The sequence below is a fragment of the Rhinoderma darwinii genome, chromosome 3 (assembly GCF_050947455.1).
Source record: "Rhinoderma darwinii isolate aRhiDar2 chromosome 3, aRhiDar2.hap1, whole genome shotgun sequence".
NCBI classification, from domain to species: Eukaryota; Metazoa; Chordata; class Amphibia; order Anura; family Rhinodermatidae; genus Rhinoderma; species Rhinoderma darwinii.
In genome coordinates, this window is record NC_134689.1 from 181,388,029 (window position 1) to 181,460,117 (window position 72,089).

The window sequence follows — 72,089 nt, forward strand, 5'->3', positions numbered from 1 at the left end:
TTTACATCCATGTTGGCGTACGAGTTCTTGTTTTTTGCAAGATGCCATAATGGGTGTATATGTAAGATAGCATTTAGTTTAGCACCGTTTCTACTAGCCCCACCCTCCTCCTGCTCCCCAGCTTACTGACCTAAATTCACTTATGTGTAAGCGGCCTTATAAAAGTTTCTCTAATAACCAATCAATAATCAAACATGATGTATTAGGGAAACGCGGAAATTTGGCCAGTATGACACTGGAAAATGAGCTTCTAAAATGGGGCAGTCATGGGCAGTTATTTTAAGTAGTAATAGTCATTTGCAATGCTCGTAATGTTTATATGTTTAAATTCATTTCATGATAACGTAATAAAAAATAATGAATTATTTGAAAAATAAAGTAATTTCTTAGTGATTACAGACTGTTGCATGCAAGTGTAAATATAAAACACTTCTGATAGCCGGCAAGGCAAGCGACAAAGTTACACTATGGGCGCAATAACGAACGAAATGAAGAGTCATGTCCACATTAAAGTGGATGTCCTTGAAAGATAAAATGTCTGTATGATTGAATTGGATTTACCATATTAAATGTTTTTTGAAGTATGCTATTATCCAATATAATGTCTAGCAACATTTAACCTTGGCCTTCAAGAAAAAAAAAACTTTCAGGTGACACTCACTTTTTTGTCTCACAATGGATTATGCATTCAGTGTTTAATGTTCATCTTACAGTCACATTTTGTTTCATAGGACAATACACTGCACACAGCTTAATACGAGAGGTAATTTAAAGGGATCTATTGGTATCATAAATCAGGATAGGTCTGCTGGAGCAGTTTATGAATAGTAGTAAAACTCTGAACCTGAACTGCATCATTAGAATCAGGTGCCACATATTGTTATTTATAATTGTGTCTACTGAATGTCTATTAACTGTTACTAGGGACCGAATGTTCTACTTTGATGATGAAAGATTATTCATTCCCCTCATCGTAGCATAATTTGATATGTATTGTGCTATAGATAGGGCAAATATAGTGTTCCAGTATTTAATAGAATACTATGAAAAATGAAAAGGTGTTGTCACATTTGCAGTCTTTTAAACAGAGTACTGCTTCAATGTATTTTCAGAATCTGAACTGAATGTCTGCTGAATACAGGGTAGCATTTGGTAAAAAGGAATATTGTATTATATCAGCCGGTAAAAACTGTATGATGTAAGAGACTTGTGTAAAAAAGACAATAGTACTGTATTTTAGAATGATACCCACATTGTCCAACCAGAAAGAAAATTACAATTGCAAGCTCTCGTGGAAGAGATTCTAATAAAGGCGCCTCAAAAGGTTGCAATTGCAATTTTTAGCCAATAAAATAATCTTTTTTTTTTTAAATATATTTTTGTCTTTTTTTTGCCACAGAAAATCTAGCATCAGATTACCTACTGTAGCATTTAAAGGTTCTCCCATCAAAAAATGTTATGGCATATTGCTAGGATACGACGAACCATTCTGACATCTGTGACCCCCACCGATCAGAGTTCCCTTTGGAGTTTTTTTGGGCACATCGGTGCTACTGGCCACCCAGGGAATTGCAATACCTAGCCCTAGAGGATTGGTTGAATAAGTCTTTTAAGGTATTATCTGAAAGTTTAGGGAAATGGGATATTTCAATTTTGCTATGCCGCGATGTATATTTATGTTGGCGGTTCTCCGTAGCCTTCGGTGTTCTTTTAGTGTAAATATCTATTTATTCTGTTTGTGTAGCTTATATGCAGTTATATCTGCTTTAACACCTAATCTATTTTAGTATGCAGTTTTGAGGGCTCTCATTGAGTTGTCTCTGACTATTCTACTGTGATTATAGGCTTGATGTCAGCCAAAATTGAAATACACAGGTATTTTTGGGGTAATGTGGTTTAATTAATTAGTCCATAGCTGTAGGTTAATTGACTCTAAAATGCATTTGGTATAATACAAAACAGATTACCGATATATTATCTATCTATCTATCTATCTATCTATCTATCTATCTATCTATCTATCTATCTATCTATCTATCTATCTATCTATCTATCTATCTATCTATCTATCTATCTATCTATCTATCTATCTATCTATCTATCTATCTATCTATCTATCTATCTATCTATCTATCTATCTATCTATCTATCTATCTATCTATCTATCTATCTATCTATCTATCTATCTATCTGTCTGTCTGTCTGTCTGTCTGTCCATCATATCCTCTAAATTGCACTTGGCATAATACAAAATAGATTGCCAATTTATTATCCATCCATCCATCCATCCATGGCATCCATTTTTAAACCATGGTATCCTTGGAGTTTGCACCATGAGTGCCAGTGGGTCATTGTGCCTCCAAGCTAAAATGTTGTATTTTGAAGCAATATGTCACAACTGCTTGCGCTAATGACTTGTTGCTCTTGTGTAAGTCACTAGCACAGGAGAAGAGTGACTCACTATGAACTGCCACTGAGTGGCACCTTTTGGTGACTTTCTGTTAATGTGGGATTAACCCTCATGGGAGTAAACTACAGTGGATGGCTCTATTAGAAAGCAATTTTGCAGTCTGATTCTGTTATGGAGCCCCTCTCTAGGTTGACTCTATTACAGAGGTACTGTTGCAGACTGCCTCTGTTATTGTGGCAGTCTTTCAAGTTAGATTTGCTAGTAATGCATTGTTTCAAGCTGACTCTAAAATGGGGGAACAATTCCAGCCTAACTCTGGTATGGAGGCACTGTTGCAAACTGGCGTTGGCATGGGGGGGGGCATTGTTTCAGGTTGACTCTGTTACGAAGGCTCTGTTGTCTGCAGTCTGTCTCTTTTATGAAGACACTTTAGCTGGTACTGTAAGGAAGTGCCGGGGCCAACTATTTTTTAATGATATCCCTTTGGTTGACTCTTTTATGGATGTACCATTGCATCTGAAAAAATTACCATAGTGTGCCCAGAACAACACATACTGTATAGACATTCCTCTTCACTATTCCCTAATTTTGGTACTGGAGGGTATACACCCTTCTAACTTCTGCAACACTTCATGATGTGGCCAGACATGTGATTTAAAGAGGCTCTGTCACCAGATTTTGCAACCCCTATCTGCTATTGCAGCATATATGCGCTGCAATGTAGATTACAGTAACGTTTTTATTTTTTAAAAACGAGCATTTTTGGCCAAGTTATGACCATTTTTGTATTTATGCAAATGAGGCTTGCAAAAGTCCAAGTGGGTGTGTTTAAAGTAAAAGTCCAACTGGGCGTGTATTATGTGCGTACATCGGGGCATTTTTACTACTTTTACTAGCTGGGCGTTCTGACGAGAAGTATCATCCACTTCTCTTCAGAACGCCCAGCTTCTGGCAGTGCAGATCTGTGACATCACTCACTTCCTGCCCCAAGTCCTGCATCGTGTCGGCCACATCGGCACCAGAGGCTACAGTTGATTCTGCAGCAGCATCAGCGTTTACAGGTAAGTAGCTACATCGACTTACCTGCAAACGCTGATGCTGCTGCAGAATCAACTGTAGCCTCTGGTGCCGGTGTCCTCGCTCGTCCGACACGATGCAGGACCTGTGAGTGACGTCACAGCGTGATCTCTCGAGAACACGCTGTGTGTCTGCACTGCCAGAAGCTGGGCATTCTGAAGAGAAGTGGATGATACTTCTCGTCAGAACGCCCAGCTAGTAAAAGTAGTAAAAATGCCCCGATGTACGCACATAATACACGCCCAGTTGGACTTTTACTTTAAACACACCCACTTGGACTTTTGCAAGCCTCATTTGCATAAATACAAAAATGGTCATAACTTGGCCAAAAATGCTCGTTTTTTAAAAATAAAAACGTTACTGTAATCTACATTGCAGCACCTATCTGCTGCAATAGCAGATAGGGGTTGCAAAATCTGGTGACAGAGCCTCTTTAAGGAGGCACCCAACTCTACCACTCTGGACTTTCAACATGGATCAGGTCAACATCATAAGCACAACGCAGAAGTAGCACAACACTAATATGTAAGGCAACAACTACAGTACCGAGTAATTAGCTGTCAGTAATTCCAATAAAAACTATGAATAGTGAGTTGAGCATCTTTCACTAAGAGGTACTTGCATAGAAATGTTGAGAAACACTTATCTACAGTACTTTGACACAAAGTGAAGTACTACTTGGCTTTTAATTGGGCATTAGTTTTCTCTGGAATGGTGGGTTGATTTTTGATGGTGGGTTGATTTTTTTAAACTTTTTTATGCAAATGTTCCAAACAATTATTATAAAAACCAATGTGCATACAATTTTATAGCTTTTCGTAGACGTTATTTTGTTGAGCTTCTTGCTAAGCACTGTCTAGTTTGATAGTTCGTTGTTGGTAATTTCTTTAGAACTCAGGATTTTCTGCTGCTGATTAGACATATCTAGTAAATGCAGTACTGAAATGCAACTTAATATATCATTAGAAATTTTAACAGAGCTGTACAATAAACTATTTCTTTAAAAGCATTTTAATACCAATATCGATGACTATATGGTCATATCATCTGTTTACAAACACATGTAGTATAAAATTGTTTTAAATTTATAAAATAGAATATTTGAATAGTCAGTATAAAATGTAAGCATAATAATACTGTACAGACATAAAAAAAAATCACCAAAAAAATAATGAATTGAAGGTGTCCCAAAGGTTTGTGCCGAATGTCTCTGGCTGCTCTACCATTTGCCTTGTTTGTTTAATGACATTTACGTTGTGTTTTACACATATATTACAATAAAAAGGAAAAAGTAATGCCACATACACCATAAAAATATGAAAATCAAGAAAATAAACAAAGTCAGAAGTACATTAGTATTGAAAATAACATTACGGACAGACATGGTTATGTACAAATATGGAGAATTTACAAACTGATAAAAAATAGACATTCTTATTTATTACCTGACTCTTAGCCATTTTCCTGTCATTATCTGTTAACAAAATGTAGGTTATTCATTTTAAAACCCATTTTGTTTACTACGGTATATTGTTTTTTCTTTTCTTTTTACAATATTCAATGGAACAGATAAAATATAAATGGAAAAGTATTTCTTTCTGTAATTCTCAATTTCCCTATGCTCCAACTGAATGCAATGAGATCCATTAATGGACTGCTGGGCTAGGGCTAGTTAAGAAATGCAGTATACTATGCATTTTAGTGGCCCAAACAAAAAGACAGAATGAACCCATTAATTGGAGACCAAAACATGTTTTTTGGACAGAAGAAAACATAGTTGATACACACATTTTAGGGAAAAATAAAACTAGTACATAATTTGAGCACAAAATAGTAACTGTATTGATGTACATATATTCGATAAATGTAAAAACAGGCTTCCTGTATACCATACACATAAATGTTCTTCAAAAAGTGTTCTGAGGAATGTATATTTATATTGTTAACATATACAGTTTAGATGCTATGGACACCTTTGCACTGACATTATTATCAAATTGTTTCTTTTCTTCCAAAATGCAAAATTAGGAACATTCTAAATGGTTTTAATTAAAAATTTACCATGTTGACATTGTAGAGTCTGATTGTAGCCTGAAACTTAGTGCAACTTTTGTTAACTCAAGGTCACATATGTAACATATGTAAAAATATTTTTTTCCATGTCAAAGGGGTCCATAACCCTTAAGTTAGATTCTCGTTAGTCAGCAATAAGTCTTAAAATAAATATATAAAAAAAAATACATAAAAAAAATTCTAAAAACATTTTCTTGAAATACTTCTAAAACAATTACAAAACTGTCTATGAGGAGCTAAATGCCCGTATGGAATTATTATTGCTTAAATACATAAACTTAGAGTTTGAGAAAGAATTTTAGCTACTAAACAGTTCTTGCCATAAGGTATCTAGGAGCTCTGGCACACACCTAAGGGCATGTGAAATGAATATATTGAAGGCTTTTTTACTTGTGGAAATTTATCTATGACTTTAAACTGCATAATAAATATGGACCACACTATAAATTATATTTGGAAAATACTTGTTTAAGACACATTAGCTTAAATATAGCCTCTGGTATCTAAAGATTTTCCTAGGAAAATGCATCGCAATTTGTTTGAGTCGATTTATTTCGTTATTTCTACTGTTTTACTGAGATTTTAGGATTTTGATGTTATTACGTGCTTCTGTATATCACTGAGCAGCTATACAGAGTTTGTGATATCAAGAGCCAGATTTTTTCTTATAGGAATGTTTGCATTTATTTAGAATATCTAGATCTGCCTTATCTATGAAACCATTATGCCTGCTTCCATTGTTGAGGTGGTATCGAAATTGAATGATGCAATGTTTTCCAATGACATAATGGCTGACTGAAAGCAAAACAAGAACAAATAATCATTTTTCAATGCCAGATAATATCATAATTACAATGTCATGATTATAACACCATACCTACCATTACATTTGCTCCATCCCCAATTGGTACTCAAAAAGATAAAAGGAACCTGGAGCATTTTTCGCTGAATTACATACAAAATCATTATGTCCTCATTGTTCCCCATATTATGCAAATTTTAGGTTGTGTTTACAGTTCAGTAAAATAATTCCTAAAACAAAAAAAATTGGATATGCAAAATTACGCTTCTTAGCTTGTTTCAGTTTTTTGTATGATAGGGCTGCAGTTAAAAATGCAGAAATGATCTCTCATTGTAAACTCATGAGCTCACAACCGTACTAATCCTAAACCTAAATTAATGTGTTTCCACATGGGGGGCCAAATCACAGCAAACAGTGCTTCTTGGGGAAAACTTGTTTAGTTATACAGCATACAATGAACCCTAAAGCAATATAAACTCATTTAAAAAAAAAAAAACTCTGTATAAAATAAGGCGATATGTGTTGCCCCATTAAAATGCATTTTTACCATATTCAGGATCCCTGTGATATGAATCCCAAATATTGTTGTGAGCTTAAAGCAATGTTTATCCTCTTGACTAAAGTGTTTAGAAAAGAATCAGCAAAAACGTATGGTATTTTTATTTGCATAAATAATAGTTAGTACTTTAGGCAAATATTTTGAACGTTTTATAATATTATCTAGGTCAATATACAATAAAGCTAATAATTGCCTAAAAAGTTTCATTTGTATGGGCCTATCAATAACTGGTCGGTGTCTGTAAATCCCAGTAACGTATTTTCTAATCTTCTTGGTGTTTAAAATGTAGTCTTAGTGAATGACGCAGCTTGTGGTGACCAGGCAGCTCTGTGTGACACAAAATTTACAATCCAGTACATATTCTACAGAAGTACTGAACAGCAATTGGGTCTTGGTGACATCACAACCAAACTGCATATAGCCTTATTAGAAACAGCTAGTATTCACGTACTGTCTTCATAGACTATAGTGAGTTACTTAACCAGGGGTGTTTTATCTAACAGTACAAATGTCCTATAGTATCTATTAATACTAATGTTACTTTTAAAGCTGCACTTGTGTTGTGTAATTGATTGGTACAGGGATGCAGGAGCGCCACCTGTTGGGGGAAAGTAACAGACAGCTTCCTTCGAAAACAAACGCAATTATTTTTTTGTCGTGATTGCATTGAAAAGAATGACACACAGGCTGAGCTCCACATTTATCACATCTCTGGCCACTTTTTCTTATAAGTTCTATACTATGTAGCTTATTTACTAAAGATTTCCGGTACTTCCTAGCATAGCTCAGTAGCTGCACCGTATTTCATCAATCAGCGTGCACTGAGGTAAGGTATATGGCGCACTGTACACAAAAATTCCATACTGGTGTGTCGTTTAGCGGTACACAATGGTTGGTAAATATGAATTAAAACTTATGTAGCCAAAAAGAGGAGACGTTTAATCTTCTTAAACTTGTGCTAGAGAAATGGCAACTGTTGTTATTTTTTTTCTTAACTAGATTTCGTACATCGGGCTCACTGCTTATTATACAGTATTACAATATGACAAACTACCATAACACAGTGGTCCCCAGGTGACAGTATGCATGGAGCATAAACTAAATTATTAATGCTCTAATGAGTTATTGAAAGCTGATTGTTCAAAACTGTTAAAATGATGCCGTACAACAGGGCAGCAGAAATATAAAATTTCAATTTCCTCCTGAAAATCCGAGCCAACTATGAAATTAGAAAAATGGAAATAAGTTCTTCACATTTTAAAGGCCACAACATTTTCATTATTCTGGAGTGTAAGAATGGTACTTTTTACAGTAAATATCTGTTTCTATGGCTCTTCAATGAACCTTAATTAAATTTGCTAACAGGATGATCCATTTACCAAAGTAGCAAAATAGCAACTTAATTACAAGTGGGAAATGTTATATTGTCATATTTATGCACAAATTCATTAAGGCTTTTCCACCCAGTCACCAGGTAATTTTTCGCCCCAAGGTAAACATGTTGAGCAGTATTTACTAATTGGAGCTATAATAGTGGAAAATCATTCAGGCCCATGTAATTTAATGGGTGTAAAGTATAATATACAAACATGTCACTTTGACATTCATGTTTTAGAGAACGGAGTTCTTCATCCTGCACTTTTTCCCTGCACTAAAAATAGCTTTTCCTTTTAGTCTCTTTGTAAGTTTTAACATAGGACAAGTCCTGATAACAGGTTGCTGGTTGCGTATTACTGTCTTTAGGGTCTGGTCAATGTGTTCATAGGTCATCGCCATCATCAGTGCTGAAACTGCTTCTTCTGCTGCTTCCTTTGGAAAGGTCAGGTGACGTTGCAGACAGAAAAGGGTCTGTTCCATATGGAGACATTTCTTCTAACATCTGTTCCTTTAAAGCAGCACTGAAAGATAGATCTGTAAAATGTGAGAGTGGATCAGAAAATCCTGTTGATCCATCACATAAGTCATTTGATTGTCCAATAGACAATGGTAGCTGATGAACGTAATCTTCTGACATATTTTCTCCATATGTTTGTTGCTTGATGACTTGTGAAGCTAATTCTACTGTACACATTGCCGGCATTGGCAAACCATGAGCTCGGGCTTGTATTTCAAGTTCCTACAAGGAAAAAATTGTAATATGCATTATTTTTTTTTCCTTTTAGCAAATAAAATTTTTAAATAGTAGTGCTGACAAAATCTAACATTATTTTTTTTTAAATTACAAGAGTAAGATAATTTATTAAAATGTACGTGTTATTTAAAGAGGATCTGTCATCTCTTCTGCCATATGTGTTAAATATTTGCCCTCAATTCACATATCCAATAAATCAAGGTCTTGGTAACCCAAGATATTCAGCTGGTAGGATTGACAAAACAGTAGTGATAAATACTTGCACTTTTATTAATATAATAATTCTGGAGAATATTTTCTTAAACTCTATAGTCTTCTGTTCCTCTGACAGTGATCCTGCAAATGTTTGAATAAAATGGTAACTGGGTGTTACCATTTTCCTTGTCAATGGGATATGTGCCTACACACTCTGACATGGTTCAATGAGTACTGACTATGTCTGAATTTGTAAGGCAGGGGTGTCAAACACATGACCCGCGGGCTGCATGTAGCCATGAGGCTGTCATCTGTGGCCCGCTGGGCACAGAAGCTCCCTCGGGAGAGAACTGGCTAAAGGAGGAGCGCGCCGGCGCTCCTTCATGACGCTGCTGGATCGTTGGTGGTAGGTGAGAAATGGCCACACAGACCCCTGTAGATAGCGCCCCACACACCCCACCCTGTTGACAGAGCTACACATCCCCCTCACTGTAGTTAGCTCCATTAGGGCTCCCTCTAGGAGTGGAATACCCTGCCCGAGCGTTGACAATGCTCTGGCTGAGGAATCTGGTCCAGGAGCATCCCTTGACGTCACTGTCCATATATGGACAGTGACTTCAGGGGATCCTGCAGCAGAGGTCTCCCAGGCCAGAGCGTTGGCAATGCTCTGGCTGCAGATTCCACTTTTAGAGGGAGCCCCAATGGAGCTATCTATGCACTATCTATAGGGGGATGGTACTATCTATAGGGGCTGTGTGTGGGGCATATCTATAGGGGTGTGTGTGTGGCACTATCTACAAAGGGGTATGTGGCTCTATGTACATGTGGTTGTGGGTGGCACTATCTACAGAGGGCATTGTGACATTATCTTCAGAGGGCATTGTGGCACTATCTACAGAGGGTACTGTGGCACTAACTACAGAGGGCACTGTGGCATTAGCTACAGAGGGCAATGTGACACCCTCTACTGAGGGCACAGTGGCACTATCTACAGAGGGCACTGTGGCCCTATCTACCTAGGTCACTGTGGCATTATATACAGAGGGCACTGTGACATTATCTACAGAGGGCACTGTGGCACCATCTACAGAGGGCACTGTGGCACTATCTACAGAGGGCACTGTGGCACTATCTACAGAACTCAATGTGGCACCCTCTACTGAGGGCACTGTGGCACTATCTACAGAGGGCACTGTGGTACTATCTACCTAGGGCACTGTGGCATTATCTACAGAGGGCACTGTGACATTATCTACAGAGGGCACTGTGGCACCATCCACAGAGGGCACTGTGTCACTATCTACAGAGGGCACTGTGGCACTATCTACAGAGGGCACTGTCGCATTATCTACAGAGGGCACTGTGACATTATCTACAGAGGGCACCGTTGCACCTTCTACAGAGGGCACTGTGGCATTATCTACAGAGGGCACTGTGACAATATCTACAGAGGACAGTGTGGCAATATCTACAGGGGCACTGTGGAAATATTTACAGAGGGCTCTGTGGCACTATCTAAAAAGGGGCTGCCGAATGTTGACATTCTTGTGTCTGCCTAACGCTGCCAACTGAGCAGCCAGACTGCATTTAGCGACACTAAAACTGGAAAACTGGATTGTTAAAATAAGCACGTGGACTAATCGAGCAAATTTCCGTTAAGTTTAAACATAATGGTATTATAATAGTAAAGTAGTCAGGGCCGGCACCATGTTTACTCACGGCGGCAGTAAAATTGTAGAAAACGTCACCTTGTGCCCCCATATAGAAGTTAGGCCCCCAGTTTGTACTCCCATAAATTTAGAACCCTCTGTAGATAGTGCCACACAGACCCCCTCCCTGGTGGTGCCACACTGCCCCCCTCCTTGTAGGTAGCGCCTTTGGGTTCCCTCTAGTAGTAGAATCCCCAGCCAGAGCATTGCCTATGCTCTGGCTTGGGATTCCGCTTCAGGAGAAACCCCTGATGTCACTGTCCATATATGGACAGTGTTGTCAGGGGAAACCCCAGAGCCATAGTCCCAGGCAGAGCACTACTAGCACTCTGCCTGGGACTCCTGCTCTACTCCTGACATCACTTTCCATATATCGATAGTGATGTCCGGAACAGAGTTGAAGTCCCAGGCAGAGCGCTAGTAAAGGCTCTGCTCTGGTACTCGAACTCTGGGAAAGACCCTGACATCACTGTCCATATACGGCTAGTGATGTCAGGGGCAACCCCAGAGCCAAAGTCCCCGGCAGAGCACTACTAGCACTCTGCCTGGGACACTGCTCTGCTCCTGACAACAATGTCCATATATGGACATTGATGTCAGGAGCTTTCCCAGAGACAAAGTCCCGAAGCAGAGCCGCTAGCACTCTGCCTGAGACTCCTTCTCTCCTCCAGACATCACTGTCCACATATGGACAGTGATGTCAGGGGCTTCCCCAGAGACTTAGTCCTTGAGCAATGCCGCTAGCGCTCTGCCTGGAACTCCTTCTCTCCTCCTGACATCACTGTCCATATACGGCTAGTGATGTCAGGGGCAACCCCAGAGCCAAAGTCCTGGGCAGAGCACTACTAGCACTCTGCCTAGGACACTGCTCTGCTCCTGACAACACTGTCCATATATGGACATTGATGTCAGGAGATTTCCCAGAGACGGAGTGCCAGAGCATAGCTGCTTGTAGCGCTCTGCCTGGGACTCCTACTCTTCCTCTGACATCACTGTCCATATATGGACACTGATGTCAGGGACTTCCCCAGAGACGGAGTCCCTGAGCAGGGCCGCCAGCGCTCTGCCTGGAACTCCTTCTCTCCTCCTGACATTACTGTTCATATATGGACAGTGATATCAGGGGCTTCCCCAGAGATGGAGTCCCGGAGCAGAGCTGCTAGCGCTCTGCCCGGGACTCCTTCTCTCCTCCCGACATCACTGTCGATTTAGTGACGACGGCAGCGACAGCGTAGCTGAGTGGGCCCCACCAAGTGTAGTGTGCACCGGGACTTGCCCGGATTCGCCGAGTGCTGACGCTGGCCCTGAATGTAGTATTGTTATAGTGATGTAGTAAAATTATAGTAATGTAGTATTGTTATAGTAATGTATCATTATAGTAATGTAGTATGGTTATAGTAATGTAGTATTGTTATTACGGTAATGTACTACTATTGTAGTAATGTAGTATTGTAGTAATATAGTATTGTTATAGTAGTTCAAATAACTAATTGATCAACAGTAACTTTGTATTGTATCAAATTTAAAAGTAATGTCTGTGCGGCCCATTTACCCGGCCAATTTTGAGACCCCAGGTGTAGGGAGACATCCATTTGACATTAGGAATGTTGACTCCCAGTTGTCAGTTTATTCATACATTTCCAGGAGGGATAACAGAGGATCAGCACAATACAGAGTTTTAAGAAAAGGTGCTCCAGAATTGCTATTTTATGGCAAATACAATTATTTTTTAAAGCAGAAATATCAGGAGAGCTCTTTAAACAAATTTCTGACGTCATAGAGATGGAATTGGTGGGTATTGGACCTGAGACCCCCACCAATGACTGAAATGAAGGAATACTAGCACTTTGCTGAGTACCATACCCCTGTGGTACCTGACGGCTCTTGACAGCATGAAGAGGGTTTAAGGCAGACCACAGAATGTATATCACCTATTTTCAGTTCTCTGTATGTCACTGAGGTCACTGAGGAAAGAACAGCAGCTGTAGGGGCATAGCATTTGGCAAAGTGCTTGTGTTGCTGCATTCTAGTAGTCAGTGTGATTCTCAGGGCCTAGACCTGCACCAAAAAAACCCTGTACCTTTTAATAATATGTCAATACAACTAAATGCCTGCCGGCAAAATAAGCCCTCTTTTCCAACTATAATGTAAAATAAATTAAAAAACTTTATTGTGCTATATAAGCAAGAGACAAACCACATAGAAATTAAAAGAACTATGTGTGCTGCTGGAATTAATCTGCGTAGTGCAATATGCGATAGTGTGTAGATGTTCAAAGTGTCAGCGGCTGCAGAACGCTGCACTCAAACTATTAGGTCAATACCAGAAACCAGCAGTTGAGCATGTTTTTAAAAATTTCAGAAAAGCCCCCCCGACATGTTTCACTACGGATGTAGCGTCTTCAGGGGTATCGGGGCTAGTGACTCTGTAGATAGTCACTAGCCCCGATACCCCTGAAGACACTACATCCGTAGTGAAACATGTCGGGGGGGCTTTTCTGAAATTTTTAAAAACATGCTCAACTGCTGGTTTCTGGTATTGACCTAATAGTTTGAGTGCAGCGTTCTGCAGCCGCTGACACTTTGAACATCTACACACTATCGCATATTGCACTACGCAGATTAATTCCAGCAGCACACATAGTTCTTTTAATTTCTATGTGGTTTGTCTCTTGCTTATCAGACCGAACAATACCCCAATTTATACTAGTGGTCCTAGTGACTAATATAACAAAACCATCTCTGTTCGAGGGTCCATGTTATTTTACTATGCTTAACTGTTATATGTTGTTTTTGTGTCTAAATTGACTTTAATAAAGACTGTTTGTATTTTTTCAAATACTTGGTCGTGACTTGCTTCTTTTTCTGGTTTTGTCTCTTGCTTATATAGCACAATAAAGTTTTGTTAATTTATTTTACATTATAGTTGGAAAAGAGGGCTTATTTTGCCGGCAGGCATTTAGTTGTATTGATTGTCCATGTGCCCACCAACTATTGGGGTCTCCTTTTCTGTTTTTATTAATAATATGTAACTCTAATATATAACTGAATATACATATACAGTATGTTTGTATGTGTGTGTGTTTTAAAGGGGCTCTGTCACCACATAATAAGTGATTGGTCAGCGTCATACACTTCTCTTTACAACGCCCACGTGGTCAAAAGTAAAAACACTCCCAGTTGGGCATTAATAAAGTCATTAGCATAAAGCTAAAATAGGTCATAACGTGGTGAAACTTGATAGTTTTTCTAAATAAAAAGCACTGCTGTCACCTACATTACAGCGCCGATCACATTATGTAGAAGATAGGGCACTTGTAATGTGGTGACAGAGCCTCTTTAAGTGCTACATTTATTTTAAATTGGTGTCCTTGATTCTTAGCGACTAAAAGGTTTCAAGTCAAACTGCTACTAATTGAGAAATGTCAGCGTACATTCATCTAAGTGATCTTTATGAAACGATAAACACATAGGCCCACATTTATGCTGTTTAATGGTTAGACAGCGTAAACTTAGACCAGGCAGTCACATAATGTGCCAAATTTACCACAGTGGTGCACATTGCATGATCATTTTGGCCCATCTTGCATGGCCTATAAGACACTTTTCTCTTCCTTATACCACCTTTGGTTTGGCGTATTTTGCAACCGTATTTTGTGCCAGGTTTTTTTGGGCGCCTTGATGGTGCATTTTAAACCACACACCGTTTCCTGTAAAACATGCCACTTTTTCAAGACACTTTTAAAAAGTGGCTTGTGAGGTGCGCACATCAAAAATGTACGAAATTGTGCAATTTTTCACCAAAATTTGGTGCATTTTTTACGCATTCTAGACCTAGACACAGTGGTAAATATGCCCCATTTTATCGCTACAAATAGCTCTAGCAGGTAATGGTTATTATAAATAAATATGTAGTAGCAAAATAGATGAGGAGCATTTCTAGAATATAAGAACTTTTTATACTTAACTAACCTGAATACGCAGTAGCAATCTTCTGTTGGCTTGTTCTAATTTTTTCTGTCTGTGTTCTAATTCTCTACCTCTTTGTTGTTCTTTTTGTAGCCACTTGATGTATTCAACTGAAGCTTTTAAAATAGTTCCTTTGTTCCAGCGCATATCACTGCAAAATGGCGAAATAACCTTTTCACAATTGTGCACATCAGCAGAATTCATAAGAACTTACAAAATCTTTTACATTAACCTGAAATAATGATTTACATGACTATTATTCACTGTTAGATATTATTGCTTCTGAATGGAAATTTTAATAGAATAGTTAAGAACTCCTTATATAGTAAAATTGATCCTGGAATGAAAATATGTGTCAAAAGAAACTAATAGAGAGACTTTTTGTGAGAGCGCTAAATGTATTATGATTCCACCATTACAGTTTTTATATTTTAAGTGAAAATTGCTTTTATTATTAACTTTGAGATTAAAATCTATGTGCAGTACTTATACATTAATGGAGAAGAAAATGTACATTGCCAAGGACTTCAGATTACATTTTCAAAGATCATTTTAAGTATAATATTCTTTATATTTGACTCTTTTCATGAAAGGGAGAATGTTTCATTGTTAAAATAAAATAAACTATATTCTCAATAGTGATTCTTACTTAAAAGTGTACATAATATCAAAGTATAACATCAATGGAAACTACTACTCAGCTGTTTATTTTAGCTATATGTTAAGGCCATCATACCTAATGTATTGAGTAATAAAGAGAAAATTCTAGAACACAATGGGGAAGCTTTAATAAAAAAAAATATTAAAATACACAATATGGCCAAAAGTATGTGGACACCCTTTCTTATTATTGAGAAAAGGTTTTCACCAAACAGGTGTAATACATCAAGCACACAGCCATACAATTTCCATAGACAAACATTGGTGGTAGTAGTATGAGTCGGAATGAAGAGCTCAGTGATGTTAATTGTGGCCCTGTCATAAGATGCCGCGTTTCCCGCAAGTCAGTTTGAGCAATTTCTGATTGGTTAAATTTGCTCCTGTGAACTATAAGTTACATTATTGTGAAGTGAAAGTGTCTAGAAGTAACAATAACTCAGCCATGAAGCCGTAAACCACGCAAACTCACATAGCGGGCCACAGAGTGCTAAAGCACATAGCGCGTAAATATTGCTTATCCTCTGTTGCAGGAGCGGACACAGAAGAAGAAGGCCCATGTGCAAGAACAGTATTTGGGTCTGTAATAGCTCACCACAAATAGCTCATCACAAAGCATCCACCTGTTTTTTCCAGTAATCCACCAGTAATGTTGAGCTATAGACAGTAGGAAGATGTTAGCTGTTTATAAAGAGGCAGTGGGTCCCCTTACCCACTGGGCCCCTGTGCAGCTGAACAGGTTACAGCAATGATATGTCTGTCCCTGCTCTGTAGCATCACTCACTTAAAAGTTCCAAACTGCATCTGGAAGTGACATCAGCATAGGAAATGTGCGTTGGAAGCTTCATGAAATAAGCTTCCATGGTCAAGCAAAAGATCCCCATGCGCAATACCAAGTGTTGGCTAGAGTGGTGTAAAGCATGGTGTTCTCTTGAGTGATGAATCACGTTTCACTATCTGGCAGTCTGATGGACAAAATTGGGTTTGGCAGATGCGAGGAGAACACTACCTACCAAAATAAATAGTGCCTTCTGTAAAATTTGGTAGAGGAGGGATACTGGTCTAGGGCAAGTTTTCAGGGTTTGGCCTAGGGCCCTTATTGAGAAGTCGAACAAGCTCATATAGGTGTGAGGGTCAGGTGTTCCCATTTTTTTGGACACATAGAGTATGTATAGGTACTCTTAAATGTGCATGGTAGTATCAACAGAGCTGAAGACAAGAGGATGTTTCTGGTCGGGGGAAGGCAAGCAGAACTTTTGCTTATCAATAAAGATATTTTTTAGGAATATGGCAATGGAGCAGCTTGCATACCTTCTCAACTATAAAAATTGTTAGGGACTGTTCAGATTCTCAGACTGCTTAAGGATAGGAAACAAAGAGGGTTGGCCCCACTAAAAAAAAACAGTTCAAATTGTCATAGATTGAAATCGTCAATTAATGGGAGGTATGTATGAATTTCTACTTCAAAAAATTTCTAATGTTATTTTGAGTCTAACAATTTCTGAATAAGACTCCAAACGTTTCAAGCTTAGAGAAGTTGTCTTCATGGGACAAGCAGGGTCATAGCAGAGGTAGCAGTCGCACCCAGGCCCTAAGCCTGAGGGGGCCCAACAGTCCCTCAACTGCATAAGAAGCCACTGGTATTATAATTGATATTTGTTCGGTGTGGGCTCTGTTATAGATTTTGCATTTGCACCCAGGAGCTTCAAGTTGCGCCACTGGAGTCATCCGCTATAAAATAATTTATGGTTTTAAGTTTTTTTAAAGAAAATTCCCCTCCAGATTTGTACACATATAGGAAACTGTATCACTCTTATAACTTGATTTACTGAATTTTGCCTTGACTTATGCATTTGTGTCAAAAATGCTCTACAAAATACATCCTCCCACTGTTAGTAACTCTACACCCCTTAAATCCTCTCTGTTTATATAATGTCTGCGGGGGAAAGCGTGAAATAGACATAAATAAGTGCACCTCTGTCCTACTCTTAAGTGCATGGCTTGCTTATATATGGTGACTACAAGAGGAAGCACTTGGTGATCAGCGTGGTCAGCAAGACACCATGTATTTTCCTTTGTAGTATAAATTCAGATACAATGAGCAAGTAGGTTGAAGGGAGGTTCTCCTATTACCTGTCATCTTGACATGAACAGAATTAATAGTTTTTTTTCTTGGTATGATTATAAGTCTAATACTGAACCATCCTAGATATATATTAAATGTTAGAAATAAAGTAAGAAGAGAATTTACTGTAGACTCACGGATCATTTGACTTTGGGATCAGTGTTCCGAGTTCTTTAATCCTGTAGTTAATATTATAACGTCTTCTCCGTTCAACTGAAAAACAATGAATATTTCATGAGGGTTTATTCCAGCCTAGATATCCAAGATCCCTAGATATTTATCTGTAATTCAATTAATGTATATTAAAGCAGCAGTTTATTTGGACATTTTTTACCAAATTATTATATGGTATTAGCACAAAAATATATGGAGATTAAATAAATGAAGAGTGCACAAATGCTATGCTAAAGTTTACAGTATGACTATTAAATTATAATACAGTGGTGATGCTAACATAAGTTTATTAGGAACAATAACCCCTATTCTGTAAGATGTGGAAGTACTTACTAAGGTTATGATTGTCCTTCTTCTGTCTCTCTTTTGCCATTGCTCTTGTATCCGGTTCTTTAAAAAAAAACAAAAAAAATATAAAAACTTTAACATATATTCAACACAATATTTTAAAAGTACCTAGAAGCAAATTAGCACTGGCAGAATGTTTTGTAGTCACATTGTCACGTGATATGATAAAATAGCCACATAATAATAATAATAATAACAATATTAATAATTGCTTAATGGTTTTTCCATCAGCAAAACCCCATCTCTGGCTACAAACTTACTTTAGGGTAAATGTAGTATAAAAGTAACGATCTACCTTTAGAGCTACTTTTCAAGCACTTGTTCACCTTGCAACACTACTGCTACACTTTTTTTTACAACTCTTTTATTATAGGAAATAAAACACAGTTGTATACATATACTTAAACAATCTTTATGAAAAAAAAAAATTTATCAGGCCAAATGTACTTCATACAGTATATTTACAGCTATGGCTAGTTCTGGCCATACACCAGAGATTTTAGACAGACGAAGAGTCTGATTTACACAATTTTGTGCAAAATATCTATGCCTTTTCGTGACCCGGATCAGCATAACAGACAGTGACCAAAGGCAGATTTGTCTGGTCATTGTTGTATGCAGCCGATGGCAACACCTTAAAAGTTGTCAGTTCTGTCCGTTCCAAATGACAGATATTCATGCCATCAATAAAAGGCATGCATAGGTTACATTGGCGATTTGTCGTACTTAGGGCATGTTCAGACATGGCGTAATTTTTCAGCTGAATATGTTGCTGCGAATGCAAATTTCCGCAACAATGCAAAGGCTGAAATCCGTGGTGAAATTCTGCTGCTTCACCGCAACAGAATGCACATGCTGTGGAGTGAAAATTCTGCACCACAGCCTAAATTCCGCACTGTTATTTTCCGCAATGTCTGACCTGTTTCCTAAAAATGTATAGAAACCAATTTAAAAAATTACTGCTGCAGATTTCCACTGCGGACTGTCCGCAGCGCCATTTAACAGCAATTCCGCCACATCTAAATGTGCCCTTACTTAGGTTCCTTTTACACAGCCAGATTTGAGCCGTAAAAACAATCGTTGATCGGTGGCGCTCGTTTGCTCCTTTTACAAGGACTATTAATCAGTTATGTATGGGGATGCGCGATCGTTACAACAATCGTTCGTCTCCATACATTTCCATCATGTCGGCACCGCAGATGTGCTGCAGACTAGCGACCATTTTATTAAAATAAACTAGTAGATCAGCCGATGAACAAGCGTTTGCTCGTTCATTGGCTGCTTGTTGCCCTGTTTACACAGGGCAATGTTTGGGAACGAGCGTTTATGTAAACGCTTGTTTGCCCGATCATTGACCGGTATAAAAGGACCTATACTCACAGACCAACCATGAACAACAAGTTGTGCAATAAAACAGCCGTCTAAAATTCCTAATGTATGGCCAGCTTTACATGTTTAAAAGGTATTGGTTTATTCTTTTAATACAGCAGTCTGTTCTACTATATACGTAGTCTGCTTACTATATAAAAGTTTGTAATGTCTGTGCAGCAAGATACTGATAATTAAAACATTATGTACAATGATGAACATGCTGAGTCAATTCTACGTATTATGCCTTTGTTAAGCACCTTGTTCTGCATGTTTGACATGAAAGGTACAACAGGGCTGCATATTTGACAATGCAGATGATGAACAGAGTTGAATGAAGAAAATAGCAGAAAATTAAATCCACATTGTGTGTGTTTTCCATTCATTAATAATAAAATAGTTACCAATAGAAAAATATGCAGTAAAGCTTGACAAGCTAAAAAGAAATGTATATTTAATTTACAGTGGATTACTTAATCGGGTTGTCTCATAAAGTCAAACCCTGTCGATAGGGCCTGTTACTTAAAATCCTGGGACTTAAAATCAGCCTTGGCATTTTTAAGCACACAGGCCCACCACAGGCCATACGCAGCCGCCAGTGTTGGGCAGGAGTACATGGGACCACCTTTCAGCTATACAGGACATGGGGAGATTTATTAAAACAGGTGTAAATGAAAGAGGAATAGCTCCAACTCCAACAAATCCACTGCTTTTCCACGAGAATAATGAACATGCTCATTATTCTAGAGGATATTTTTTTGCAGAGCGGAAAAAAATTCAAGCAGACTTCTTTCCGCTGCATGTGAATGGGGTATTAAATAGCCCACTCACTTGTAATGGATGCAGAGTGTTAGTGGATTTGACAGGGATTTAGGTGTGGAATCAGGGACTTAGTCCTAATCAAATCATGATTACGTGATCATGGCCTAACACCTAGGACACATGCGCATGCACACCACTCACATCTAGGACACATGCACACCACTCACATCTAGGACATGCCACTAGTACATTACAAGAAGACACAAAACTCACTCATATTTGTGCTCAGGGGGCAGTAGAAAGAGCAAACCCATCACTGATTGGCTGATGCTCAGCCAACTAGCGTTAGGTTTGATTTGTACATGCAGACTGGGCAGGTACTGATTCTCCTTTTCCTCTGCAGTGCCAGAGATGTGCGCTAATGAGCAAGGCATCAGTGCAGAAAACAAGTCTAGAGCTGATTAGCTGTGGCTTGGCCAACAAGCACTATACTTCACCTTGTATTGGCATGCGCTGTGCAGCCGAGCAGAGTACAGTGTGTGCCCAAGTAGTATAAGGCAATGGCGCATCCGAGAAAGTTAGTTAGAGACTGGTAGTGATGTATAACTACATAACTATATCTAGAGGGATGTCAATCAGGCCTGGAAAGGTGGGTTTGGAGACAGGACTCTGACTCTTCAGGATAGCGGCACAGCCTCATGACCCTCTAATGAGTAATTAGCGTATAGCGTGCGCCGGTTTAAAAGTTGAATTTATAGATTTTTCTACATCTGAAAACAACATACAGGGGAATTTTTGGAAATATTGTCAGGTCATGTATTACCGCATGGTGGTGGTTCAAGGGGTTAAAACTACCAGATAGGTATTAAATATACAATGAATTGAAAACAATTCAAATGAAACAATATTTATAATTTTGTTATTATAAATATATTATATATAATTACAGCTCCAGAACCAACCTCATACATATATACAGCACCAGAACCAAGCTCATATATATATATACAGTACCAGAACAAAGATCAGTACATATATACAGCACCAAAACCAAGCTCAGTACATATATGTAACACCAGAACCAAGCTCAGTACATATATGCAACACCAGAACCAAGATCAGTACATATATACAGTACCAGAACAAAGCTCAGTACATAAATACAGCATCAGTACCGAACTTAGTACATATATACATCAGAACCGAGCTCAGTACATATATACAGCTCCAGAACCAAGCTCAGCACATATATACAGCACCAGAACCAAGCTCAGTACATATATATAAAGCACCAGAACAAAGCTCAGTACATATGTACAACTCCAGAACCAAGCTCAGTACATACAGTGAAGGAAATAAGTATTTGATCCCTTGCTGATTTTATAAGTTTGCCCACTGTCAAAGACATGAACAGTCTAGAATTTTTAGGCTAGGTTAATTTTACCAGTGAGAGATAGATTATATTAAAAAAAAAAAAGAAAATCACATTGTCAAAATTATATATATTTATTTTCATTGTGCACAGAGAAATAAGTATTTGATCCCTTTGGCAAACAAGACTTAATACTTGGTGGCAAAACCCTTGTTGGCAAGCACAGCAGTCAGACGTTTTTTTGTAGTTGATGATGAGGTTTGCACACATGTTAGATGGAATTTTGGCCCACTCCTCTTTGCAGATCATCTGTAAATCATTAAGATTTCGAGGCTGTCGCTTGGCAACTCGGATCTTCAGCTCCCTCCATAAGTTTTCGATGGGATTAAGGTCTGGAGACTGGCTAGGCCACTCCATGACCTTAATGTGCTTCTTTTTGAGCCACTCCTTTGTTGCCTTGGCTGTATGTTTCGGGTCATTGTCATGCTGGAAGACCCAGCCACGAGCCATTTTTAATGTCCTGGTGGAGGGAAGGAGGTTGTCACTCAGGATTTGACGGTACATGGCTCCATCCATTCTCCCATTGATGCGGTGAAGTAGTCCTGTTCCCTTAGCAGAGAAACACCCCCAAAACATAATGTTTCCACCTCCATGCTTGACAGTGGGGACGGTGTTCTTTGGGTCATAGGCAGCATTTCTCTTCCTCCAAACACGGCGAGTTGAGTTAATGCCAAAGAGCTCAATTTTAGTCTCATCTGACCACAGCACCTTCTCCCAATCACTCTCAGAATCATCCAGATGTTCATTTGCAAACTTCAGATGGGCCTGTACATGTGCCTTCTTGAGCAGGGGCACCTTGCGGGCACTGCAGGATTTTAATCCATTACGGCGTAATGTGTTAGCAATGGTTTTCTTGGTGACTGTGGTCCCAGCTGCCTTGAGATCATTAACAAGTACCCCCCGTGTAGTTTTCGGCTGAGCTCTCACCTTCCTCAGGATCAAGGATACCCCACGAGCTGAGATTTTGCATGGAGCCCCAGATCGATGTTGATTGACAGTCATTTTGTATGTCTTCCATTTTCTTACTATTGCACCAACAGTTGTCTCCTTCTCACCCAGCATCTTACTTATGGTTTTGTAGCCCATTCCAGCCTTGTGCAGGTCTATGATCTTGTCCCTGACATCCTTAGAAAGCTCTTTGGTCTTGCCCATGTTGTAGAGGTTAGAGTCAGACTGATTCATTGAGTCTGTGGACAGGAGTCTTTTATACAGGTGACCATGTAAGAGCTGTCTTTAATGCAGGCACCAAGTTGATTTGGAGCGTGTAACTGGTTTGGAGGAGGCTGAACTCTTAATGGTTGGTAGGGGATCAAATACTTATTTCTCTGTGCACAATGCAAATAAATATATATAATTTTGACTATGTGACTTTCTTTTTTTTTTTTTATATAATCTATCTCTCACTGGAAAAATTAACCTAGCCTAAAAATTCTGGACTGTTCATGACTTTGACAGTGGGCAAACTTACAAAATCAGCAAGGCATCAAATACTTATTTCCTTCACTGTATATATACAGCACCAGAACCAAGCTCAGTACATATATACAGCTCCAGAGCAAAGCTCAGTACATAAATACAGCACCAGCACAAAAACAGCTCAATAAAGTGCAACCCCTGCCGTATAGGTTTGTATGGCGTAAAACTACAGGTCCCAGCATGGACCGAACAATGGTAAGGATATGCTGGGAGTTGCCGTTTCACAAAAAAAATATCATACCACCCATCATCTCGCTACAGATCATACAGTGACTACAATGCTGATTAGAGGCAGAATAAACATTTACATTTTGTGACTCACCGGAGGCATCTCAGATTCTAGTTGTTCTTTTTCTCTTTTCTTCTCTCTCCGGTCCAGACCTCTATGATGATTTCTCCTGGCCACGGCCCATTTCTGAAGTTTGCCGCTCAGATGTCTTCAGCTTCTCACTATTCAAACATTTCTGCACCTATAAACGAAGATAAAATTCTCATGGTGACACGCACTGTAAATGTGACACAAACCCCTAAATATAATAGTTCCATACGCTGCACCTCTAATTATAATAGCACCATACACTGTGTCCCCGATTATAATAGTACCATACACTGTGTCCCACACACACACAGTGCTCCCCGTAGATAGTGCCCCCATAGAGCCCCCTGTAGATATTGCCCCACATATAGCGTTCCCTGTAGATAATGCCCCACATATAGTCCCCCTGTAGATTGTGTCCCACATATAGCCTCCCCTGTAGATTGTGTCCCACATATAACCTCCCCTGTAGATAGTGCCCCACATATAGCCCCCCTGTATATAGTGCCCCACATATAACCCCCGCTTAGTGTCCCACATATAGCCTCCCCTGTAGATAGTGTCCCACATATAGCCTCCCCTGTATATAGTGCCCCACATATAACCCCCATTTAGTGTCCCACATATAGCCCCTGCTTAGTGTCCCACATATAGCCTCCCCTGTAGATCGTGTCCCACATATAGCCTCCCCTGTAGTTTATGCCCCACATATAGCTCCCCTGTACATAGTGCCCCACAGATAGCCCCGCTTAGTGTCCCACATATAGCCTCCACTGTAGACTCTGCCCCACACATAGCCTCCCCTGTAGGTTCCCAAATATAGCTCCCCCACTGAAAATAATGTCACTGACATTTTTAACTGGAAAAAAAAATACTTTACATACTCACCTTGATTCCGTTCCCACGCCATCCTGTGTCAATGCAGGCCTGCTCTTTTCTGAGCAGGTCTGCTGTGGCTGAACGACAATACAGATTGGCAGGGCAGAATGACTTGCACAACCAATCAGCAGCTTTTAATATCGGAAGTGGTGCGATGACGTAATCGCACCGCTACCATCGTTGAAAGGCGCTGATTGGCGGGGCAAGTCACTCTGCCCTGCCAATCAGCGTCATTGTAAGGCAGGTACAATTAGTGCAGGAGGGGTGGTGGCGGCTGGTTTCAGTAGCACCGCCGCCCCCTCAGAGAGGCAGCAGGCCGTCGGTACTAATTGTTTTGTCGGCCAGCAGGCGGCCCACTGTTCATCAGCCCATCTGGCATTTGCCAGAACTGCCAGATGGCCAGTCCGGCCCTGCCCACTCGGGATACCACTTTATGAGCCAGAGAAGCATTGAATGGCTGGAATGTAATACTACATGTTGTAGCGTCTATGGCCGCGGGCCGTCCGGTTTACTTACCTTTCCGACGCCCGCAGCCATGGATCTGTGAGTGCTGGTCCCAATCTCCTTTCTAGGAGACACCAGTGCTCACTTCCGCACTGGTCCACTGTGTCCCGTAGGGTGCGCACGCACGCTCGTGCCCGCTCTTAAAGGGCCAGTGTGCGCACATGAAAACAATCATCATCTTCATCAACTCACATGATATCTTGGACTATAAGAAGGCCTCTGCCACTTCTTATCCTTGCCTGAGCGTTGTTTATCATATCCTAGTTTGTCTAAGCAAATGGTCTCCTAAGTGTGTTCCAGTTCCAGTGTTCCCTTTTCCTGTATCCTGTATCCCGTCCTATCCTGGTCAAGTGCCGTGCTGTGCCATGCTGTGTTCTAGTCATGCTGTGCTTTATCTATGCCTGTCCTGCTACTCCACGCCTGACGTCTACCTGCTGCCTAGTCCCAGCCGAGCCTGCCTTGCTACTTTCCAAGCTGCCACAGGTACCCTATACGAACTATAGACTTTGACCTGTACACTGTTGGCCAGCTGCCATACCGCCAAGGCGGTATGGCCCAGTGGGTCCATGAACCCTACCTGACACATTTATTGCTCAATTGAACTTTCAGGAGCTAGTCCATGGCAATCAGGTGTTCTCCGAGGTAGTTGTCTAACTATTTTCTTCATGAGACATCCTATTAAAACAGCATTTGAAAGCTTATGTAGCTCTTTATTTTAAAGTATCAATAAAATGCTCTCATCAAGAGGAGATAGAGCCTATTTTGGGCCTTTAGGACCGAATATTTTTTTTTATTTTTTTTTTTATGTTGCCACCATACATTTTTTATTTTTCATTTAACTTTGCTCTATGATGGCTAGTGTTTTGCAGGACGAGTTGTTGTTGATTTTATTGCCACCATTTTGGAGTACATATAATTTGTGGACTAGCATTTATTCAGCAATTTCTCTATTGTTTTTTTGTGATTTAATTACCGTTACTAAAAAGGTATATTTTTTATGTTTTACATAAATAAAAGCACATATTTACATGGCTGTATGAGGGTGAGTTGTATTTTTTTCCCCACCATTTTGGGGTACATATAATATATTGATTAGCTTTCATAAACATTTTTTGAGGGGGTGGGTGCGAAAAAACTGTAAATCTGTCATAGTTTTTTTGGGGGTTTACGCCGTGCGGCATAAATAATATATTATCTTAACTTTACAGGCTGCTATGATTGTGGCAATACAATATATAGAATTTGTATAGTTTACTATATACTGTAAAATATTTTTTTAGCAAAAATTCTTATTTGGTGGGGTGGGCTGTTTTTGAAAATAAATTTTACTCAATTTAATTTGAAAAATATTTCTGTCATGCTAGGTGAACTAGCGCAAAAGAAACCTCTAAAACCAATCAGATGCGGCGGTCACTATTGACAGCTGCATCTGACGGGTTACACATTATCGGAGACCACAGCTAGCGGTCTCCGATCAATGCCCTGTTAGCAACAGCCTGTGCTTCAGAAGCACCCCGCCCGATGCGGGAAAACTTCTTCTGAAGTGCCGACGTGAAAAGGCGGCACTTCAGAAGAACTACCCTGAACGGCCGTCATAAAAAGACTATACGTTGGTCGTTAAGAGGTTAAAAATGACAGGTCGATTTGAATACAAATTGAAAAACACAAAACATGCACTAAACAATAAAGAAAATTACATTACGCTTCATTGCTTGTACATTTTTCAAAAAATAATTCCAAAATATATGTATACCCCCGCATACAATGGATAACATTTTTATGCCACTTATGTGTATAAATAGTTATACATGAAAAAGTAAACTTTATTTTTCTAGGGATCTAATTATCATGTCAAGATTTCTAGAACTTTTCCATACAAAAAGTGTATTCAACCATTATCCAGTAGCGAAGACTTACTGCATTCCCTAGTTCAATTCTAATCAGAGTTCTTAAATATTTCCACTGAAAGAATCCTGTGTTTCCTTTCCATGACATTAATAAACAGTAAAAGGTTTTAAAATGTTGAGTACTAATTGAATGTAACTTTTCAAGCTGTTAGTCCATTAATATAGATACTTATTGAAAGGATTTTCTGTAAGCTCTAAAAAGGCATTTGTTCTATCATAAAACACATTTAATAGGAGATAATTAATTTATGCAGTTGTTCACCAGTCAACATGTGAAAGAATCTTCTGTTTCCCAAAATAATTTGATTATGGAAATACATGATGTTCATATTGATCACAAGGTCGCCATTGTTTGCAAGCTTCTAAACTAAGGACAGAATAAACATGCTTGTTGATCTTTGCTCTGTCTCTACTAAAATAGTAAGCTTTGTAAAACACATGTGCCGTTGTGATTGTAGGATTAAGTAAAAAAAATTTCGGTGTAGAAAACATTATTCTGGACCTTAAAGATTTTCTGGGTGGATTTATTTTTAACAATATGTTTTATTTTCAAGAATTGTATCTTCCACATTAACCAATTTAAAGGGAATTCCTCATAGGGCTCTTTTACAAAAATACTGTACAGATGTGTCCCCCCCCTAACTTATCTCGAAACTTATGTGAGATATTAAACAAACATGTAAAAAAAAGTATACCGATGTCATTCGTTGGCGATACATTGCCCAAAGACTCCCAAGTTAAAAAATTAACATATATGTTTATTACAGGGTGGCGTGAGATTTTATTGAATTGGTATGATGACAAATTTTATAGCTTAACGCAATTCAAGAAAAGTTAAGGGTTAACACATCTGTATGTATGATTTATCTTCTATCGGTCATCAGTACAGGATCATACATATATATTAGAGCATTAAAAGAGTATTCCCATCTCAGACATTTATGATATATCCATAGGCTTCGAAACCCATACCTATCTCGAGATTAGTGGACCCCCGATGGGGAATTGCTGCAGAGGTGGCCGCTGTTCTGGAAACAGCCGAGCTTGCTGAGTTATGCTGTTTCCGTAACTTACATAGAAGTGAATGGGAGCTACTGAAACAGCATAGCCCAGCAAGCTACACTGTTCCTGAAACTTCGGAGTTACGGAAACAGTATACTTCAATGAGCTCGGTTGTTTTCAGAATCCTGGACACATGCCCCCCCCCCCCCCCACACACACTTCTACAGTCCCTCCTTTGCTTGGGAGCTCACTTGGTCATTTAGCATCACTAGTGGCTCTTTTGATTTGCACCATAGGCCCCTAGATATATCATATTCTCACAGCAGCTGTTTAGAGGAAACATGATGAAGACATATGCCTGCCCTAGTAGTTGCTTTTCTATGCATGAAAGACTTCATGCACGGGACCATATTGTAGATCTATTAGAAAGAAAATGGAGGCATACTGTACTCCATGGCATGATGCCATAGTACAGATATATTCTTCCCTAGAAGCATTTATTCACACCTCAGGGAGGGAAATATTTAGCAACACCAAAATACCTGTAATATTGACCTGTGGGTTCTCCATGTGGAGCCCATACATAGTCCGTGTACATAAGTCCTATTAAGAAAAAGGCTATATTACAGCATACACTCTATAGAATATATCAATTAGCTTTTATGAAAAAAAGTTTGAGGGGTAACGAGAAAAGAAAAAAAAATCTTGCCATCATAATTTTGGTGGGGTTACGCCATGCACCGTGCAGTATAAATAATATGTTATCTTTATTTTACAGGTGGTTACAATTGTGGCAATAAAATATATAATTTTTCATTGTTTACTGTATTGTTTACCATATACAGTAAAATAATTTTTAATTAAAAAAAGGGGATTATTTAATTTTTGGGAGGGCCACTTTTTTTTCATTAGACTTTATTTAACCTGATTTTATTTATTTTTTCTGACCCAATAGGGTTATAGCAAATAATGCTCTGAAATACTTAGTAACAGGCAATCTATTAGGCCATGCCACTTGCATGGCCCAACAAGCAAATGTCTATGCAAGATCTGGGGGCCTTTGTTAGGCACCCAGCTGCCAAGGTTACCCATCAGTGCCCCACAATAACTTTGGAAGGTGCTGCTGGGATTACATAGGTAGTCTCCTCCCTCTGCAAAAGACCTTAGATGCCATGGTTCCTTTTGACTTCAGCATCTAAAATATTAAAGTGCCAGTATCAGAGTTAACTCCGATCCCGGGGTTTGCGCGGCTTTGCGTTTCAGCCACGTTCCCACTGCAGTCTTGTGGGTACACTAGGGTAATAATCACAAGATACCTGTGATCGAGCACACGCCAGAGACGGATATCCCTGTGATCGAGCACATGCCAGAGACAGATATCCCTGTGATCGAGCACATGCCAGAGACAGATATCTCTGTAAATGGTTGTAAAGGGTTTAATAGACCCCTTATCTTCTGATTGAGTGATTCCTAGCGTTATATGGAAATGAGGGCATTAATACACTAAATATGAGAATCATTTTTGTTATTTCAAAACTGAAAGCAATCACAAGAGCCATGTTTTAAAATGATTTCTATAGTAAGAAAAAATAATAATAGGAAGAATAAAATAAAAGTAAATTGTTTTCATTATATTAGGATTATGTGTTAAAAATGTATACAATTTTCAGCATTTGTATTTTATATATCTTTATCAAAACTATTTCAATAAACCATTAGTTTACCTGTAGTTTCCCTCTTTAAATTAGCGCCGGCTGTACAAGATGTGTTAGACAATCCCATGGTAGAACTCGAAACGCTTTGGTCAGTATTATAAACATCCAAAATACTGCTGGACAATGGAAGCTGAAAAAAGAAAGACCCAACTCTTACACTGTGAAACAAATAATGAAATATTGTAACATAAATAATTTAATAATATTGTTAATGCATTTAACATAGTCATACAATTAAATAATGTGTAGATTAAATAATTTCTATCAATTCTGTGTATTGTTGTGTTATAGCACTGTTGTCGTTCACATCTCAATGTTTTCCATTCTTATCTCCAAGACCTTATCAGGAGAGTAATGGCTTCTTTATTGTTTTATGCTATCTCCACCCCTTTTTTTTAATTTTTTTAAAAACCTCAGAAAACACCTTTAATTTTTAAAATGTGTACTATATGTACTCTGGATAAATTTATTACTGTATTATCACCATCTAGTGGATGAAATGTGCCGAGTGAAGATTTAAGGTTTATAAAAATAATTTCAGCAGATGTAGGTACTGTTTAGATAGATTAACCTATTTCCGACATCCGATGCATATGGTGTTTGTCTATTACCCTTGAAGCCCTGCTTTAACTGCCGGTATCGGAGATAACTCTGATCCCTGACATTTTACCACTTAGATGCCACGGTAAATAGTGACTGCGGCATCTAAGCGTTTAGATAGAGGGGGCCCCTTTATCACCCTGTTACTCCCACAATGCTATCAAAGAGTGTTGATAGGTTGTCATGGCAGCTGAGGGCCTAATGAAGGCCCCCAGGTCTGCCATTTTAGCACTCCTATTAGCAGAGCTTACTGCAAGACACTGCAATACATAAATATTGCCTGCAACGTCATCCCAGGAGGCCGACCACGCACAGAAGAGAGGGAGTGGCTAATTATGAAAGTTTGTTTTTTTCCGGCGCTGCTATACACAGCGGAAATTCTGCCAGAATAAACGCACCACAACATGATGCAGAACTTTGGATGGCATTCCATGTGGTGTTCAGGGTGGATATGCTGTGCAGCTTGACGCAGCGTATCCGCCCTGAACACACTGTGTGTGTTCTTACCCTAATAATAAGAGAGAGAGTATAGTCTGGCCAAAGCAGAAACCGCAAATGAAAGTACCACGCATATTGCTGGTCACCAAGCCAACTTAAAAATGCCATTCTTAGTAAATCTGCCCCATGAGGATGGCATAGCCCCATGCGAACACTTTCTTCAAAAGAATAATCTAGCGACAGAGCTAGCCCTACAACTCATCAGGATCGTACTCCATCACAATTATTTTTCATTTGACAAAGACATATATCTGCAGTGTATGGGAAGCGCTATGGGTAGCAAAATGTCACCACAAAATGCTAACCTGTTCATGGCCAAACTAGAGGAGGAGTTTTTATCTACCTGCGCAACTAAACCTCTAGCATATTTCCGGTACATTGATGACCTGCTGATAATCTGGATAGGCTCTGATCATGAACTGCTTTCTTCCCATAGAAACTTCAACAAGTTCCATCCTACCATCAAACTCACTCTCAACTACTCAAAATCTCAAATACATTTCCTGGACATGAGAATATACACGAGAGACAGAACCATACAAAGCACGATCTACTATAAACCTACAGGCCGTCCAGCATATCTGGGATGGAACAGCTTTCATCCGAGACACATAAAGAAATCCATCAGCTATAGGCAGGCTCTGCAGTACATACAGATCTGTTCAGACAGTGAAGACCGAGAACAACACCTGCTATCACTGAGGAATACATTCCTAAAATAGGGAAATCATCCACAGATTATAGATGATCAGATCTACAAAGCTCCAAGGAGCAATCTTCTGGAGTACAAAAAGAAGGAAGACAACAGCATGGTGCCCCTAGTGGTCATATACAACCCCCAAATGAACATCTTGAGGAAAATTGCTACTGATTTCCAACCTATATTTAACAAAGACAATAAACTGAAGGAAATATTCCCGGATTTACCTCTCTTTGCATACAAACAGCCACCAAACCTAAGGAATCTCCTGGTCGAAGTGCCCTCTCACCACCATCAGAGACTGGCACTTTACCTTGCAACAGTGGAAAATGCAAGACCTGTTCCAACATCTTGTCATCTAACACCATCCACATACCAAACACGCAGTAGGACTATAAAATTACTCGCACGTTCTCATGTACATCCTCCAATGTAGTGTACATGATCCTGTGTACAAGGTGCATCAGTAAAGGAATCTACATTGGAGAAACAATACAAAAACTACAAACCAGGATGAATCTTTAAAGACACACATTAAAAAAGCAGCTGGATACATCCATGGGAAAACACTTCTCTGGACCAGACCACAGTTTGACGGAATTAAAGGTCCTAATACTGAAGGGTCATTTTAAGAACAACAGAGAAAGAAAAATGTTGGAATTCAAGCTGATGATATCATTCCAGTCATTGACACAAGGCCTCAATCTAACACCTGGATACACAGACACACATCACATCCCCCATCAGACTGACTCCAGATACCTTAACTCCTGAGTGATCACCCCTATAACCCCAGTTTTATTGCACCGGCTTATCTTAATGATGTATCACCTCATGTACTAATTGTCTTTGTGTAACATCTTAAATGTTGTGCTTTTTTCCAAATCATTCATTTGTAAACTGCCTGAAGAAGGAGCCTCTGTGCTCTGAAAGCTTGCATATAGAACTTTTATGGTTAGCCAATAAAGGTATCATACCTATTATACTTTTGTCTTTTTTGACACACAAGTATTTAACATTGCATATTGTTTCTGGCTAACATGGTACTACACTATTTTTTTTTTTACTGTACTTCGTAAATCTGCCACTAAAAGTAAAAAAATAAAATACAAACAATACAAAAATAAACACAATTAGTATAGCTGCGTCCATAACAATCCAAACCATTACAATATATTTATTCTGCAGGGTGAATGCCATTAAAAGAATAAAAACAAATGCTAGAATTGCTGATTCTTGGTCAATTTGCCTCCCCAAAAATCAAATAAAAAGTGATCAAAAAGTCGTATGTACTGTACCCCAAAATTGTACCAATAAAGACTGCAACTCGCTCCACAATAAACAAGCCCTAAGGCCTCATGCACACAACCGTAGCCATGTGCACGGCCGTGATTTTTGGGTCGGCCGGGCGCAGAGTGTCACCCGCCAGCCGCCCGCAAATCGCGGGCCGTTAACATGGCCGCGTTCATTATTTTCTATGAGCCTGGACCGCAGAACACGGCCGTAATAAGACATGTCCGCTCTTTTTGCGGTCCAGGCTCCTGGGCCATGCACGGACCGTGGAAACCACTGTCGTGTGCATGGGCCCATTTAAATGAATTGGGCCACAATTCACCCGTGGATTTTCGGGGGAATTGCAGCCACAAAAGCACGTTTGTGTGCATGGGGCCTAACATAGCTTAAAATATGGCGACACAAAACTATTTTTTTATAGGTGCTTCTATTTTGTTAAAGTATTAAAAATAATATATAAATTTGGTATCACTCTACATGTACTAACCCATAGAATAAAGTTTAAGTAACATTTTTACCACACAGTCAACACTGTAAAAACAAAATACAAAAAACTGTGGTGGAAATTATTTAAAATATTTGAATACATTATATGGTACATTAAATGATACCATTTAAAAATACAACTCGCCTCGCAATAACCTTATACGGCTTAGTCGACAGAAGAGTAAAATAGTTATGGCTCTTGGAAGGTGGGGATAAGAAAACGGAAGCTGAAAAAGGAAAACTGGCTGTGGCGGTAAGGGCTTGAAATTCTCCTTTACAGACCATTAAAGTTCTTCTTCTGTCCTATGCTACTGCTTGACATCATCTCTCTCAGTGATATTGCAACCATAGTAACATAATGTCATGTGACCATGTCCTCCACCGATCATGCTGCTATATATTTTATAACATATTTTTATATTTTTTCATTTCTTAAATTTTCCTGTCACTTTGAGGAAAGTCCAGTTCTCAAACAAACCCTATAAAGGTGTACCGTCATTTTGATAATTTTTTTCTAAAAACATCCCAATTTGAAAAGTATTTTTTACTAATACATTTTTAGAATATATAGATCTTTATCACCTCACAAGCAGGATTTTTATTGATTTGCTAGTTGAAGTTATTTTTATTCCTGAAGGCCTTACTTTGGGACTTCCACTAATACCTAGAACAAAGGTGTCACGGGCCTTGGTAATGCACAGAAATCCTGTTCGCCATGACCCCTTCCTCCTAGTAAGATTTGAATTGGAATACCCCTTTAAAGCACATCTATGTTCAAAAATCAAAACTTAGCTTTGCTGACATGTTTTTATTCTACCATTGTGTGCAGTGTTTTTCTTTCTACATAGGTCAGCCAGCTACATTTCTGGCCTCTTCCTTTTCTTAAGGTCCTTTTATACAGGCCAATGATCAGGCGAATAAGTGCTTGCACGACTGTTAATCCCGATCATTTCTCTGTTTGAATGGAGCAAACGAGTGCCAATCGACATTGCTGGATTGCCGATCGGCGCTCATTTAACAGGCAGAAAATCGTGAAAAAGGACCTTTAGCCTCTGTTCACATTAGCATCAACGAAGCTATGATGGATCTGTTTTTAACAGGATCCCATTGACTTGTAATGGGGTCCGTTATTTTTCCATTCAGGTCTCATTATTTTTGATGGCAAGTATAGGACTGCAGACTGAGCTAGAATGAACCAAGCCTTACAGCTGAGTACATGAAGTAGCTATGTCATTTCATCACAGTTACACAGACTTTATAGTCTCTGATCTATCATGCCTTTCTTTCAACAAAACCATGGTCTTTTACAGTATCTTGAGGGACAACTCCATATGAAGATTTATAGCACTAACTAAAGAATGAGCAGATTTAATGTTTGCTATTAGAATGTTCCTAAAATGTTGTGTTTTCATGTCTATACAGAACATCAAATTTATTAAAAATAAGAAAGTAGAAAAGCTATTACCCAATTTTAAAGTTTCAGAAAACCACTTGACTTCTGTTTTACATTTCTGCTTACCCTACTTTTTTTCAAGATCCCTTTGCACTCACATTTTCTATTTAAAAATAATATATAAATTTGGTATCACTGTACATGTACTAACCCATAGAATAAAGTTTAAGTAACATTTTTACCACACAGTCAACATTGTAAAAACAAAATACAAAAAACTGTGGTGGAAATTATTAAAAATATTTTAATACATTATAATACAAGAAATGTTTATTTCCTTATCCCCTGCTTTGTGCATGTTAATAAGCCACTTCTTGTCTCAGTGCTGCCTTTTCATGTCCTAACGGAAAGTACCCATTTTCATTAGGACGTGAATCAGCGTCCATTGGTGCCTCCATAGGAAGCCTTTCTGGGGCTTCCTCATTTTCACTCCACTCACTCTCAAGCAAACCCCTTAGATCTAATGAGTTTAACAAATGGAGGGGGCTCCCTCTGTCAATCTATAGGCACCCTGCATTGCGAGGTGCTGATGACTTTCAATTGCAGCCAGGGTCTGCCAGAGGCGTATGCTAAAGACATGGACTAATAGCTTGCCTGTCAGTTTTACACTGACAGGCGAAAAATGCTTTAGAATACGAAGTATTCCAAAGCATTATGCAAGAAATCAATGGACCGTCTCTCCTAGTGCCCAATGACAAAAATATATTAATTTAGATGAGATGTAATAAAATGAATAAGTCCCCCCCCCCCCAAAAAAAATCAATAAAAAATATTTTCATTCCAAATATTTTTTTCTTTTTTTTAAAAAAAAATAGCATTTTTTTTTTAAAATAGATGTATTGTATCATAACAATCCATAGAAAAAATGCATCACGAATGGCATGACTAAAAAAAATGCAAAAAACTATGTTGGAATTCTGTTTTTCCCACATTCCTCACGTAAAAAAATGCATACAAATCAAACACTATATTATATGCACCCCAAAATGGTGCAAAACAGAAGTACAACTCATCCTGTAAAAAACAAGCCCCCATACAGCGACATGTCGACAGAAATATTTGACAGTTATGGGTCTTAGAATGTGGCAACCCAAAAATATTTTTTCTCTATAAAACATGCTTTTATTCAGCAAAAGTAGTAAAACAGAAAAAAACCTATATAAATTTGGTGTCAACATAATCGTACCGACTCATAGAATAAACTTATCATGTTATTTATACTGCACAGTCCATAGCATAAAAAAATTCCCCCAAAAATTTCGGACTTGCTGTTTTTTTTCCATTGATCCAAAAAAGCCCTCATACAGCTCTGTCAATGACAAAATGTAAAAGTTAAAGCTCTTGGAATGCGTCGATGAAAAAAATTAAAAAAAATTGCTTGGTTCTGAAAGTCCAAAATAGACTTAACCTGGGTTAAGGTTTACAATTTGGGTAATTTTTTTTCTAGCAATTTTCAATATATTTACCTAAATATTATTTTTGGATATCACCGGATGTAGTCCCATGTTTATTGTACTCTTTTGTTCACATATACTTCACGTGACTGTTTTCATCTTACCCATCAATAAGAAAAAAACAATATTTTGAAAATGTCATTTTTTGTAGCTAAATCCTTAATAAAATGAAACATGCACTAATACGTTCTTACCTTAACTTTCTTAAACCTGTGTAATGTATGGACTCTTACAGCTGAGAAAATATGCTAGAATGAGGAGTTGATCTATGCAGCAAAGTGAACTTTGCTTCCTCTTGTAACTTTGGTTTTCTATTTTTTTTTTTCACTTCGCTAGGCAAATTGTCACGTTAATGTTTGTCCAGTGCAGATGCCCTTGTAGGAATTGTGTACCTTCTCTCAAGCTAATCCTATTTAATCGGATGCACAATTAAAGGAACGTTAAAGCTTCTTTATTCGTTCAACCATTTGCCTTTAAATTAAGATTGTTACCACACATGGACAAGACAATATGTTTGTTTTGAAGTTGAAAATAACACTAGAGATTCATCCCTATTAGAGCCTGTAGGGGGCAGCAGAAAACAATATCATAACCACAACTTTATTAGAAAAGTTTTACAGTGAACTCCACACAATTCACTTTCACTTGCGAAATGTACACTATAATAAAGCAATGAATTATCTTCTATTTGTCTAATCTGGAAATTGCCCATTGTAGAATGTAATCTATGCCGGTAAAAACAATTCACCTTTCCAAATAACAAGTCTATTGATGCAGCTTCAAAGTCCCAGTGCTCATACATTTATAAATGTCTTTCCAGTATGGGATTAATGTTGTAAGCTTTAGAGGCTCAAACTATGGGATATCGTAGCCAATTCTTTTTCACGTCTTTTTACTAACATTAAAAAACTTTATGGGTGAGTTCAGATTTTGCGGCGAACATCCACGATGATCTACAGTATATTCACGTTTAGCAGAAAAGACCTATGCGCCATTCAGGGCATGATGCGGATTTTCAAATCCACAGCATAACAATTATGTTGGCAGAAATGCCGTGGATTTTTACTGCAGATTTCAAATCCACAGCAGGTTCTACAGCAAAATCCACATGTAAAACATGCAGATTCACTGTGGCAAATCTGTAGATTTGTGGCGGAAAGTCTCCGCTGTGTCTGGCCTTACGCTTACATCCACTTTTAGTTTCCTAATAATCAACACTGTGAGTCTTCTACATCAATGAATTGCAATATAACACAACAACTAGTTCTTAATATATAGAATACCCCTATTCTAGACTACATGTACAAAGCTTTAATGGAGTTTCAGATCTACAGATCAGGCAAAATCAGGCTGTGTATGAGAAGCTGTATATTTCCTAAGCTTTGTTCACATTTATTTAAACTATGAACTATGATTATACTGTACTTTTTCCTCATAAATGCCTTGCACTAATACTGACAAGAGAGCAGATCTTGAGGATTGGTGTTCTCTGGATAACACCGCTTGTTCACACATAGAGATGTTTGTATGAATGTTTGTTTGTATGTATGCATATCACATCTATCGATGTACTTGATGGAAGCCACCAGAATGGTCAATATAACCATATTCCCCAAGATTTGCTCCCTGCTTTTGATATGGGGCATAGCTGTGTTATTTTAAAATCACTTAAAAGGACTCATCAGATATGGTGCACTTTATGATTCAATGAATTCTTACAAATTACATCTTTACATAAATATCACCAAGAATTAATGTTGACATCCGCATAATAACATCCAGAGTGCCCCCGTAATAACTCCATCCAAAACGACCCCATTAATAATGGTATCTATAGTTACGTTGTTAACAACACCATCACAGTCCCATATTTACGGGGCGATGATAGTGTCCCATTTAGAGTGCTAAGGTAAGGTCCTTAGTAAAAGTACCAGCAGAGTGCCCTCTATTAAAGGGAACCTGTCCTGTTGAAAATATAGTCCAATCTACAGGCATATTATAGAGCAGAAGAAGCTAAGCGGATTGATTTATACTTTGGTGGGAAAAGATTCAGGTTAACTTTTAATTTGCTAAGCTAGCTCTGAGCTCATTCCATGCTGTGGAGTCCAGTTGTCCGTCCTATTCAGTGATTTAAATCCTTCCCTGTATGAATGTGCACACAATGATAACTGTCAATCACTGATTAGGACCGCCCACTGGACTTCTAATCTCAGAGTGTGCAGAGGTTTAGATCAATAAATTACAAGTTATACTGGATCTTATCCTACAAATCTATACATTAATCTGATCAGCTCCTCCTGCTCTATAACATGCTGCCTATAGATTGGACTGAATTTGCAACATGACAGGTTCCCTTTAATAGTGTAATAGGGAGATTGTGTTTTCCTCTCCTGACATCAACAGTCTCCTTTTTTTCCCAGGTCTATGTGCTCAGTGCCAGAATGGTAGTTTGGCAGGAGTGGTTAGTGATTGACAGCTCCAACGAACAGACTAAGGCTGGGTTCACACACCCTATTTACGGACATAATTCGGGCGTTTTATTCTCGAATTACGTCCGAAAATACGGCTCCAATGCGCCGGCAAACATCTGCCCATTCATTTGAATGGGCTTTAGGATGTTCTGTGCCGCCCGCGTCAAAGAAGTGCCTGTCACTTCTTGGGACGTAATTGGAGCCGTTTTCCATTGACTCCATAGAATAACAGCTCCAATTACGTCGGTAATGGACGCTGCGAAAAACGCCTGCACATGCCATTACGTCTGAAATTCCGGAGCTGTTTTCTCCTGAAAACAGCTCCGTAATTTCAGCCGTAATCGACGCTGTCGTGTGAACATACCCTTAGGCCTTATTCAGACGAGTTAAAACAACTGACAGCACACGGACCTATGCAATTCAATGGTGCTATTCAGACATGCATGATTTTTCACGCAGTGTGTTTCCGCTGCGTGAAACTCACTGCATGTCCTATTCTAGTCCATTTTTGGGGACCACGCACGCATTGAAGTCTATGGGTGCGTGAAATTCACGGACAGCACATGGATGTCATCCGTTTGCTCTCCGTGTTTCACGCAACAGTTGCTACAGAAAGGATGAGAAAAAAATAAATAAATAAATAAATGTGCACCAGCACTGACATAAAAACTGATGCCACCTGGAACAAACACTGATGGCACACGGAATTGCAACGCATGAAAAACAGTGCATTTTTTATGCACGCAAAACAGACACGTTCATGTGACTCAGGCCTAAGGGCTTATTCACACGAACGTTAAATACATCCGTGTGACGGCCGTTAAAACAACGGCCGTCACACGGACGCATGTATTTCAATGGGACCGTTCACACGTCCTATTTTCTTTCATTTTCACGGATGCCTCCATAGACTCAAATCTATGGGGAGCCATGAAAACGGGTCCCGCACGGGTGAAACTCGGATGTGAAAAACGGCCATTTTTCATGTCCGAGTTTCCCCACTTTCGTGTGAATAAGCCCTTAAAGTTTTGCAGGATACTTGCCTGCTCCCCTGTGTCGAATACTCCTGAGCAATCTGGGAGAGTAATTAAATATCTCTTACCTATATTATAAAGTACAGTATTTTAATAAACTTCATTCTATAGTCCATAGAATTAATTTAGTAACTTTGCGAATAGAGCGCTCTATTTGTTAATTTGCTTGATAGATATTTGTATGAGCATCCCCTCTGTCCCATTCTTTATCAATGACTACAATAAGGTCAGATATACAATGAATACTTCTCAACTATCTTGCGGGACATGTTTTTATACTTTATTGATTTAGAATACATCTAGTGTAAAGCCATTTGCATTATAAAGTTTAGATTATTCTTGTAAAGATTGGGGGTTTTGAGGTTGGCATTAATACCAGAAGACTTTTCTAAATTTATAGGAATTGATTTGACAATATATATTAAAAATGAAATGCCAATGTAGACAAATTTAAAAAGTACATAATATCTTTTTTCCAGTGTGAAAATGTCTCCTCACACCTGAGTGCGCTGATATTTGGTTTTACTTTTTGTACCAGGATTTTGCATTAAAGAAATAAAAGTTACAGATTAGGTCGAGCATATTAAACACCGGTATGTCTTCTTCATAGTAACTAAAAAAATAGCTTTTCTACATCACAGTAAAGGCAATATGATCTTTGGCGACCTGCCTGTATAGTCATTGCACTTACTTAAAATGTCTGTTAAAATCTAGTACATATGAACACAATGAGAAAACTAAAAGGAGCCATAACAGAACTACAAGTAGTTTTGAATACAGGGATTTATCTGAGGGGCCAGAGAATTTAGGGCATGCCCAGACGTGGCGGAATTCTTCCGCAACTGTCCGCATCAATGCCGCACAGAATTAGCGTTGCAGATTCTGTTGCGGATCTGCCCAAAATGGGCATTAAATTGATGCGGACTAGCCTCTGCGTATTGAGGTGAAAGTACTTCCCTTCTCTCTATCAGTGCAGGATAGAGAGAAGGGACAGCCCTTTCCCTAGTGAAAGTAAAAGAATTTCATACTTACCGGCCGTTGTCTGGGTGACGCATCCCTCTTTCGGCATCCAGCCCGACCTCCCTGGATGACACGGCAGTCCATGTGACTGCTGCAGCCTGTGATTGGCTGCAGCCGTCACTTACACTGAAACGTCATCCTGGGAAGCCGGACTGGAGGAAGAAGCAGGGAGTTCTCGGTAAGTATGAACTTCTATTTTTTTTACAGGTTGCTGTAAATTGTGATCGGTAGTCACTGTCCAGAAACAGATCGCTTAAATCTTTCAGCACCCTGGACAGTGACTATTTACTGACGTCGCCTAGCAACGCTCCCGTAATTACGGGTGCACACACATAGTCATCCGTAATTATGGGTGCACACACGTAGTCACCCGTAATTACGGGAGCCCCATTGACTTCCTCAGTCCGGCTGTAGACCTAGAAAAACATAGGTCCAGCCAGAATGAAGAAATGTCATGTTAAAAAACCAATACGCTCCGCAGCACACATAACATCTACATTACATCTGCGGACTTCATTGCAGAACTTTGAATCCCCATTGAAGTCAATGGAGAAATTCCGCAATGAGTCCGCAACCAGTCCGCCACACGTCCGCAACAACCATTGTATGCTGCGGACACCAAATTCCGCACTGCAGCCTATGCTCCGCAGCGGAATTGTCCGCAACGTGCAAACGAACCCTACTAAAAAGCTGTGGAAGGCAATGGAGAAACGGGTCCGCTGCGGATTTCCGCTGCGGAGTGTCCGCAGTGGAATTCCAGAGCAATTCCGCCACGTCTGGCCATGCCCTTATAAGGGCAGTTCACTCTAGAGACTTGAAATGGTGCCCAGGGCTCCAGAAACAGAGAAGGTGGAAATGTATCCCCTTCAGGACCCAGTCCATTATTGCCCTACCACATTCTGACTGTCACAACTTTTTTATTTTTACTCTGACTTGGCCGCATACGATAAGACATTTTAATCACATATTTTAGTATTGATATATATCTCTTACATTATTTGGCATTAGCAATGTGGAGTCTGTGCAGTTCATGCCATCATCATTGAAACTGGTTTCCAGACTAATTATGTCATCAATAACGTCTTCCATCTGTTGAAAAATAAATATATGTTATTCAAAGTGATCTCAAGGTTATATATTTAATTTCTATATCTGATATTATTAATACATTTCTTTCATTAATAGTCAACCATGACTAAAGGAAGGAGGGTTAAAGAGGTTAGAGAAGTTAGACAATACTGTGCATCTAAGAGAACGCCATTCCCATAACGGAGCGTATCTATATCACTACAACACTCATAGTAAGAAGTCATCTAGACATTGTCTGGCAGTAGTCTTAGACTAATTGTAATATCTAATTGTATATTATGCAATAAATAACAAGGATGTCAGAATTAGTGGAAAAACATTTAAAGAAAAATTGACAAATTATTTCTAGCTTTTTTTAATTTGGTCAAATGTGAAATTAATAAAAATGCTACTTTGTCTATTTTTTTTTTACTGCTCCAGAACATCTCAAGTAGAAGGAAAACATTGCTGCAGAGATTGTTAGGGTTCATCTTTCGAGAGTTTTACAGGTCCATACAACTTTACGGAATTACGGAACCATAATATGGCGCTCATAGATTTCTGTGGGTCCTCCACATGTTGGCAACTGTTATACAATTGTGACATGCTCCATCGGACACCATATTACAGAGGTTTTCTCCCCTATAAGCATTATAATATCATGTAGTACAGAGCAATGTATATTGGCATATAGAGTGTCTACGTCTCTGTAGTATGGAGCTGAAGGGACTCTGTGTGCCTCCCAACATCCTCTGGCACATCACTCTGCCACGTGCATGCGACCTTATATCTCCTGTCCATATTAACTATACCTGGCTTGAAAATGGGCTTCTAATGCTCATATACTGAGTCTCAATATTAGAGAAAGAGCCTGCATGCCACGCTTTAATTGACGCTGGTCACAAATGGTGACACACATGTAGAGCAAAAAAAAGGACTCCAAATACCACTAAACAATTCAATCTGTTGCTTTCCATGCTTTCATAGAGTGAGAAAGAAAAAAAAAATAACAACAGCATAAAAACATAGATTATGGTGTGTCCGAGATTTCATGTGCCTCAGTAGATTTGCTAAAGTAGTTACCCTGTTGATATGCCTTGCAAATTAAGAATCATAAAGCATCAATTTTTTTTCTCATCTACCCAGTATTAGGATGCCACCGTTGCAAAATGTTGAAACATAATGCACATTTTTTTGTACTGATAAATTAATGAAGCTATATTTGTAATTAGAGATGAAGGGAACTGTAAAATTTCTATTCACTGTTAATTCTACAAAATTCATTGCAAATCTCCAACCAAGTAAATTAGTACTACCATAACTATTCATAGCTAAAGTAGTGGCTTTAATATCTTCATTGAAAAACATTCCAGCTATTTCCCAGCAGATACCTGAGAATTACTTGGTGATGGGAGGAAGAATATAAATATTTAAAGATGGGCCAAATGTATACAGTCTATGTATGTATTAAGTGGTACAACGTAAAATAAATATATAAATATAATGCTACAGTAAATGGTTCCAATCACCCTGCCACAGAATACCCATGTGGCATGCTCCGGTAGTCCTTAGTAGAGCATCGTTTTTGAAGGTTAAGTTTATAAGACAATGTGTGATAGCGGGAACTAATGTACATTATGTCAATGTTAGTTATAGAATATGTGAATTTCTAGTTCTTATATAAAAAATATATAAATACGATTTTACTGTTGTCCAAGTTTCACAACATTTCTGTTTTCCACACCCATAATTGTAAAGACGGTGAATAAAATTCAGTTCGCAAAGTATATAGAGTATATCCTGGTTACCTCATTTTCATGGCTGTTGCCCAAAGCTAGTATTTTAGACACAGTGCCATTTGGTGTACAGCTTTCTGCCACAGGAGACATATGTCCATTCCGTAGTGGTGGGGTTATTCCTGCAGGTTGGGCATGTGAATAGGAAAGTGCCTGTGTTGAAAATTTGGTTCCGATTGATAAGTATTGTTTTACTTGCTGTCTTTGTGATTGTTGCAAGTGATACTTTGTTGGATTGTCCAGGTGTGTTTGAACCTATAATACAAAATAATAATGTAGCTTTAATAACAAGGTTAAAGTTTTTTTCATGTATGTATTACTTTGTACAGAATCACTAACTACATTACAAGGTGGGGTGTCTTAGGGATTTCACAATTAAAAAACATGTTAGTACATTTGGCAGCGATGTGGACATCATACAAAGCAATCACAACACTCTACAATGTGTCCACATATTACAGTTTATTACATAGAAAGGAACATTATAGATTCAAAGACAGATTTGATGCTTCGTTGTAGACAATTGCTGACTGCTTTACGAAGCACTAAAATTTTCGTGAAATGTGCCCAAAAATTGCTGTGCACGCCATGCTGCAAATTTATTCTGTGTTTTTTCCAACACTTTTTAAGCCTACTGCAACCGTTTTCAAAAGTTTCAGGGAAATGGACGAAATGGGCATGGTCAAGAGGTGTAGTAAATGTGGCATATTTATTAAACAGATTTCTTTTTAACTGCAATGTAATGGTATACATGTACGCCAGATATGTGGTGGCATAAGGAAAATAAATATGCCTAACATGCCAAAAAACTTGCATCAACTATATTTCATCCAGTGGGCAACGTTGATAAACTTGATGTATCTTGCACCATTTTTATTAGCCCACGATGTATCAATCCTCAGAAACGACTAATAAATCTCAACGAATTGACCATAACTCATTTCATAATAAATCACATACATAACAATACATATATAATAATAAATATTCAATACACATGTGCTAAATCTAAAAATGTCAATTATGAATTATTTCAAATACAATAAATAAAATCAAATGTTTAGTAAATTATTTTTGTATTCTCTCTTTCTTTTTCTTTCTATGTTAAATACATTGTGACTTGTATGAGTAAAACTGGTCATCATGCAATAATAGTACATGAGTCCAAAATATTATTATTTCAATAATAAAGTAATAAGAAGCTTAGGGAACAAGTAAACTACATAAGAGAACTATTTTGCACACATTTCCAACATTATCTCAATAATAGCATTAGTCAAGTTTTCTGTATCTCTTAATCATAGAGAGGAACATTATGACATTCAACTATGAAAAAGAAAACGAAAAACACAGTTAAAATCATCTAAAACTGTATAATATGCAATCTATACTCCTTACCTCATAGTACGAACAGTCAGCTAAATGAGGCATTTTCAAGAACTATGACAGTTCAATCCTAGCAATGGAGGTACCAACCACACAGCTCTCTGGAGGTTGCAGATCAATAGGGACAATGTTTGAACTCAGTAGGACTTTATAATCTTACTAACCATGATAAAGGATCTAATTGGCTACGACGAAGCCATCCTTTGATTGCAAAGATTGACAGTTACTTCAAATAGCTCTGCTTCTTGTAGATGTCACATTCCTTTAATTTAACCACGACAGGAATACTAGATACAACATAAACTGTATTGTCAATTGAGTCTTGCATCTTTAGTCCAGTGGGGCTTTTCAGTGGTTAATTGCAAACTAGTAGTAATACATTTCTCTCAAGGGCCCCAGTATTTTTAATATGCTCTTAATTATCATCAGTAGTAATGCTTGATTTACAACACATATTTATCCCTCTGCTGTGCTCCAATTATACAATCCATTTAGAATTCCCCTAACATACATTAACATGCAGCAGTAATCCACATGAAGTATTTGCATATAAATTAAGCATATTTTGTCATCACTTTGTGCTAGTTATTTGGCCTTTTACATCTTAGTCAGTTGACATTTTTACTATTACTTAATTATACTTATAAAGAAATAAAAAAAAATACAGACATTACTGCTGATACCACAAATAGGAATTAAATGTGTGAATAATTCTATAATAATTTGAAATGTTATTTTTTACTTAATACTTTCAATATAAATTAAAATAAACATTACTCCTATTTAAATTATTTATATATATATATATATATATATATATATATATATATATATATATATATATATATATATATATATATATCTCAAAGAACAGAAAGCAGGGAAGCAGCACTCAAAAATAAAGGAGTTTATTCACCAAACATCCGCCAATGCAACATTTTACCCCCTCAATGGAGGCATTAAAATGTCTCCATTTGAGTGCTGCTTCCCTGCTATCTGTTGTTTGATATCTATCGCACATGGAGTGGTCATTCCTTTTTTTTAAGCATAACACTTACCGTATTACTGTATTGCCACAGTGCTGCTCCTATCTCTGCCTATATATATATATATATATATATGTATATATATATATATATATATATATATATATATATATATATATATGTATATATATATATATATAGCAAAAACACAGAAGAAGTAACAGCACCAGGACTTCAAAGATGGAGAGGTGTTAGTTTATTCATCACATAGTGAACAGAATAAGCAACATTTCGGTTCACATCCAAACCTTTCTCAAGCTAATTCAAAAGAGATGTTGTGCTCTAATATATTAATCATGTTACACTGATCCACATGAATTCACCTTTTATATCAGTATGTCTTTTTATATGGTTATTTATTATATATTATGAATTCATTATATTGTACACTGTATACCTTATGTATTTCCTAAATATACCTGGCACTATGCACTTTTGAATTAGCAATTGTAGAGAAGAATTGATCCAGCGCTGATGGTAAGTTAAAAGGGAAACCGAAGTCCCAAGTTTATTGAAGAAAGAATAAAATAGAAGGGAGACGCAGTCCCAAGGTGTGAGTAGTCAGGACTTGAACCTGAGCCTACGCGTTTCGAACGCAGTCTGCGTTCTTAGTCATGGCAAATGAGTTAAAGACCGTGTGTCTGAGGTATCCTTATATGTCGATCAATCAGCTGGAGAGGCCAATATGCAAATGCTGGTGATTGGTAGATACCAAGAATTAAGGAGTGGCTAAATGGTATGAATGGATACGAAACAAAACTAATTCAAAAACCCAACCAACATATGTATATTGGGAATACAATATTGATGTAGTATAATAAATATTATAAGATAGATACCCAATATGAATGTAACAAAAATGTTGGTAATAAAAGATGGTAAGCCCGTATATCATAAATGAGTGCATACAAAAGAGACTGAGACACACGGCCTTGTCAGTACTTATACATACATGAAAAGCAAACATGACATGTTGACAAATCGAAACATTAAAAAGTGTGAAAAGATATGGAAAGATTAAAAAAGAAATGAAGAAAGATCAAAGACGCTGTATTATAATAGAATATTCATGGTCTGTGATACTTCAAAACACTTGTAATAATAGTTGTTCAAGAAAACTATCGAAATACAACAAATGCACATAGTATTAGGTAAATTAATTAGTATAAATGGAAACAAGTAGTTCAAATATAAGCCCAAAAATGCATCGGATAACCTGTCGGTATTATAAAGAAACATCTCTATGGCCAAGCGAACCGCAACGGATAAATAGTTGATGAAAAAAAAAGAAGCATTAACACAACTCGGTGAGTGTGAATATGGTCTAATATAGTATGCAAAACAAGCTATGTAAGCTGGTAGAAAGAGCATTAAATAGAATTCATTGAAGCCCGCTGATAGTTAATAATGATAATAGACAGAACAGCAAAGTCGGAAAATGAAAAAGTATATGGGTATTCATAAGGGGACATTCAATGAATTACGATAATATAACTTAGTTGCGTTTTATAGCTAATCAATGCAAGTAACATTGTCATGAGACAATGTAATGATGAAAAATAGCTAGTTGCATACCTAGAAAACCAAACAAGTGAATAAACAATAATTGTATATATAACCATAAGAAAAATTCATATGTAGATGGTATTTTTATGCGTAAACCGAGGTTAAAAAATTAATACAAATATAGTAAAACCGACTAATGGCTGGTTATCATAAGAAAACGTAAGCTAATGTCTTAGACTATAAGTCTGAGATAACGAAAAATAAGCTAGAAATTCATTTGCAAAATATAATGTGCGATCTTATAATGCCATTGAATGCATATTGATATGGTTCTAATTTAATTGATGATTTTTGATATTAATCCAAAAATTATTTAAGCTTAGAATTGTCATAGTAAGTATGATAATGGTTCAATAGTAATACGTATAAGTAAGGTGAGTTTTCTAATGAAAAAGCAAATAAGGCCAATGGTTAATGGATAATAATATGAATATATGAAAAAAAATTGACAAGATGTCAAAAATAACAGTAAAGAAAATCTATATGATCTTGATCCACATGGAAAAACATACAATCAATACAGTGGCATGAGTACATAATGATGATGACCTGATATGGCCAGTTAATATATGGCTAATTGGATTAACCTTGGTACATATGACAGATTGTGAGTATATATTAACCTTATATATGGGAACTCGATGAAAAAATGGCACAATAGAAACAGGACCAAAGTAAATGCCATTCGAGACAGATTTTTACAAGGTGTGTGTACTTGTTGACATAAGCAATCAGTAGTGGATTCTATAATCTGATTCATATGAATTTCAATATTTCAATAATGAAACATGAGATCCTTCCTGAGGTTGAGTCCTTTGGGGAAGCGAGTCTCCAAGCTATAAATCCAAAAGGCCTCCCTGGTGAGTAAACGCTGTTTTAAATCACCCCCTCTTTTTGTACCCCTCACTTTTTCAATGGCATATGTGGAAAAAGAGCTAACATTTCTATTGTGGCAAGTCACAAAATGCCTGGCTGCATTGGAAATGTTGACAATAGATGCATTACGTATATAACTAAGGTGTTCCAATATGCGAATTTTAAATTTCCTGGTAGTGCAGCCGACATATTTGAGATTGCATGTTGTGCATTCAATAATATACACTACATGGTCACTGTTGCAGTTCATGTATGTATTAATAGCAAAGGTAGTGGTTTCTGAAGAGTTAGAGTATTGTTTATTAATTTTGGCAAAAGTGCAAACTTTGCAGGGATTAATCCCACACTTGTAGAATCCTTTATATGTTAGCCATGTGGGTTTAGGGTTATTGGTTGGCAGTAATGATGGAGACAATATGTTGCCCAAAGTTTGTGCCCTGCGAGATACTATTCTGCATCCATTTTTTAAGAGGTTCTCTAATGTTGGATCATCATACAGTAAGGGGATGTATTTCAACACCATGTTTCTGATGGTGTTGAACTGCTTACTGTATTGCAAAACAAGAGTTGGAATATTTTGACTCTGAGTTGGAATAGTTTGAGTATTATCCTTTAATATAAGGGAATCTCTATTTTTAGTTGCAACTATGTTTTTGGCTCTTGTTAGGGTCCAGTCCTTATAGCCTCTTGCTTTCAACCTGTTGCAGATAATAGACTCTTCTTTGATATAACTCATATGGGAACTACAATTACGTTTGGCGCGTGTAAGTTCACCAATGGGAATGGCAGAAACCGTGTGCATGGGATGGCAACTTAGTGCATGCAGTATGGTATTTCCTGATATTGGTTTGCAGTAAATGTTGGACTGAATTATATCACCAATTCTACTTGAAAAACTTAGGTCTAGAAAATTGATGCACGTGGAGTTAAAATGAAAAGTAAATTTGAGGTTGGATCCATTATTGTTAATGAAAGTCATGAACAGCGGTATGACAGATACATCTCCCTCCCAAATGAGTAGGAGGTCATCAATGTATCTGCCATACCAATGTATGTGGTCAAGAAAAGGGTTGGTTGGAGAATAAATGTAGTGTTCCTCCCACCATGCCATGGTGAGATTGGCAATGGAGGGGGAGAATTTGGCCCCCATAGAAACACCACATTTTTGTAAATAAAATTGATTTATGAAACTAAAATAATTATGCGTCATGAGATACTGAGTAATTTGTAATAGAAATGATTGCATATTAGGGTCGTATCCACTGTATTTATATAGGTGATGCTTGAGGGCCTCTAGAGCAACATCTCGAGGGATGCTGGTGTAGAGGGCAACAACGTCACAGGTAAGCCAGGTGAAATCACGTTGCCAGGTTTTCTTGTGGAATGCCTGTAAGACATCCTTGGTGTCTTTGAGGTATCCCGGAATTCTGATGACTAAAGGCTGGAGAAAAGTATCTAACCATTCAGAAATCTTTTCTGTGAGAGAGCCTATACCCGAGACGATGGGTCGCATGGGAGGGGGATTTAAACCCTTGTGTGTTTTGGGAAGTGCATGAAGGATGGGTACTATCGGGTGTTCCACTGACAGATATTTGTGTTCTTTACTTGAGAAAATACCCAGATTTAAACCTTTATCTAGTATCTGTTTTAAAGTGTTGTGAAACATATCAGTTGGATTTTCTTGTAGTTTGGTGTACGTATCCTGATCATTTAACAATAGCATGATTTGGTTGATATACATATCCTTGTCTAGCACGGTGACACTACCTCCCTTATCAGCCATGCGAATGACTATGTCCTGGTTGTCGTGTAAGGATTTAATAGCCTGTTTGTCAAGTAATGTGAGGTTATGTGAAGGGATATCATATTTAACTGCTTCTTGAATCTTGAACAGCTCACGTTCTACAATTTGCTGGAAAATGTCCATAGACTCTGTGCGGGAATGAATGGGGTAGAATCCCGGGTTCTTGGTTTCAAATTTGGATACAGGAAGAGGAGATGGGTTGGTGTAATGTCCAGCTAAATCCTCCAGATGTAAAAGTGTGGTTTGTTCCTGAAACGATAATTTCTGATATACATTGACTGGTGAAACTGTTATCAGTGTTTCTGATGAAGAGATAGATGAAGGCTCTTTTGAGGTTGAGAAGTGTCTCTTAACGGTAAGATTGCGTACAAACTTGTTAATATCAAGCAAAGTATGGAATGGGTCAAAATTGGAATTAGGTACAAAATTAAGTCCTAGTGAAAGAACATGAATCTGAGCTTGAGTTAATGACACCGATGAAAGATTGACAACATCAAGAGTTCTTAGTATCTCTGGTTCCTCAGTCTGCGGGGCAATATTATGTCGGCCGGATTGATGCTTTCGGCCCCCCCTCCTCCTCCGTTTTTTGAAACATCTCGAGTGCGTTTGAAGTTGGATCTAGATTGTTGGTGGTATCTAGACGTATCCGTGTCTGATTCTCCTTCTGCCCCATCTGTAGTTTCAGGTTCAGTGGAGCTGAAACTAACTCTATGGGAGTTGAGGGAACGATTGTGTGGAGACCGTCTATTCCTCAAGATTGATTTGGTCTTGAATCTGTTGTAATTGGAACGATGCCACGTATAGACTTCATTGTTATTGTAATCCTGGGTATCTCTATGAAACTTTGATTTTTTGGTTTCAGCAATTGATTTCTCCAATTGCTCCAGGTGATCTTCCGTGCGTTTTTGTAGCAAGGCGAAGTCTGGTGAGCTGGAGAATGAATTGATCTCATCCCTGACTTTGCTAATATCCTTTTGTAGTTCCACTAGTTTAATATTCTCTTGCTTTGTAATAAGCCGCATGAGATTGAGTGAACAATCCGTCAAGATGTTATTCCATTCCTTTGAAAAATCATCCGAATAATTATGTGTAGGCATTTTTCTTAATCTCAGACCCCGAGGGATCATGTTTTTTGTGATGTAATTCTGCAGTGTGGTAAGATCCCACCACACTTTGGTTTCAGTGACTGATAATTTTTCCAATTCCTTAAATCTGTTTTGTAGAGATGAATTGGAATAAGACAAATCAGTGTGATTTGAGTCACCAAAAACCATTGCTGCCATTTCGGCTCTTGACCGTTGAGGTGTTTGGGAAAACGACATGGTGGTATTGCTGGTATCGTAATGTGATGGTAACAGATACCAATGAATTGTAGGATAGATTCTTGATATAATAGATACAGAGTGGATATGAAATTATTCTTCAAAACTTGTTTAAAAACAAAATCACATAGAAAACATGACAAGAGCAACACAATCGTGAATTGCAAAATATGTATGCCTTGGGAGTGTAAACCGTTGCACAGACTGAAATGGCTTCCTGAGGCAGGAAAAAGAATTTGTGATCCTCAAAACAATTCTGAGTGCCAGATCAGAATAACGTAATAAACACTGAAGTCAGTATTAAGGGATGCCAGATATTATGCATAGAGTAAGTATTTAGCATATATCGCAAATAGGATATGGCTCCCAGTGAAAAAAAACGTTGAAATGATGGCTGTGCAAACTATCGGCCAGTGTGCACGGAGGCTGAGCCGTAATGTAACATATAGAAAAGGGAGAGAACCTCCAGCTCACCGGTGTGCGTCTCCTGACAGCGTCAATCGGATCCCCACGACGGCCCGCGGTGTGAGACAGCAATTGTAGAGAAGAATTGATCCAGCGCTGATGGTAAGTTAAAAGGGAAACCGAAGTCCCAAGTTTATTGAAGAAAGAATAAAATAGAAGGGAGACGCAGTCCCAAGGTGTGAGTAGTCAGGACTTGAACCTGAGCCTACGCGTTTCGAACGCAGTCTGCGTTCTTAGTCATGGCAAATGAGTTAAAGACCGTGTGTCTGAGGTATCCTTATATGTCGATCAATCAGCTGGAGAGGCCAATATGCAAATGCTGGTGATTGGTAGATACCAAGAATTAAGGAGTGGCTAAATGGTATGAATGGATACGAAACAAAACTAATTCAAAAACCCAACCAACATATGTATATTGGGAATACAATATTGATGTAGTATAATAAATATTATAAGATAGATACCCAATATGAATGTAACAAAAATGTTGGTAATAAAAGATGGTAAGCCCGTATATCATAAATGAGTGCATACAAAAGAGACTGAGACACACGGCCTTGTCAGTACTTATACATACATGAAAAGCAAACATGACATGTTGACAAATCGAAACATTAAAAAGTGTGAAAAGATATGGAAAGATTAAAAAAGAAATGAAGAAAGATCAAAGACGCTGTATTATAATAGAATATTCATGGTCTGTGATACTTCAAAACACTTGTAATAATAGTTGTTCAAGAAAACTATCGAAATACAACAAATGCACATAGTATTAGGTAAATTAATTAGTATAAATGGAAACAAGTAGTTCAAATATAAGCCCAAAAATGCATCGGATAACCTGTCGGTATTATAAAGAAACATCTCTATGGCCAAGCGAACCGCAACGGATAAATAGTTGATGAAAAAAAAAGAAGCATTAACACAACTCGGTGAGTGTGAATATGGTCTAATATAGTATGCAAAACAAGCTATGTAAGCTGGTAGAAAGAGCATTAAATAGAATTCATTGAAGCCCGCTGATAGTTAATAATGATAATAGACAGAACAGCAAAGTCGGAAAATGAAAAAGTATATGGGTATTCATAAGGGGACATTCAATGAATTACGATAATATAACTTAGTTGCGTTTTATAGCTAATCAATGCAAGTAACATTGTCATGAGACAATGTAATGATGAAAAATAGCTAGTTGCATACCTAGAAAACCAAACAAGTGAATAAACAATAATTGTATATATAACCATAAGAAAAATTCATATGTAGATGGTATTTTTATGCGTAAACCGAGGTTAAAAAATTAATACAAATATAGTAAAACCGACTAATGGCTGGTTATCATAAGAAAACGTAAGCTAATGTCTTAGACTATAAGTCTGAGATAACGAAAAATAAGCTAGAAATTCATTTGCAAAATATAATGTGCGATCTTATAATGCCATTGAATGCATATTGATATGGTTCTAATTTAATTGATGATTTTTGATATTAATCCAAAAATTATTTAAGCTTAGAATTGTCATAGTAAGTATGATAATGGTTCAATAGTAATACGTATAAGTAAGGTGAGTTTTCTAATGAAAAAGCAAATAAGGCCAATGGTTAATGGATAATAATATGAATATATGAAAAAAAATTGACAAGATGTCAAAAATAACAGTAAAGAAAATCTATATGATCTTGATCCACATGGAAAAACATACAATCAATACAGTGGCATGAGTACATAATGATGATGACCTGATATGGCCAGTTAATATATGGCTAATTGGATTAACCTTGGTACATATGACAGATTGTGAGTATATATTAACCTTATATATGGGAACTCGATGAAAAAATGGCACAATAGAAACAGGACCAAAGTAAATGCCATTCGAGACAGATTTTTACAAGGTGTGTGTACTTGTTGACATAAGCAATCAGTAGTGGATTCTATAATCTGATTCATATGAATTTCAATATTTCAATAATGAAACATGAGATCCTTCCTGAGGTTGAGTCCTTTGGGGAAGCGAGTCTCCAAGCTATAAATCCAAAAGGCCTCCCTGGTGAGTAAACGCTGTTTTAAATCACCCCCTCTTTTTGTACCCCTCACTTTTTCAATGGCATATGTGGAAAAAGAGCTAACATTTCTATTGTGGCAAGTCACAAAATGCCTGGCTGCATTGGAAATGTTGACAATAGATGCATTACGTATATAACTAAGGTGTTCCAATATGCGAATTTTAAATTTCCTGGTAGTGCAGCCGACATATTTGAGATTGCATGTTGTGCATTCAATAATATACACTACATGGTCACTGTTGCAGTTCATGTATGTATTAATAGCAAAGGTAGTGGTTTCTGAAGAGTTAGAGTATTGTTTATTAATTTTGGCAAAAGTGCAAACTTTGCAGGGATTAATCCCACACTTGTAGAATCCTTTATATGTTAGCCATGTGGGTTTAGGGTTTAGGGTTACTTTTGAATTAGTTTGAGAAAGGCTTGGATGTGAACCGAAATGTTGCTTATTCTGTTCACTTTGTGGTGAATAAACCAACATCTCTCAATCTTTGAAGTCCTGGTGCTGTTACTTCTTCTCTGTTTTTGCCGTCTGTTCTATACCAAGGAGTTGATTCATCCTTTCACTGGTAACGTGTGCATGGCCTGATATTCAGCTTGCTTCGAGTGCTCTTGTTTTTTTTATATTTTATCAATCCAAAAGAAGAAGAAGAATACTTGGGATATTAGTCGGTACCCTAGGGCTTGCACCCACATACTGCCCGTGCTGCTGGACTTTTGTAAATATATATATATATATATATATATATATATGTTCCTAATAAATCAAGCTTTTTGAATAGTTTAAAAAAATATAATTTTTCTTCAGTGCTATAATACTTCTCTATTAAATATGTAAGTTCTTGTCTTTTGTTTGTTTTTAATTTTCTATGTTTTATATACTTTACATATTTTATATTTAATATCCCTTTATCCTTTTTGTGAAAACATAACTTTAATATTCAATTTAGAATGGGGGACCTTCATATCTCCAGTATTCCAAACTCAATCATTAAATTTATAATTGAATCACTTCGCAAGATTCTTCAGTTGCACATAAAAATATCCTCATTAATACAAGAAAGTATATAAACAGTGCACTCTGTTTCCTGGTCTTATTTTGCTTTCTTGTATTTTTATACAAAAATTCCAAATTCATTGTAACTTTTTTCTTTCAGAGTCTAACAAGTTGTGACTAATTAGGTGACAAAGTCACATCCAGAATAATTTGATTAAAACACGAGATGCTTTAGACATTATATACTAGTAGATGTCACCTGACAAATTTCACAATGATCTGCTGACACGTTGATATCTATGAGTAATGTTGGAGATTCCCCAAAGTATGCAGTCATAGAAAACATGGATTGGACAGGTTGGCTTTTTCCTATCCTATTTTATTGTTAGATAACGTATAAAAGGTTAATAATTTATGTAAATGTAACTAGAGATCAACAGTGTATAGTCTAGTGTTGAAGAACATTAAATACATATTTTGTAAAATAAGAAAAGTAAAAATAAATTCCTTAGTTGACCTTAGTTATGTAAACCATGATATAAGGAGATTTTCTCATAGTAGGATGTATAGGCATATCCTCTGACAGGAAAGGGAATTGCTGATGATGCAACTAGAAAAAACTGTTATGTCCATGTATGTGTGACTAAATAATTTTCAATGCATTACCAATGTAACAACTGGGGTCTTCCTTGACTTTTTTTTCTCTGCTGTCATTAAGATATCTGTTTCACATTTACTCCCATATGGGAGAAGAGAGCAACAATCCATATGTGTGCCACAAATCTTTGCCCATAACTGTTGTTGCTTTATAGCCCATAATTCAGTGGATGCCAGAGCTGAAAAAGTAAAGTATGGCATAGGTCTCTTTGATACCTCAGCAACTACTGGATTGATTGATTGATTGATTGATTGATTGATTGATTGATTGATCAAATCGGATCAGCATCTACTCTTGACGTAAACGTGAAAATTTCAATTATAGGCCCGATTTATTCTACAAGAAATGTACTCTAATACTTTATAAATTGTATCTGTTGTCTACAATATCCTTATGACAGCTGTGGTATGCTCAAGGGTCATCTGCATACTCAGAGAATGACCCCCCCCCCCCCAGGATGCTCCAAGTCTCTTTTAGTTCTCTGTAGAATCTATAGAAAGTTAAAGCGTAACTAAACGTTTTAAAAACTTTTGACGTGTCATAGTGACATGTCAGAAGTTTTGATCGGTGGGGGGGTCCGAGCACTGAGACCCTCACCAATCGCTAAAAGGAAGTGACAGAATTGCTCGTGTGAGCACTGTGCCGCTTCGTTTCTGACTGCCTTTCCTCGGAGCGGTGTAAGGACTCATAGACTTCCTATTGAGCCTGTACATCACTTGTTCGGCTTTCTGAGGAAAGCCAATCCATAACAAAGCGGCACAGCTCTCACCAAAGCGCTTCTGCAGCTTCGTTTTACCAATCGATGAGCGGTTCTGCAGCTTCGTTTAGCAATCGATGAGGGTCTCAGTGCTTGGACCCGCACTGATCAAAACTTCTGACATGTCATTATGACATGTCAAACGTTTTTAAAGGCTTAGTTACCCTTTAGCTCAATGATACCATCTCTGAGTTTACAAAGCTTTCAAAGATCCCTAGAACAAGCTCTCTTTAAGCAGACCTATTATATCAACCAGTGGCTTGCCATTGCAGTCTTTCCATCCTTATTTCTATATATTTCCTACTCTGTCTCTGATTCCCTAGTGTCTAAAGGGGGTTTTCCCATCTTAGACATTTATGGCATATCCACATCACCTATCTCCATAAAGAGGGTCCCCCGACCCTATCCTGCCTGGTGAGGCCACAGCCTGCAGTAACAGTACTTTAGATACCTATACAGTAGCAGTATCCTGCTAGCCTCAGAAGCAGCTGATTGGCTTTGCATGAAGTTTCCTACATGCTCTGATCTTGGCCTTTTGAAATTTGTAGACTAAAGTTTTTTTTGAGGGATTTTCGTATTCTGTTTGGAAACCTGCTGTTTGTTTTTCTGTTTGCAGAAATAATACAAAATGTGGGCATATCCTGTACTCGATTTTTATTGACATGCTAGCAACTGTTGAATTGGTATACCAGATTGATGCTTCAAAGCACCTTGTATCTCCAAGGATTAGTATTATTTTTAAAAATCACATTCTACTACTGAAGTAGAAAGGCTGAGTAAGTGCTTTACAAAAGTGCCGTTCTTCTGTTCCTGGTTTTTGATTCCCTCTTAGCAAAAACCTCATAAAATTTCAAATGGCCTTCCAGACCCCTATATAAGTTGTTAATAATATTATTACTATTATTATTATTATTATTATTATTATTATTATTATTATTATTATTATTATTAATACAGTCCCTACTTATTGATATATTTTCTGGATACAGTTTATTATTAAGTAACAGCAAATCATAAGTTAAACTAGGAGAAAGAAGGCATTTTTCTATTCTGTCGTCCCTACTTAGAGTAAACCCCCTGTCCCACCGATATTACTTTAACTGCTTAATGACCACCGTATAGTGTTTTTACGGCGGCCGTTCATGGGTAGTTCTTCTTAAGCACCGCCTTTTCACAGCGGCACTTCAGAAGAAATGTTGCTAACAGACTTGGGCTTCAGGGCATCAATCGGAGACCACTAGAAGTGGTCTCCGATCATATATAACCCCTCAGATGCGGCAGTCAATAGCAACCGCCGCATCTGAGTGGTTTTTAGAGGGAGGGTGCCCCCCCTCTCACCCCACCGGCACATCCACTATGCCATCGCGGGGTGCCAATGGTTTTAATGGCAGCCGGGGCCCTAACAAAGGCCCCCCAGGTCTGCCTTTAGTGATTGCCTGTTAGGCCTTACCAGAGGCATGGCCTAACAGTTGCCTGTCAGTTTTATACTGACAGGCAGTAATACACTGCATTACAGAAGTATTGCAGTGTATTATAAAAGCGATCAAATTATCATATAGTAAAGTCCCCTAGTGAGACTAAAAAAAAGTTTAAAAAATTGTAATAAAGTTTGTAATAAATGAATAAAAGTCCCAAGTAAAAAAATAAAATCAAAACCCACTTTTTCCCATTACAAAATACTTTATGATGAAAAAAAGTTAAAAGTTATGCAGGTTTGGTATCGCCGCGTCCGTAACGACCCCCAACTATAAAACGATTACATTATTTAACCCACATAGTGAACTCTGTAAAAAATAAAATAAAAAACAATGTCAGAATTGCTGTTTTCTGTTCATCCTGCCTTCAAAAAAATGTGATAAAACGTGATCAAAAAGTTGCATGTATTCCAAAATGGTACCAATAAAAACAAGTCAAATACAAATAATTTAGGGAAAAAAAAGTGTTTTTACTATGTAAAAGTAGTAAAACATGAAAAAAAACTAGATAAATTTGGTATCTTCGCAATTGTAACAACCCCATGAATATTATTATTATGTTAATTTATACCACTTGGTAATCAGCGTTAATTTAAGACACAAAAAAAGTGTGGCAAAATTTCAGGTTTATTTCATATTACCCCATCAAAAAAGTTTATAAAAGTTAATCAATAAGTTATATGTACCCCAAAATGGTGCTATTAAAAAATATAACTTGCTACGCAAAAAAACAAGTTCTTATACAGCTATGTCGACGGAAAATAAAAAATGTATAGCTCTTTGAATGCGACGAAAGAAAAACTTAAAAATTGCTTAGTTATTAAGGTCTAAAATACCTTCGGTATTAGGGGTTAAAAAAAATGGACTTTATTTATTTATTTAATTTTTTGTCACATTGGAACATACAGTTATGTTTTATAAAGAATCGTGCAAGATAATTACTCATTACTTCCGAGCATTAGCAAAGCAGTTTTCAACAATACATGGATATCCTAAGCATGGCCAGCACTGATCTTCATGACATTTATACTGTATTTTATAAGATTACATAAAAATGTCATAACTAAAGTTCATAGATACATGAATTATATTACAAAACATTGTCAATGCCTCTTCATTTACATCATTGATTTATATAGAAAACATGTAAATACAATTATGTTCTACTTGCAAATTCTTTTAAGACAATAACATTACTACATTTTACAATATTCCATTATATCATATTATATTATTTTTAGTTTGTATGGATAGTTCCACTGTTATGTCTAGTGAAAGTGTTTTTACAGACTTAGACCAACTAGTTTTCTACATAGGTGTACTGAGAAAGCTGACTATGCAAGACAATGGTGTGATAAATATAATGAGACCTGTCTTGCTTAGTCAGGTTTTTAGAACTCTGAAATACCGACTGCTGACAGTTCAGATTATGTCTACATAATCTTATTCGGTTGTCAGTGTGTGGGCTTCTTCTCTGAGAGTGTCAGAGAATTCTATATGAAACGGAACTAAGATAAACTTTTTTTTAATCTGTTGTATAGGTTCAAGATATTAAGAACTTGTTTTATATTTCTAAGTCTTTAAAATAAAAGAACAAACCTTCTGATCATTGCATTTCAAGAAAGCAAATATTTTGGGAATTGGCTCAAGAATCTTGGAAAGGTCATATAAAGGAATACAAATACTAGGCCCTACTGTCCTGGGAGGCAAAACCTGGTGTGAATGGTTATAAGTAGGGTTAAACTTTAGACTAGAACATATAAAGGTGTAGTTTAACTTAGATAATATTACTTCTAGAAACTGATTTAAAATTCCTATTGAAGAGAATAATGCCTTATTAACACGAACGTGTTTTTCCATCAGTGTGACGTCTGTTTTAACAACGGACAGCACACTGACCCATGTACATCAATGGGGCTATTTACACACCCCTTTTTTTCGCGGAGAGGGTGTCCTTTGCGTGAAACTCACAGCATGTCTTATTCTGGTCCATTTTTACAGGATCCACCTAGTATCGATCACATCTAAGTTGATCATCTTAGATGTGATCGATATTAGGGGGATCTTTTGTGTCAGAGACGCGCAGGACCCCGCTCTAAGCCGAGCCGTCAGTTCAGCTCAACTGATGGAGTCTAACGTTTATCATGATATATAACATGACCCAGTTAGTGAGATTACATCTGAGCCAGGGCTTCGGACACGTCGAGGGGGTGTACTTAGGTTTGTTTGTTTTTTAGATTTATTATTATTAATAGTATTATTATTTATTTAATTTTTTATATAATTCTTTACATTTTTTTCGTTTTATTTTTACTTTTTTTTTTGTGTGCCCTAAAAAGGCCAAAAAAGCTCTTGGCGGGAAATGATTTATTTAATAATATTTACAGTACATACTGCATTTACCCTGTAACTGGGGCAGTCATAGCAGATATAGTTACAGGGGAAGGAGAGAGAGCAAAAACCACGGCGCCACATAGTGCAGGTCAATAAGATAGGCGGGTGAAGGAATGAAAAAACCATGCTCACCATTTAGCCATAGACGATACGCAATAGGTCCACAAGTGCTGCTGCCAGATCCGGGCCGGTTTCCAAAGGTAACCGCTTGGTAAGATGAATGGATGAATGAATAAGTAGGATCTGTGATGGCACTGCTGCGTGGTAGGGATGAGGAGAATATACGAGGAATCGGTTCTATGTCAAAGAATTTTATTTGTACAAGGTGGCAACGCGTTTCAACGCCGAACTGGCGTCTTCATCATGCATAATAAGCAAAAAAAGAGAGCATGTATATATACACAACTAGACAGGTCTTAATTGGGCCAATTCAGACGGGGCAATTGGCCAAAAAACCGCCAAAACCAGGCGGGTCAGAGTTCATGACATACATATACATGATAACAGCATAATACGAGTTTTAGTACAATTGTAAGGTAACAAGAAAATCATAGGGTGAATTGTCACGTTAAAATTTTAGAAGGAAAGAAGAAGTTGCGTATTAAGCACAAGAAATAAAAAATAAAAACGGCAAGAATTTACTGAACCATTCGTTATCACTAACACTATCAAGAAGGTGTTAGACTTCTCGTGGTTTGCGTGTCACCATGCGTTCCACCGTCATTTTTGGACTTCTTCGGCCACCGTAGTTCAGACAATCCCCTTGACTACGACCGTTGTTTACAACACAGAGATCTGTTTTATCCAACTATGCTAATTAATCACTCGTATCTTAGACAGATGTAGTGTCTGTCTAACACCTTCTTGATAGTGTTAGTGATAACGAATGGTTCAGTAAATTCTTGCCGTTTTTAATTTTTATTTCTTGTGCTTAATACGCAACTTCTTCTTTCCTTCTAAAATTTTAACGTGACAATTCACCCTGTGATTTTCTTGTTACCTTACAATTGTACTAAAACTCGTATTATGCTGTTATCATGTATATGTACGTCATGAACTCTGACCCGCCTGGTTTTGGCGGTTTTTTGGCCAATTTCCCCGTCTGAATTGGCCCAATTAAGACCTGTCTAGTTGTGTATATATACATGCTCTCCTTTTTTGGTTATTATGCCTGATGAAGACGCCAGTTCGGCGTTGAAACGCGTTGCCACCTTGTACAAATAAAATTCTTTGACATAGAACCGATTCCTCGTATATTCTCCTCATCCCTACCACGCAGCAGCGCCATCACAGATCCTACTTCTTCATTCATCCATTCAAGTTACAGGGGAAAACAGTCATGATAATGTGACAGTTATAATCAGGGCTGTGCTAGGTCTAGTTAGACCTAGTAGCTCCGTTGCTGAACAGATCTCCTGGTGATCACGTGCTTGCTGGGAAAAATGGAAAAATAGAGGCAGTTGCGTTCCTGCTATTGTATACACAGCGCTCATTCAGCACTGTGTATACAGAGATCAAGAAGGCAGAAACTAGAGAATACAGAACAGCAGTATTTCCAATAGTAAAAGGAATATTTAATAAAAACTATTTACAAAGTTACACTAATCACACTGATCTATTTATTAAAAAAACTCAAAGATTTACATAGCTTTTAACGACCGACGTAAAAACAGATATCGTTAACGTGTTCAAAGTTAAGTGATAGTAACATTGGCCTAAGTTCTCATGTGATTTGGAACCTTCAGTATATTCTCCAAAAGACCCAGTGCCTTAAAGAAATTTATAAGGGTAGAAGTGCACGTCTTGGTCTTGGTCATGGGCTTAATGCCATAATACAAAGAATGGTATAAATATTATATATATATATATATATATATATATATATATATATATATATATATATATATATATATACACCGCGTTCCAAATTATTATGCAAATGTTATTTTCCGCTGATTTTCCTAAATAGTCGATGCAAATGACAGTCAGTATAATCTTCAAGCCATCAACCGTTGGAGTATAATGCGAATTTTATTGAATAAATCTCCTAATGATAACAGATTTTTTTTTATACGTAAAAAACTCAAAATGCACTGTTTCAAATTATTATGCACAACAGAGATCAAAACATTTTAAAGGTTGTAAAGAGAACTAAAATGGTCATTTGTTGAATTTGCAGCATCAGGAGGTCATATTTACAGAAATCAAAAGCTCTTTAAAATAAAAAAAACTTAACAGGCCAAGTTACATGTTAACATAGGACCCCTTCTTTGATATCCCCTTCACAATTCTTGCATCCATTGAATTTGTGAGTATTTGGACAGTTTCTGCTTGAATATCTTTGCAGGATGTCAGAATAACCTCCCAGAGCTTCTATTTTGATGTGAACTGCCTCCCACCCTCATAGATATTTTGCTTGAGGATGCTCCAAAGGTTCTCAATAGGGTTGAGGTCAGAGGAACATGGGGGCCACACCATGAGTTTCTCTCCTTTTATGCCCATAGCAGCCAATGACACAGAGGTATTCTTTGCAGCATCAGATGGTGCATTGTCATGCATGAAGATAATTTTGCTACGGAAGGCACGGTTCTTTTTTTTGTATCACGGAAGAAAGTGGTCAGTCATAAACTCTTCGTACTTTGCAGAGGTCATTTTCACACTGTCAGGGACCCTAAAGGGGCCTACCAGCTCTCTCCCCATGATTCCAGTCCAAAACATTACACCACCACCTCCTTGCTGACGTCGCAGTCTTGTTGGGACATGGTGGCCATTCACCAACCATACACTACTCCATCCATATGGACGATCCAGGGTTGCACGGCACTCATCAGTAAACAACACGGTTTGAAAATTAGTCTTCATGTATTTCTGAGCCCACTGCGACTATTTCTGCTTGTGAGCATTGTTTAGGGGTGGCCGAATAATAGCTTTATGCACACTTGCAAACCTCTGGAGGATCCTTCACTTTGAGGTTCTCGGGAGTCCAGAGGCACCAGCGGCTTCAAATACCTGTTTGCTGCTTTGCAATGGCATTTTAGCAGCTGCTCTCCTAATCCTGTTAATTTGTCTGGCAGAAACCTTCCTCATTATGCCTTTATCTGAACTAACCCGTCTGTGCTCTGAATCAGCCACAAATCTTTTCACAGTACGATGATCACGCCTAAGTTTTCTTGAAATATCCAATGTTTTCATACCTTGTCCAAGGTTTTGTGCTATTTCACACTTTTCGGCAGCAGAGAGATCCTTTTTCTTTCCCTTATTGCTTGAAACCTGTGGCCTGCTTAATAATGTGGAACGTCCTTCTTAAGTAGTTTTGCTTTGATTGGGCACTCCTCTAAAACTAATTATCACAGGTATCTGAGATTGATTACAATGATCCAAAGAGCCCTAAAATAAAATACCATCCATGAGTTTAATAGAAAAACTAATAATTAAATGTTTATGACACTTAAATCCAATGTGCATAATAATTTGGAACACGGTGTATATATATATATATATATATATATATATATATATATATATATATATATATATATATAAATATACCAAGTCCAGCAGCACCGGCAGCGTGTGGGTGCAGGCTTTGAGGGACAGACCGAGTCCCAGATACACAGAAGTCAAAAAATGAGCAGCAACTCCAATGGTAAGGGTGAAAAAGTGGGTACTTTTTTTGGACGGGCAATAAAAGTACCCACTTTTTTCACCCTTACCATTGGAGTTGCTGCTCATTTTTTGACTTATATATATATATATATATATATATATATATATATACACACACACACACACACGAGTCCTTCTCAATGAATTAGAATATCAGCAAAAAGTTAATTTATTTCAGTAATTCAATTAAAAAAGGGAAACTCATATATTCTTTAGATGAATTACACAGTGATCTATATTGCTAGCATTTTTTCTTTTAAAGTTAATCAAAACACAAAATTTAGTGTCTCAGAAAATTAGAACATTAAATAAGATCAATTTCAATGATTTTTAATACTGAAATGTAGGCCTACTGAAAAGTATGTACAGTATATGCACTCAATACTTGGTCGGGGCTCCTTTTGCATGAATTACTGCATCAATGCAGCGTGGCATGGAGGTTATCAGTCTGTGGCACTGCTGAAGTGTTATGGTATCCCAGGTTGCTTTGATATCGGCCTTCAGCTCGTCTGCATTGTTGGGTCTGGTGTCTCATCGTCCTCTTGACAATACCCCATAGATTCTCTATGGGGTTTAGGTCAGGCGAGTTTGCTGGCCAATCAAGCACAGTGATACTGTGGTTATTAAACCAGGTATTGGTACTTTTGGCAGTGTGGGCATGTGCCAAGTCCTGCTGGAAAATGAAATCAGCTTCTCCATAAAGCTTGTCAGCAGAGGAAGCATGAAGTGCTCTAAAACGTCCTGGGAGAAGGCTGCGTTGACTCTGGACTTGATATAACACAGTGGACCAACACCAGAGCCGGCCTTAGGTTGGATGGTGCCCCGTGCGGGATTCACTATTGCTGTCCCCCACAAACCAAAAATTAACCACATATATACTGTACATAAAGACATATTCAGACATACAGGCAAATATATATATATACACACACACACACACACACACACACACACACACACACACACACACATATATATATATATACACACACACACACACACACACACACACACACACATGCACATTTAAACACAGTACAGATAATGTAGTAGATGTCATCTGAAGTCCTATGTAACACCGCAGATAACAGTGATAATTCTCTAATGACAGATAATGTAATAGATGTGACCTGCAGTCCTATGTAACACCACAGATATCACACTCTGATAACAACACACACACGTTGTATATATATATATATATATATATATATATATATATAGCAAAATCCAATACACAGGTCAGCACTCCAGGTTAAGTGAAAAAAGGATCTTTTTAATCACCACATGCAACGTTTCAGCCCTGCTCAATGGGGCCCTTCTCAAGCAATACATTTCAGTGTTAGGTGCACATATAAATACATAGTTTGCAATATCATTGTAATAATGCAATACAATTTCAATCATGCTTAAAATCTTAATTGTAGTGTAAAAACAGTGTAATCAAAAAATCACCATGTGGTGTTTTCATTTTTTCAATGGAATGCGTGCAATTAATAATAAGGGCAAATCAACCTGATTGTAAGAAACTTTAAAATTCAGTCTAATTGGCTAAGTGCCAATAGAGCCAGTGCAGGTGTAAAATATCAAAATATAATAAACAAAATGAGTTCAATTGTATTGAATCCGGCTCACCATTCTTATGTAGGATTATCTCTATGTGCGACATGTGACTCGGCGCATGCGCACTGATATCCGGAAATACCGGCGGAATTAACCAGCATGGTGGAGGAAAGGGGATTCACAGAATGGTGAGCCGGATTCAATACAATTGAACTAATTTTGTTTATTATATTTTGATATTTTACACCTGCACTGGCTCTATTGGCACTTAGCCAATTAGACTGTATTTTAAAGTTTCTTACAATCAGGGTGATTTGCCCTTATTATTAATTGCACGCATTCCATTGAAAAAATGAAAACACCACATGGTGATTTTTTGATTACACTGTTTTTACACTACAATTAAGATTTTAAGCATGATTGAAATTTTATTGCTTTATTACAATGATGTTGCAAACTATGTATTTATATGTGCACCTCACACTGAAATGTATTGCTTGAGAAAGGCCCCATTGAGCAGGGCTGAAACGTTGCATGTGGTAATTAAAAAGATCCTCTTTTCACTTAACCTGGAGTGCTGACCTGTATATTGGATTTTGCTGTGGATTTGGGACACTGGAAGAACGGTGCTGCTTTTGCTTTGCTTTTATATATATATATATATATATATATATATATATATATATATATATATATATATACAAACAGTCACACAGAAAAATATACACATACACAGACATATATAGACACAATAGACACACAGAGACATATGTACACATAAAGGAAATTACCATCTCTCTTTGCTGCCCAGGCTGGGGCGGAGCTTCCCCCACTGCTTCCTCCGTGTGTGTCTAACGAAGAGCAGAGAATACAGAGTTCGAACAGCCTGCACAGTGGCGCCCCATACATTCTGGGCGGCTGCAGTGCCCTGTGCACTTGCACAGGTCGCACATCCCTAATGCCGGCCCTGACCAACACCAGAAGATGACATGGCTCCCCAAACCATCACTGACAGTGGAAACTTCACACTGGACCGCAAGCAACTTTGATTGAGTGTCTCTCCACTCTTCCTCCAGACTCTGGGAACTTGATTTCCAAATGGAATGCAAAGTTGCCTTTCATCTGAAAACAGAACTTTGGACCACTGAGCAACAGACCAGTCCTTTTTCTCCTTAGCCAAGGTAAGACGCTTCTGACGTTGTATCAAGGAATGTGACAGTTGTAGCCCATGTCCTGGATATGTCTGTGTGTGTGGTGGCTCTTGGAGCACTGACACCAGCCGCAGTCTACGCCTTGTGAATTTCCCCCAGATTCTGGAATGGCCTTTTCTAAAAAATCCTTTCAAAGCTGCTGTTATCCCTGTTGCTTGTGCACATTTTTCTACCACACTTTTTCCTTCTTCTCGATGTTCCATTAATTTGCTTGGATGCAGCACTCTGTGAACAGCCAGCTTCTTTAGCAATGTCCTTTTGTGGCTTACCCTCCTTGTGGAGGGTGTCAATGACTGTCTTCTGGACAACTGTCAAGTCAGCAGTCTTCCCCATGATTGTGTAGCCTACTGAACCAGACTGTTGGACCATTTAAAGGCTTAGGAAACCTTTGCAGGTGTTTTGTGTTGATTAGCTGATTAGCTGATTAGAGTGTGACACCATGAGTCTACAATCTTCAACTTTTACCCAATATTAAAATTTTCATTAACTGTTAGCTGTGATCATCATTATTAAAAGAAAAAAATGCTGGAAATAGATCACTCTGTGTATAATGAATCTATATAATATATGTTTCACTTTTTAAATTGAATTGCTGATATAAATTAACCAACAGTAGTAGTTGTCAACATAGTATACTCAAAAACAGTACAATGGAGGAGATGCTAATGTGTATGGTAAATTTGTAGTGAGAGAAGTAGGACTGCAGGGATTGTCTTCTTAAAATGTGAAAATACAGTGTGTTGGAATTTACATTCTTGGCATTCTTATGTTTCAATTTGGGCCGCAAATTAATTGTCTTAGGCTGCTCGGTCAAGTCATACCATTTACATTTTAAATTAGGCTAAATCCTTGTCACTAGCATCTGAAAGAATGTCTTTTATCTACTAGGTAGATCAGTAGTTAACACAGTGTCCTAACTAGAAAATTATTTAAAGCTGATTTTGATTTTTTTTTTTCTAGTTAGCAGGAAAAAAAAGCTTTTAGGTGTAATTTAAAATAAATAAATAAATAATACAGGTAAGAAGATTCTTTAATACTAAATTGTTAAAGGGTATTACAATCTGATGCATATGCAGTAAACAAATATAAAGTCATGTTTGTCCACAAAACGAAATGATAACTTCTACACACATTTAGCAGTGCTGGATTTCTCATTCATCTAATTTGTTAGTATATCTTAATAACTATATACATTACAAGAACTCAGTAGGTTTTTTTTCTCCATTGTAGAACAACAGATAAGACATCATGATATCAATATGAGATGTGACAAATGACAAGTTCAAATTTGCATGTATCAATTTATGGCAGTGCTGTTTTCTGTTTTTTTTTTTGTTTGTTTCATGAGGCTTTCATAATATAATAGTAGGCTTAGGCTTCATTCACATCTGTGCCAGGGTCCCGTTCCATCTGAGCTTTCCGTCGGAACGGGACCCTGACTGACACAAATGGAAACCAAAGGTTGCCTATTTGCATATTTAGAAATGAACTAGACCATGACACTTAGGGCCCATTCACACAAATGTGAATAACGTCCGTGTACTGCGCATGGAAATCACGCACAGCACATGGACCCATTGATTTCAATGGGGCCCTTCACACATGCGTGAGTTTTCACTCAGCGAGAGTCCGCTGCGTGAAACTCACTGCATGTCCTATATTGGTGCGGTTTCACGCACCTACTTGCCCATTAAAATCAATGGGTGCGCGAAAACCACACACCGCACACAGATGCACAAAAAATGCTCTCAGAGAGAGCCACAATACAACCCAAAAAGTGTTAGTCAGTACCTCCAAAGAGTGTCAGCCCCTAACAGTGGCATGCCCCAACAACAGTGTTGATCATCACTGCCAAAAGGTGCCTCTATGCAGTGTCAACCACAGTGACCAGGAAAACCAGTAGTTCCAGATATAATAAGACTTCTTATCCACATTCCCCCACTGCTGTTCTTATCTCATAGCTACATGCGAGCGTAGTGTCAGTGGTCACACATTTTGGGGCAGATTTACTATTCAAATTGAGAAAGAATTATGGAGTACATGCCGTGCTCCATATTTATTAAAGGGACACTATTATAAAAAAAATAATAATAAATGGTGGCTTGTTATTTTTAGATCAAGTATTCTACATCATGTCCTGTACCTTTCAATTCCTCTCATTGCGTACTGATAGCACGACAGAAAGGATCACTTAACACTCCCTGGCTGACTATTAGTTTGACCATGAGAAGTGAGGGGTGGTGACTCTATTTAGAGCACTGCACCTCCCCTTGTATACTGGCCACATATGCCCTCCCAGCAGCATGGCTGCTGGAGAGTATTATGGCCGGAAGAAGAAGCAGGGAGCTGGCGTCTGTTCAGTATTACACAGTGCACCTCTGGGGACCCATTTACCTCCTTTCCCCACTCCCCTCAACACTAGCTGCGGCTTGGTATGGTCTTCACCCCTCTGATTTAGGGCATGTTCAGACGTGGCGGAATTCTGCAGACACTGTCCGCATCAATGCCGCACATAATCTGTGTTGCAGATTCCGTTGCGCCTAAAATGTGAAGTAAAATGCTGCGGATTAGTCGTTGCAGATTCGTTGCGGAGTCGTTGCAGTACAATCTGCTCTCTTTTAAAACATTCCATCTCTGTCTGGCTATAGACCTCGAAACACATAGGTCCAGCCAGAAGGATGAAATATCCTGTTCGTGAAAGTAATCCGCAATGCAACACACATAACATCTGCAGATTTCAATGAGTAATTTTGCAACTCTATTGAAGTCAATGGAGAAATTCCACCACAAATACGCATCAAGTCCGCAACAGCCAGTGTATGCTGTGGACACCAAATTCCGCACCTATGGTCCGCAGCAGAGTTTTCCGCAATGTCTGCACAAAGATAACTAAAAAGGTGTGGAAACCAATGGACAGACTGTCTGCTGCGGATTTCCAGTGCGGACTGTCAGCAGCGGAATTCCACAGCAATTCCGCCACGTGTGAATGTGCCCTTACTATAAATGTAGTGCTATCACAATACATAGCAACACAGGTAATTACCATATGTGCACCTATGCATTATAACCGCAATAATAAGGCTGCTGGTAAAAAGCTTTTATCCCTTTTTTTCACTGTAAATGCAGCACAATCAGTGCTATTACAATGCACAGGAGACGCAGATAATTATATAAACGCTCCGATGCATGGTAATAGCGCCAATCGTGCTGATGGTATCAAGTTTTTACCCCTCTGCTTCATCGTAAAAGCTTTAGACATGTGTTAGGTAAGACTAAACGTGGACACCACAACACTACTCAGTTCTTTTCAAATCAACGGTTTACTGAAAATCACAATTTCAAACAGGCCAAATAACTACAATACAGTATTCAAATCAAGTCTCTCAGTAGCTGAGGCACTCGCCCTCGTGGGAGTCCTACCCGCTCTTGGGTGGCTGCGGCTGGCGCTCACTGACCCGGCCCGGCGGGTCTCAAGAAGGAAATGGGCCGTCTCCGAGGATCACTGTGGTGCTACCACTCACACTGCGGAATCCCCAAAGGTGGAGGCTATGCCCCTCGCCCTTTGGCTACGGCGTGAGTCCGGCGGATATATTACCGCGTGCGCCTGCGCGGGTCAGAGCGAGAGCTACTCACTACCACGCGGCATACCACCCTTACCTCTGCTTTCTGCTCCTCTGTTGATGCAGATGACGTATTTTCCCTTGTGTCTCCTGACACCGCTGAGTTGTAGTGAATGTCCAGCTAGTCCTCCTCCAGGAACGTTTAGCCAAGGATCCTTCTCCTACAAATGGTGGCAGCCTGGTCACTTTCTTGTCCCCACTCAGCTCTGCATCTTCTCTCTCTCTAAGTCCCCTCCCCTCTCCTTCCTCTTCGTGGGGTCCGCCAATTTCCCCTTCCCTCTCTCTCCGTCCGTTCTTTGGTTCCTCCTTTTTCTCTGTCCTAATGGCCTGTCTATTTTCTCACTCCTGCTGTGTTCCACTGCCCCCCAGTGGTCATTGTTAACTTTACGGTTTCTACACATTGTTTCTAAGACATATGTCTAACCTTTGCTGCAAGCGGCCTGACGTCACACAAACGGGGGAATACACGAGGCCCAGAAGGGGCTGAGAGCACAAATGGACACCTAAGGCTCGTGGAGATGGTGGGGACCGAAACCTTTATAACTTCCGCGGGAGGCGTGGGGGCTGCGACCCCTATCATGTCATGAGGGTGCAGGAGGCTGGTACCCCCATTACAAATCTCCCTTGAGGAAATACTGCAGTCCCCAGCACTACAGTCAAAATCCCTGTAACGGGACGGTAAGGTCCCTCTGTTCTCCCGACGGGGGTAACGTACCGTGCCTTCTTCTTGGTCCCCTTCAACTGTTGGTGAGGATGGGACATCTGCGACCGGGACCACTACCCACCATTCGCCACTAGGTTCAGCGGGGGTTGTGTCAGGTGCCGTAGCCGGTGTCAGTTCCCTCATCTGCTCAGCTGGAAACGAACAGGGTCTCAGCAAGTTTCGGTGTAGTTTCCGTACCCTGCCGTTTCCGTCTTCTCGCTGTACTTCGTACACTGAGAGTTGTGGACTCGCTCTTCGGATAGCGACATAGGGCACTCGCTCCCAACGTGGTTCCAACTTACTGGCTCGTTGCGCTTGTTTGTTGCGGACCAATACCCTGTCCCCAGGGTGGAATGGTTCTATGGGCCGGCTGGGTCCGGCCGTTATCGAAGGTTGTTCATGTCTCCTTGCTGCTTGTACTCGATCTCGAGCTCGCTGTATCCTGTGCTGGTGCTCCACTATCCACTGAGACGGGGTTCGCACACTATTTTCTTCAGGTTGCTCCATGAGTAAGGCTATTGGTAAGCGTCCCATTCGGCCAAACATGAGCTGATAAGGAGTGTATCCAGTAGTACTGTGTACGGTATTATTATATGCCCATACTACGTCCTCCACATAATTAGGCCACCGCTCTTGGTGATCGTCGCCCAAAGTTCTCAGCATCCCCAACAGAGTCCGGTTAAAGCGTTCACACGCCCCGTTGCCCTGAGGGTGATAGGCGTCGTTCGTGACTTCCGTATGCCGTGTAGCACACACAGCTCTTGAATCAGCTGTGATTCGAAGTTTGGACCCTGGTCAGTTAACAGTCTCTGTGGACACCCATAGGGCCGTATAACGTGAGTCCATATTAGTTTGGCTGTGGTGGGTGCTGTCTGGTCCCTGGTGGGGATGACGATCGCATATTTGGAGAAATGATCTACACACACCAATGCGTATTTGTGTCCGGAGGTCACTTCATGGACGGTAAGGAAATCCATTGTTAAATCCATTGTTAACAGTTCAAAGGGTTCGTGTGTATGGCCTGCGGCACGGTAGTCTGCACTGGTCCTTTGTG

At 38.4% G+C, this 72,089-nt stretch overlaps 1 protein-coding gene across 1 annotated transcript; it reads right to left on the bottom strand.

The window, feature by feature from the left end:
* Window positions 1-8,602: 8,602 nt before the first annotated feature.
* On the bottom strand, window positions 8,603-44,893 carry TFEC (transcription factor EC). The gene is made up of 8 exons (XM_075855042.1): window positions 44,861-44,893; window positions 43,475-43,717; window positions 41,592-41,687; window positions 29,599-29,719; window positions 18,214-18,270; window positions 17,844-17,919; window positions 14,928-15,075; window positions 8,603-9,037 (listed from the first exon to the last, which is right to left on the bottom strand). The coding sequence occupies exons 1-8, from the start codon at window positions 44,891-44,893 to the stop codon at window positions 8,681-8,683; spliced, it is 1,131 nt and encodes a 376-aa protein (XP_075711157.1). The 3' UTR covers window positions 8,603-8,680.
* Window positions 44,894-72,089: the final 27,196 nt, after the last annotated feature.

Bases quoted from the DNA above. Each gene is read 5' to 3' on its own strand.
- TFEC (XM_075855042.1), bottom strand. From the start codon at position 44,893: ATGCCTCATTTAGCTGACTGTTCGTACTATGAG. The intron at 43,718-44,860 runs GTAAGGAGTATA...TTTGTATTATAG, and splicing joins CTGACTGTTCGTACTATGAG to GTTCAAACACACCTGGACAA. The intron at 29,720-41,591 runs GTAAGAGATATA...TTCTTTTTTCAG, and splicing joins CATTGCTAATGCCAAATAAT to CTTCCATTGTCCAGCAGTAT.